Source organism: Carcharhinus amblyrhynchos, unplaced genomic scaffold, assembly GCF_965287045.1.
Source record: "Carcharhinus amblyrhynchos unplaced genomic scaffold, sCarAmb.v2.hapA chromosome_174, whole genome shotgun sequence".
Lineage (NCBI taxonomy): Eukaryota > Metazoa > Chordata > Chondrichthyes > Carcharhiniformes > Carcharhinidae > Carcharhinus > Carcharhinus amblyrhynchos.
Genome location: NW_027649914.1, coordinates 288,103 through 353,799, shown reverse-complemented (window position 1 = coordinate 353,799; position 65,697 = coordinate 288,103). Strand labels below are relative to the sequence as shown.

Genomic DNA, 65,697 nt, shown 5'->3' with positions numbered 1-65,697 from the left:
GTGGGGGGAGGGGGGAGGAGTGTGGGGGGAGGGGGGAGGAGTGTGGCGGGGGAGGGGGGAGGGGGGAGGAGTGTGGCGGGGGAGGGGGGAGGAGTGGGGGGGAGGGGGGAGGAGTGTGGCGGAGGGGGGAGGAGTGTGGCGGGGGAGGGGGGAGGGGGAGGAGTGTGGCGGGGGAGGGGGAGGGGGGAGGAGTGTGGCGGGGGAGGGGGAGGAGTGGGGGGGAGGGGGAGGAGTGTGGGGGAGGGGGGAGGAGTGTGGCGGGGGAGGGGGGAGGGGGGAGGAGTGTGGCGGGGGAGGGGGGAGGAGTGGGGGGGAGGGGGGAGGGGGAGGAGTGTGGGGGTGAGGGGGGAGGAGTGGGGGAAGGAGTGTGGGGGGAGGGGAAGGAGTGGGGGGGAGGGGGAGGAGTGGGGGGGGAGGGGGGAGAGTTGGGGGGGAGGAGTGTGGGGGCCGAGGGGGGAGGAGTGGGGGGGAGGGGGAGGAGTGTGGGGGTGAGGGGGGAGGGGGGAGGAGTGTGGGGGTGAGGGGGGAGGAGTGTGGGGGGGAGGGGGGAGGAGTGTGGGGGGGGAGGGGGGAGGAGTGGGGGGGAGGGGGGAGGAGTGGGGGGGAGGGGGGAGGAGTGGGGGGGAGGAGTGGGGGGGAGGGGGGAAGAGTGTGGTGGGGAGTGGGGGGGAGGGGGGAGGAGTGGGGGAGGAGGAGTGTGGGGGGGTAGGGGAGGAGTGGGGGGGTCGGGGGAGGAGTGGGGGGAGTGGGGTGGAGTGGGGGGGACGGGGGAGGAGTGGGGGGGAGGGGGGAGGAGTGTGGGTAGGTGGGGGGAGGAGTGGGGGGAGGGGGGAGGAGTGGGGGGGGAGGAGTGGGGGGGGAGGAGTGTGGGGGGGAGGGGGGAGGAGTGGGATGGAGGAGTGTGGGGGGGAGGGGGGAGGAGTGGGGGGAGGAGTGTGGGGGGGAGTGTGGGGGAGGGGGGAGGAGTGGGGGGGAGGAGTGTGGGGGGGAGGGGGGAGGAGTGGGGGGAGGAGTGTGGGGGGGAGGGGGAGGATTGGGGGGAAGGTGTGTGGTGGGAGGGGGGAGGAGTGGGGAGGAGGAGTGTGGGGGGGAGGGGGGAGGAGTGGGGGGAGGAGTGTGGGGGGGAGGGGGGAGGAGTGGGGGGAGGAGTGTTGGGGGGGAGGGGGAGGAGTGTGGGGGGGAGGGGGGAGGAGTGTGGGGGGGAGGGGGGAGGGGAGGGGGGAGTTGTGGGGGGAGGGGGAGGAGTGGGGGGAGGAGTGTGGGGGGAGGGGGGAGGAGTGTGTGGGGGGGGAGGGGGAGGGGGGAGGTGTGGGGGGAGGGGTGTGGGGGGAGGGGTGTGGGGGGAGGGGTGTGGGGGGAGGGGGAGGAGTGTGGGGGGAGGGGGGAGGAGTGTGGGGGGGAGGGGGGAGGGGATGGGGGAGTTGTGGGGGGAGGGGGGAGGAGTGGGGGGAGGAGTGTGGGGGGGACGGGGGAGGGGGGAGGAGTGTGGGGGGGAGGGGGGAGGAGTGGGGGGGAGGGGGGAGGAGTGGGGGGAGGAGTGTGGGGGGAGGGGGGAGGAGTGTGGGGGGAGGTGGGAGGAGTGTGGCGGGGGAGGGGGGAGGGGGGGAGGGAGTGTGGCGGGGGAGGGGGTGGAGTGGGGGGGAGGGGGGAGGAGTGTGGGGGAGGGGGAGGCGTGTGGCGGGGGAGGGGGGAGGGGGGAGGAGTGTGGCGGGGAGGGGGGAGGGGGGAGGAGTGTGGCGGGGGAGGGGGAGGAGTGGGGGGGAGGGGGGAGGAGTGTGGGGGAGGGGGGAGGAGTGTGGCGGGGGAGGGGGGAGGGGGGAGGAGTGTGGCGGGGGTGGGGGGAGGGGGGAGGAGTGTGGCGGGGGAGGGGGAGGAGTGGGGGGGAGGGGGGAGGAGTGTGGGGGTGAGGGGGGAGGAGTGGGGGGAGGAGTGTGGGGGGAGGGGGAGGAGTGTGGCGGGGGAGGGGGGGAGGAGTGTGGGGGGGAGGGGGGAGGAGTGGGGGGGAGTGTGGGGGAGGGGGGAGGGGGGAGGAGTGGGGGGGAGGGGGGAGGAGTGGGGGGGAGGAGTGTGGGGGGGAGGGGGGAGGAGTGGGGGGAGGATTGTGTGGGGGAGGAGTGTGGGGGGGAGGGGGGAGGAGTGGGGGGGAGGAGTGTGGGGGGTAGGGGGGAGGAGTGGGGGGGGAGTGTGGGGGGGCGGGGGAGGAGTGTGGGGAGGAGTGTGGGGGGGGAGGAGGGAGGGGAGGGGGGAGGAGTGGGGGGAGGGGGTGGAGTGGGGGGGGGAGGGTGGAGGATGTGTGGGGGGGAGGGGGGAGGAGTTGGCGGGAGGAGTGTTGGGGTAAGGGGGGAGGAGTGGGGGGGGAGGGGGAGGAGTGGGGGGAGGGGGGAGGAGTTGGGTGGAGGGGTGAGGGGGGAGGAGTGTGGGGGGGAGGGGGAGGAGTGGGGGGGAGGGTGGAGGAGTGGGGGGGAGGGGGAGCTGTGTTAGACTTTGGGGGGGGACTCTCTGATGGGCTGAATGGCCTCTTTCTGCCCCGCCCGGGGGCCCGGCTCCCAGTCCCGGTTTGCGGCGATAATGGACAGGAACCATGGTTGCGAGGAGATCCCAGAGCCTGGTGGGGGGAGGGGTGGGTGGTGGGTGGGGAGGGAGGGGGGTGGTGGGGGAGGGGAGTGGTGGGGTGGATGGTGGGGGGGGGGGGTTGGGGGATTGGAGGAGAGGGTGGGGGGGGGTTGGGGGGAGGGTGCGGTGGGTGGGGAGAGGGGGGTGTGGGTGAGGGGAGGGTGGGGGGAGGGTGGGGGTAGGGGGTGTGGTGTTGGGGGGAGGGGGGATGGGTGGGTTACAGTTAGGAAGGGGAGAAAGACGAGGAGTAATGTTCCAAAGGCCACCCCAGGGGGAGTCTCTCAAGATAGCGGGGGTAAGGCACCAACTGAGGTGGAAAGGGCACGAGGGGAAGAGGAAAATGCCTCCGAGGGAAGGAAGGGGGCTGGATGTGAGATAGTGGTGGGGGACGGGAGGGTTAGAGGAATTGATAGGCGGTTCTGTGGGCAAAAGCGGGACTCCAGGATGGTGGTCTGCCTCCCTGGAACAGGGGTACAGGGTGTGTTGGAGAGGGTAGAGGGAATTTGGAAGGGCCAAGAGGCGGATGTAATTATACATCTAGGAGAGAGGGACAGAGGAAGGAAGAGTAGGGGGGATATACGTAGGCAGTTCAGGGAGTTGGGAGCCAGGCTGAAGTGTAGGGCCTCCAGGGTGGCGATCTCTGGGGCTGCTGCCAGTGCCCAGCAATAGCAGGGATAAAAATAATGAGATAATGTGTGGCTGAGGGATTGGTGCAGGACAGAGGGGTTTAGTTTGTTAACCATTGGGAAGATTTTGCAAAGGAAGGGCACTTGTATAAGAGGGATAGGGAACACTTAAATGGGAAGGGGACACATATTTTAGCTGGGAGGTTGGCTGGAGTGTTTAGGCAGGGTTTAAACTAGTATGGAGGTGGGGTGGGGAGGAGAGAGACAGCTCAGGCACTGGGAGTGGGAGTGAGTTGGAGGTCAGGGGAAGTCTAAATGGGTGGATTGGAAGGTGCCTAGAGCTGGGAGTTTGGACAGGGAGGAATTCGTAAGATGTGTATTGGAAGGGTCCTTGGAGCAGTATGTAGACAGCCCGACTAGAGAGGGGGCGATACTGGATTTAGTTCTGGGAAATGAGCCGGGTCAGGTGGTTGAGGTTGCAGTAGGTGAACATGTGGCTAACAGTGACCACAACTCAGTCTACTTTAGGATACGAATGGAAAAAGATGAGAGCTGTCCTAAGGGGAGGGTGCTAATTGGGGGAAGGCTAGATACAGCCGGATTAGGCAGGAGCTTAGGGATACAGACTGGGATAGGCTGTTGGAAGGCAAGACCACGTTAGGCATGTGGGAGTCTTTCAATGGAAAACTGCAAAGGGTGCAGGAAAGGCATGTGCCGGTTAGGAGAAAGGATAGGAAAGGTAGGATTAGGGAACCGTGGATTACTAGGGATATTGAGGAATTGGTCAGGAAGAAACGAGAGGCATATGTCAGGTCTAAGCAGCTGGGAACGGAGAGAGCGTTGGAGGAATACAGAGAGAGTAGGAGGGATCTCAAACAGGGAGTTAGGAGAGCAAAGAGGGGGCATGAGATGGCTTTGGCAGGTAGGGTTAAGGAGAATCCAAAGGCGTTTTACTCCTATCTTAAGAACAAAAGGGCGGCTAGGGGTAAAATCGGTCCCCTCAGGGACAGACGTGGGGAATTGTGCTTAGAGGCAGAGGGAATGGGGAGATCCTGAATGAACACTTTGCGTCAGTATTCACAAAGGAGAGGGACTTGTTGTCTGGAAGTGTCTCTGAGGGAGTTGTTGACCCATTGGAGAAAATATCCATTACGAGGGAGGAAGTGTTAGAGTTTTTAGGTAGCATTAAAACTGATAAATCTCCGGGGCCTGATGGTATTTATCCTAGACTGCTCAGGGAGATGAGATGAAATTGCTGGGCCTCTGACGGAAATCTTTGTCTCTTCTTTGTACACAGGTGAGATCCCTGAGGACTGGAGGAAAGTGAATGTGGTACTGTTGTTTATAAAGGGTAGCAGGGATAACCCGGGTAACTATAGGCCGGTGAGCTTGACGTCAGTGGTAGTGAAGTTGTCAGAGAGGATTCTCAGATAGGTTGTATGCACATTTAGAACATGTCAATCTGATTAGTGACAGGCAACGTGGCTTTGCAAAGGGGAGGTTTGCCTTACAAATCTGGTGGAATTTTTTGAGGAAGTGACAAAAACGGTTGATGAAGGAAGAGCTGTGGATGTCGTCTATATGGATTTCAGTAAGGCGTTTGACAAAGTCCCTCATGGTAGGTTGGTGAAAAAGGTTAAGGCTCATGGACAGATGGCCAGATGGGTTGAGAACTGGCTTGGTCACAGGAGAGAGAGGGTAGCAGTGGGAGGATCTTTTTCTAGCTGGAGGTCTGTGACTAGTGGTGTTCACACAGTAAAAAGTCTGACAACACCAGGTTTTAGTCCAACCTATTTATTTGATAATATTCTCACTAGCTTTCGAGGGGACAGCCTCTCCATTCACCTGACGAAGAGGCTGTCCCCTCGAAAGCTAGTGAGAATATTATCAAATAAATAGGTTGGACTAAAACCTGGTGTTGTCAGACTTTTTACTGTGTTTACGCCAGTCCAACGCCGGCATACCCACATCATGACTAGTGGTGTTCCGCAGGGCTCAGTACTGGGACATCTGCTATTTGTGATATATATAAATGATTTGGAAGAGGGAGTAACTGGTGTGATCAGCAAGTCCGCAGATGACACGGAGACGACTGGACTTGCTGATAGTGAGGAGCAGTGTCGGACAATACAGCGGGATATAGATAGGCTGGTAAATTGGGTGGAGAAATGGCAGATGGAATTTAATCCAGATAAATGTGAGGTGATGCATTTTGGAAGAAATAATGTAGGAGGGAGTTATACAATAAATGGTAGGGCTATTAAGAGTATAGAAACACAGAGGGACCTAGGTGTGCAAGTTCACAAGTCCTTGAAGGTGGAGAAGGTGGTGAAGAAGGCCTATGGTATACGTGCCTTTATAGGAAGGGATATAGAGTATAAAAGCTGGAGTCTAACACGACAGCTCAGTGACTATCACTGTTTGCTGTACTGTTACAGGGGCCCGGGTCAGATCTCCGGCTTGGCTCGGTGTCTGTGGGAGTTTGCACATTCTCCCCGTGCTTGTGTGGGTTTTCTCCCGGTGCTCCGGTTTCCTCCCACATCCCAAAAATGTGCTTTTTAGGCTGATTGGTGTCAATAAATTGTCCCTGAATTGGATCTCCCTTAATCTGGCACACCTACAATTCCCTAAATTTGCACCCCCCTTATTGTGGAGTTCCACTAGAGGTAGACAAAATCGTCAACAATCGACGAAAGACTTGAATAAGGCACTCACTGAATGTTAAAATGGGTGGCGTGGGCTTGTAGGGCCGAAGGGCCTGTTTCCCGTGCTGTGCTGTTCTTTGTTTTTTGGTGTGGGGTGGGGGGGTCATGCTGAACTGCACCTTAGTCTCCAAAGATGTGTAGATTAGGTGGATTAGCCACGCTAAATTACCCCTTAATGTCCAAATATGTATTGGTTAGGTTGATTGGACATGATAAACTTCTCCTTAGTGTTTAAAAATATGCAGGGTAGGTTCATTGGCCGTGCTAAATTTCAGCTGATTGCCCAGAGATGTGTGGGTTAGGTTAATTGGCTACACCAAATTGCCCTTTATTATCAGTTGATTAAAAATGTAAATAGGTGGGGGTTCGGGACTGTGTGGGCTTGCTGTGGGTGCAGAGTCAATAGGCCAAATGGCCTTCTGCACTGTAGTGATCATATTCTGTGAATCTATTGTCATTTATAGCCATGACAGTACGTGGAACCCAATGCAAAATTGAAAAGTAATGACACAGATGTAATTGAAATGAGAGGGGAGTTCTTTTATTTGTCCATATGTTTCATTTGTACAAAGGAACAAGTTAACAGGAGCCTTAACTCTTCTCTGAATTTGCGTTGCAAAACTGCATAAATGCAGGTGTTGGTGCAACAGCCCAAGAGCTGAAGCATGAAGCCCAACTCACGGATGTAAACATGTAAATACACCACCTCATAGCCCAGGTAACCCATCCGCCAATAAATATTATATACCATGTAGACCGCCCACAGCAGAATGAAGTTCCCTGAGATAGCATACAAGGCAATCATGGACTTCCTGCGACTCTCCATCTCTGGATCACTGGGACTCTCACCAGTGATATGGCACCGGAGTTTCTTACGGGCTCGGTTAGTCAGAAAAATGTACCTGACAGTTAAGGCATTGAACAACAAGATCAAGACAAATGGAATACATGGCGTTAAAATGTAATGAAAAAATTCGATGGCACCCCACACTTCTGACTCGGCAATGATTTGTGATACAGCACAGAACCAGGACTGGTTAATGAGCCAGTATTTATTTGTATACATAAAACACCAGCAAATATTTTTTAGAGAAAAGAACACAGCTATTGTCGATAAAACCACAAGTGCAGTTTTCTCCGAGCAGTATTTGGCTTTCAGCTTCTGACAGCAAATGGTGACATATCGATCAAATGTGAAGCTAACTGTGAACCACACGGAACAGTCAGTAACAGCGTAAAGTAGTGCGGCGTGGATATTGCACACCGGCACCATTCTCATGAAATTGAATTCCTGACGGTAAACAGCGGGAATGTGCCTCCATATCAGATCGACAATGATGACCAGGAGATCAGCTGTTGCCATGGCTACCAGGTATCTGGTGGCACATTTGGACAAACCACACTTCCCCCGAGACAGGATCAGAATCACCACCATGTTAACTGTAAGGGAGTAAAGAGGTTGGGGCAGATTAAGAGAAAAGGCATCCATTCATGGAGTTATTAGTAACTTAATCTCATCGCTCTGATAAAAGGTAATCCAGACTCAGAACATTGGCTCTATTCTCTCTCCACAGATGCTGTCAGACAGAGAAAAAGCAAAGAACAACATAATACAGAAATAGGTCCTTCAGCCCACCAATCGTGATGCCTCTCTAAACTAAAACTGTATGCACTAACAGACTCTGTATCCTTCCGTTCCCATCCAATCCATGTATTTGCTGAGAATATCCTTTATTGCCACTATCACTCCTGCTCCCACCCAGGCATTCCAGTTCCAGACATTCACCATCCTCTGCAAAACAAAAACTTACCTCGCACATCTCCTCTACACTTTTCCCCATGCACCTTAAACCGATGTCCCCTTGTATTTCTCTTTTCTACCCCAGGAAAGAGCTTCTAACTATCCACACTGTCCGTGCCACTCATAATCTTATAAACCTCTATCAGGTCACCTGGAGTTTCCAGCAGTTTCTGTTTTTATTTCAGATTCCAGCATCTGCAGTATTTTGCTTTCAATCTTATCGCTGTTGTTTCACCAATGTCAGTTCGGGAATCAAGAAAAAGAAAGATCTGGAATTAAAAATCCACTGTGGCCATAAAACCATTCTCGATGGTCAGAAAAACCCATCTGGTCCCTTAAGGGAAGGAAATCTGCCGTCCTTACCTGGTCTGGCTCTGGAACCACAGCAATGTGGTTGACTCTCAGCTGCCCTCAAATAACTAGGGACGGGCAATAAATGCTGGCCATGAATGAATAAAAAACATCATGAAATCTAATTGGTTTTGGCAAGGATAGATTTTTAATGATACTTGCAAGATGGGATAATAATTGAGTCTGCTCTGAATAAAACCTGAGAATAGATCAGAGAATTACTACAATGCAGAAGGAGACCATTTGGCTAATTGAGCCTGAATCAAACACAGTTACACCCAGCCCCTTAACTACACGTATTTACCCTGCTAGTCCCACTGACACTAAGGGGCAATTTAGCATAGCCAATCAGCCAAACCTGCCAAATCTTTGGCGTGTGGAAGAAGACACATGCAGACAAGGGGAGAACATGCAGAATTCACACAGGCAGTGACCCAAGGCCAGAAATGAACCCAAAGTCTATGGCACTGTAGAGCAAATGGGTGGATTGGACATGCTAAATTGCCCTTTAGTGTCCAAAGATGTGTAGATTAGGTGGATTGGTCATGTTAAATTGCCCTTTAGTGTCCAAAGATGTGTAGGTTAGGTGCATTGGCCATGTTAAATTGACCATTATTGTCCAAGAAGTGCAGATTAGGGAGTTTGGCCATGCTAAGTGCCTGATAACTATACAAAATGTGCAAGGGGTGGATTTGCCATGATAAATTGGCCCTTAGATTCCAAAGATGTGTAGGTTAGGAGCATTGGTTGTGCAAAATTGTCCCTTAGTTTCCAAAGAGTGCATGTTAGGTGGATTGGTTGTGCTAAATTGGCCCTTAGTGTTTAAAGATTTGCAGGTTAGGTGGATTGGCCATGTGACATTTCCCCATAGGGTCCAAGGAAATGCTGGTTAGGCGGATTATCCATGCTAAATTGCCCCTTAATGTCCAAAGATGCGTTGGTTATCTGAATCTGGTTAAAAAATGTATTCAGCATTAACAGGAGCTAAAGAAAAGCTATAAAATCATTTTATTGCTGATTGTAAAGCAGACTGGGAATGTATTCATTCACTGCTCTCTCTGATAGATCTTGTAAATCTAACCAGCTCAGTCCACCATCCCCATCTCTTCTCACACTGTTATCCTCTTTAAATCATTAGTCAAATCGGTTCTCAACCTCACTGTTTCAATACTTTTAATTAGCCTTGGATGCTATTTGCTTGCTGCATAAAGCAGAAAATTGTCATTTCCCCTTTGGAATTTTAGTCAATGTCATTAATCTGATGGCAGGATGTCACAGTGGTTATCACTGCTCCCTCACAGCACTGGGGAGCCAGGTTTGATTCCCGGCTCGGGTCACTGTCTGCGTGGAGGCTCCACATTCTCCACCGTGTCTGTATGGGATCCCTCCCGGTGCTTCAGTTTCCTCCTAAAGTCTGAATGACGTGCTGCTTAGATGCAATGGCCATGTCAAACTCTCCCTCAGTCTACCCAAACAGGCGCCAGAGTGAGGCGACTAGGGGATTTTCACAGTAACTTCATTGCACTGTTAATGTAAGCCAACTTGTTAATAGAAACATAGAAATCCTACAGTACAGAAAGAGGCCATTTGGCCCATCCAGTCTGTACCGACCACAATCCCACCCAGGCCCTACCACAATATCCGTACATATTTACCCATTAATCCCTCTAACCGAGACATTTTTCAGACACTACAGGCAATTTTTTTTTAGCACGGCCAATCAAACTAACCCACACATTTTTGAACGGTGGGAGGAAACCGGAGCATCGGGAGGAAACCCACGCAGACACAAGGAGAATGTGCAAACTCCACACAGACAGTGACCTGAGCTGGGTATCAAACCCAGGTCCCAGGAGCTGTGAAGCAGCAGTGCTAACACACTGTGCCACCATGCCATCCTTTGTGACACTATTAAATAAACTTTTGGCATTATTAAATAAACATAAGAACATAAGAAATAGGAGCAGGAGTTGGCCATCTAGCTCTTCGAGCCTGCCCCGCCATTCAATAAGATCATGGCTGATCTGAAGTGGATCAGTTCCACTTTCCCGCTTTCTCCCCATAACCCTTAATTCCCCTGTCTATCAGAAACCCATCTACCCGTGACTTAAATGTATTTAGCGAGGTAGCCTCCACCACTTCAACGGGCAGAGATTTCCAGAGATTCACCACCCTTTGAGTGAAGAAGTTCCTCCTCAACTCCGATCTAAACTGCACCCCCCCCCCCTTATCTTGAGGCTGTGTCCTCTAGTCCTGCGATCCTTTCTGAGTGGGAAGAATCTCTCTACCTCTACCCTATCCATCCCCTTCATTATCTTATACGTCTCTGTAAGATCCACCTCAACCTTCTAAACTCCAATGAGTACAGACCCAGTCTATTTAGTATCTCTTCATAGTCCAACCCCCTCATCTCCGGTATCAGCCTAGTGAACCTCCTCTGCACTCCCTCCAAGGCCAAAATAGCCTTGCGCAAGTGCGGCGACCAAAACTGCACACAGTACTCCAGTTGCGGCCTCACCTGTACCCTGTACAGTTGCAGCAAGACCTCCCTACTTTTATATTCTATCCCCCTCGCTATAAAGGCCAGCATCCCATTCGCCTTCCTGATCACCTGCTGCACCTGCAGACTGGGTTTTTGTGACTCATGCACAAGGACCCCCAGGTCCCTCTGCACCGTAGCATGCTGCAGCTTTTCGCCCTTTAAATAGTAATCCCTCCTACTATTATTTCTGCCAAAGTGGATAACCTCACACTTGCTAACATTGTACTCCATCTGCCAGGCCCTCGCCCACTCGCCCAGCCTATCCAGATCCCTCTGCAGACTTTCCACACCCTCCGCGCAATTTGCTTTTCCACTTATCTTCGTGTCATCAGCAAATTTCGACACCCTACACTCAGCCCCCTCCTCCAGATCATCTATATAAATGGTAAATAGCTGAGGTCCCAGCACCGACCCCTGGGGCACTCCACTAGTCACCAACCGCCAATCCGAATAACACCCATTGACACCCATTCTCTGCCTCCTGTTAGACAACCAATCGTCTATCCACGCTAACACCTTACCCCCAACTCTGTGCACCCTAACCTTCTGTAACAACCTTTTATGAGGCACCTTATCAAACGCCTTTTGAAAATCTAAAAACACTACATTAAACTGATGATAGAACATAGAACATTACAGCACAAACAGGCCCTTCGGCCCACAAGTTGCGCTGATCATATCCATACCTACCAGGCCATAGAATTATCTATAACTCCCAATCCCATTAAATCCCATATACTGATCAAATTCAGTTTATGGGCAATAAACTTGAGTATCACACTCGTGTTCTCAAGTTAATCCAAGGTACTTACAGAGGCATGAGGACAGTTTGGCTCTAGTTGGCTGGACAGAAAGACTAAAATGTAGGACAATTGATGAACAGGCACCGGTATTTGAGATATCCAATTACTCCCAAATAAAAAAAATCAGCATAAAATATAAAACTAGATAGTAAAAAAAACTCTGTCTATAAGGAAGAGAATATCTGAAGTCAATGATGGTCTTTATGATGACATGTATGAAATCCGTGACACCCCTTCCCAAATGTAACAGAAAAGGACGGAGATTAAATGCAGGAAACAATTTGCTGGTTAGCCTGACGTCTATGCTTGAATCCATCATCAAATACATAGTAACAGGAAATTTATAAATAAATCAGAATATAGGAGCAGCACGGTGATTAGTACTTCTGCCTCACAGCACCAGGGAACCAGCTTCAATTCCCAGCTTGACTCACTATCTGTGTGGTGTCAGCACATTCTCCCCATGTCTATGTGGGTTTCCGCCCATGTTCCGGTTTCCTCCCACACTCCAAGGATGTGCAGGTTAAGTGATTTGGCCATGTTAAATTGTCCCTTAGTGTCCCAAGATGTGTAAATTAGTGGGATTAGAGGGGAAAATAAGGGATTGGGCCAGGCTGTGATGCTCCATCGGTGCTAACCTCAATGGGCTGAATCCTTCTGCACTGTCGAGATTCTATTCAGGTCGATTCAGTATGCAAAGGCACGCTGGTTGTGTGGATTGACCGTGCTAAATCATCACTCAGTGTCCCACAATGTGCAGGTTAGGTAGATTGGCCATGCTAAATTGTCTCTCAGTGCTCTATGGCGTGTGGTTTAGGTGAATTGGCCATGCTAAATCATCCCTTAGCGTCCAAACATGTATGAATTAGGTGGATTGTTCAAGCTACATTGCCCTTTAGTGTCGGGGGGGGGGATTAGCAGGGTAAATGCATGGCGCGACAGCGATAGGGCCTGGGAGGGAATGCTGCTGGTGCAGACTCGATGGGCCAAATGGCCTCCTTCTGCACTGTAGGGATTCTATGATTTGGGTTTCCTAAAGGCATTTGATAATCAATGCAATCCACCCAACGCTCATCTCTCTGAGGGTCCTCAACCTGCTGAATTCTCTCTCCCAGCAATCATTTAAATCTACCTCTTTGGATAATTTCATATTTATTGTGGCATTATATTCTTCTGAAATCATAAAATGACAAATATAGACACCATACTCCAATAATGCACCAAAAGTTTATTTAATAGTGTCACAAAGGATGGCATGGTGGCACAGTGGGTTAGCACTGCTGCTTCACAGCTCCTGGGACCTGGGTTTGATACCCAGCTCAGGTCACTGTCTGTGTGGAGTTTGCACATTCTCCTTGTGTCTGCGTGGGTTTCCTCCCGATGCTCCGGTTTCCTCCCACCGTTCAAAAATGTGTGGGTTAGTTTGATTGGCCGTGCTAAAAAAAAATTGCCTGTAGTGTCCGAAAAATGTCTCGGTTAGAGGGATTAATGGGTAAATATGTACGGATATTGTGGTAGGGCCTGGGTGGGATTGTGGTCGGTACAGACTGGATGGGCCAAATGGCCTCTTTCTGTACTGTTCTGTTTCCTCCCACTGTGTGAGAGAATGCTGGTTTGGTGAATTGGCCGTGCTGAATTCAGCATGCATTTACATACTAAATTCAATTGTATTTACCTACAACATTGTGTTTTTATTGTCATTGGTAAATTATGATCTGTGCTGAGAAGATGATTTTTTTAATCAAATAACTATTACTATGGTGCATTATTGGAGTATGGTGTCTATATTTGTCATTTTATGATTTGAGAAGAATATAATGCCACAATAAATATGAAAATATCCGAAGAGGTAGATTTAAATGATTGCTGGGAGAGAGAATTCAGCAGGTTGAGGACCCTCAGAGAGATGAGGGTTAGCTGGATTACATTGATTATTAACACGCTGGTTCGGTGCATTGGCCGTGCTGAATTTCCCCTCAATCTAAACAAACAGGTGTCAGAGTGTCGTGACTAGGGGATTTTCACAGTAACTTCATTGCAGTGTTAATGTAAGCCTAATTGTGACACAAATTAATAAATAAATTAATAAATAAGCTTAAATTTAAACTTAATGTGAACTGGCCCTCTAATTCCTCATAACACAGTAGCACAGAGTCCATTAGATATAAAAAATGTCAGGCACCTCATCTTTCTAATCTGATGTAATTCTAATAGAATGTGCAAACACACAATGTTGAACACACAGTGTCACTCAACAATGTTGATGATGTGAAAAGCAGTGAAGAAGGTTTCTTGGCAGGCTGAACACTGATCCTCCATGTTCATCCTCAACACCGGTGCCCCACAGGGCTGTGTCCTCAGTCCCAACCGCACTCCGAAACACCTTTGACTGTTTTGCCAAATCCACTCCCACCCCAACAACGCCAACTCCATTTTCAAGTCACTGATGACACCAGTGTAGTATCAAACAACGATGATACAGAGAATAGGAATGAGGTCGAGAATCTCGTGAACTGCTGAGATGTCAATAATCTCTCCCCCAGTGTCAACAAAATGAAGGAGATAGTCATCGAATTCAGGAAGGGTAGTGGAGGACTTGCCCCGATTACATCAATGGTGACAAAGTAGAAATGGTCAAGAGCTTCAGATCCCCAACAATCTGTCCTATCCCCCATGACAATACTATAGTTAACAAAACCCGCCAATCATTTATTTTCTTAGAAGATGAAGGAAATTTGGAATGTCAGTTACGAATCTCACCATCTTTTACAGATGCATCATAGAAAGCATTCATTCTTTCCAGTTGTATCATAGCTTGATATGGGCTCCTGCTCTGCCCAAGACCACAAGAAGCTACAAAAGGTTGTGAATGTAGCCCAACCCATCACGAAAATCAACCTCTCATCAGTTGACTCTGTCTACTCTTCCTGCTGCCTTGGGAAAGCAGCCAGCTTAACCCAGTACTCCACGTCACGCGCCCCCCCCCCCCCGCAGCCCACCCACCCCACATCTTCCATCGGGAAAAAAAGATACAGAAATCTGAGGTCATGTACCAACTGATTGAAGAATAGCTTCTTCCCTGCTGCCATCAGACTTTTGAACAGACCTACATTATGTTAAGTTGATGTGTCTCCACACCTTGGCTATGAGTGTAACACTACATTGTGCATTCTCTCCTTTCCTTCTGTATGAACAGTCTGCTTTTTCTTGATAGCACACAAGAAACAATACTTTTCACCGTGACAATAATAATTCAAATCAAATCAATCCCCTCTCATCCTTCTAAACTGAACTGATGGACTAACAGCAATGACAAGCTGAGAAATAATAACAATAACCATGCAATTGAAAAGATCCATTACAACACGAGTTACCAGGACTCACCAACTGTACCCAGCTCTGATACATTGAAATACGAGTTACAGAAATAACAGGGAAGAAGTGTCACTTACAAGGAACACCGAAAGCAGCCAGAAGAGGATAGTATATTTTCTGTATGTCCGTAAAAACAAACCGTATCTTCAGCCGCGTCAAGAAGTTCCGCACGGAGCTTGGGTTCTCTGTGGAAGTCACTGATCTGTGATACTCCAGCATTTTGCTTCGATCCTCAACCCACTTCCCATGAGGAAGCACTAAATCCACAGGCAGAGTCAGATGGAAGCTCCCAGATATATCAAACTGCAAACCCTCTGGTGATTCACTGAGGGTCCATGGGGGGTTGCTTTAATTCCAGCCACTGAACAAACTGTTACTGCAACACATCTTTATCGTGGAACAAAGCAGATTTATGGCTTGTTGTGTTTAAAGTCAGTTCAAACTGTTAAGAGTTTGGCAATCTATTCAAACGATTAATTCACGGAATCCCAACAGTACAGACAAGAAAAAAATATGGAAATGAACTGTGTCCTTGAACACAGTTGTAAAACAAGAGGAGGCTGTATTATTTACTGTATTATTTAGTGTTGTTTCTGGGATGCAGTGTGAAAATCTGGAATTCTACTCCCCAGTCCCTGAACCCTGACCCCGAGTACAGACCCCAGTCCCTGAACCCTGACCCCGAGTACAGACCCCAGTCCCTGAAACCTGACCCCGAGTACAGACCCCCGTTTGTTCCATTTGGAAAAATAATCTGTTTTTGTATATTTAATTTGGTGTATAATTGTAGGGGAATTAATTACAAAAATGTAAATAACAGAATTGATAAATGAGAGATGCAGCCTGTGAGCGTGATGTGTATCTGTGGTATTGGCAGCTGAGTTTCTGAGTGTTTGTCAGTGAGATTATACTCTTAGGGATCATTTCTATAGTGTTTTATTAGAGAAATGTGTTTCTAAAGTGTGTGGTCTCCCAAACCATGAGGAGGATTTCTAGTGTTCTCTTCTGAGCAGGAAGCTGGTACTGAGTGTTACTTTTAGTAACTGCTCAGTGTCATTGATGAGTGTTCCTTCTCTCTCTTGTAGAGAGGTGGAGGAAGGGAACACAGTCTGAGTGGATTGTCTGTAAAATTTTGTGGAAGTTGTTTTGTTGGGGGGTATTCAAAATGTGAACTCTGGTCTTCATTTTCAGTCTATCTGTGCCAGTGGGGGCTGCTGTGTGTGACACATACTGTTGGTGTCTTGGTGGCAGTGGGTTTACAGAATGGAAATCCTGGTTAACAGTGGGTGGATCAAACTGTGATCAGTGCTAACCACCGTGCCAACGTGCCACTATTGTGTTTGGGATCCATGGTTGAGTGGTTATGCGTGGTTAGAGTTTAGAAGAATGAGGGGAGATCTCATTGAGACGTATAAGATGATGAATGGGATGGATAGGATAGAGGTGGAGAGACTCTTCCCGCTCAAAAAAGACAGTAGGACTAGGGGGCACAGCCTCAAGATAAAGGGGAGGCGGTTTAGAACGGAGTTGAGGAGGAACTTCTTCACTCAAAGGGTGGTGAATCTCTGGAATTCTCTGCCCGTTGAAGTGGTGGAGGCTGCCTCGCTAAATATTTTTAAGAAGCGGGTTGATGGGTTCTTGATAAAAGAGGGGATTAAGGGTTATGGGGAGAGGGCGGGAAAGTGGAACTGAGCCACGACAGATCAGCCATGATCTTATTGAATGGCGGGGCAGGCTCGAAGGGCTAGATGGCCTACTCCTGCTCCTATTTCTTATGTTCTTATGTTCTTATGTTATGGTCGACAAGATTAAGGTGTACAAAAGTCTGAGGGAGGTAGATTGGGTGGGCAGGAATGTTCTATTAATGTTAATATATTAAATATATTTAATATTTAATTATTTAATATTTAAATTAAATAATATTAATATATTAAATATATTAAATAGTATTATACAGTGAAGAATATTGTTTCCTCTGTGTTATAGAGACAAAGCATACCGTTCATAGAGAGGAAAGGAGAGGTTACAGAATGTAGTGTTACAGTCACAACTAGCATGTAAAGATCAACTTAATATGAGGTAGGTCCATTGTGTGTGATAATAATATTTAATTATTTAATATTTAATATATTAACTGTAATGTTCTATGTTCTATGTTCTATGGAAGGAACTTTTCCCTTTAGTAAACAGGAGACATAGATTTAGGGTAAGTAGCCGGAAATGTAGAGAGGATTAGAGGAAATACATTTTCACTGTCCTAGTCCCTTCACACCAATGCGACGGTTAAGAAAGCCCCACCAATGCCTCTACTTTCTCAGGAGGCGAAGGAAATTTGCCATGTCCGCTGTGACTCTCACCAGCTTTTACAGGTGCACTGTAGAAAGCATCCTTTCTGGTTGTATCACAACTTGGTCTGGGCTCCTGCTCTGTCCAAGACCACAAGGAATTACAAAGAGTTGCGAATGTAGCTCAGTCCATTCTGCAAACCAGCCTCCCATCCATTAACTCTGTCTACACTTCCCACTGCTTCAGAAAAGCAGCCGGGATAATCAAGGACAACATACTTGTGGGCCGAAGGGCCTGTTTGTGCTGTAGTGTTCTATGTTCTATGTTCTATGTTCTATACACCCTGGACATTCTCTCTTCCACCTTATTCCATTGGGAAAAAGGTACAAAAGTCTGAAGTCACACACAATGGACCTACCTCATATTAAGTTGATCTTTCTTTACATGCTAGTTGTGACTGTAACACTACATTCTGTAACCTCTCCTTTCCTCTCTATGAACGGTATGCTTTGTCTCTATAACACGCAGGAAACAATATTCTTCACTGTATAATACTATTTAAGGACCCCATGACCCCGGACATTCTCTCTTCCATCTTCTGTCGGGAAAAAGATACAAAAGTTTGAGGTCACGTACCGACCGACTCAAGAACAGTTTCTTCCCTGCTGCTGTCAGACTTTTGAATGGACTTACCTAGCACTAAGTTGATCTTTCTCGACACCCTCGCTATAACTGTAACACTACATTCTGCACTCTCTGGTTTCCTTCTCTATGCTTTGTCTGTATAATGGATAAGAAACAATACTTTTCACTGTATACTAATCCATGTGACAACAATAAATCAAATCAAATCGGAACCTTCTACTCTTAAGAATTAAGATCAGTATTTGAAAGACCTCAGCATACAAGGTGTGGGAAAACACAATTAAAAGGGACACGTGTTTCAGAAGGAGCACAGGAACAATTCTTTCTGCACTGTAATATCTCATACACACAATTCCAAAATCAAATGTTTCCTTTTGTTAATTTTACAGATAAACCACTCAGACTGTGTTCCCTTCCTCCACCTCTCTACAAGAGAGAGAAGGAACACTCATCAATGACACTGAGCAGTTACTAAAAGTAACACTCAGTGCCAGCTTCCTGCTCAGAAGAGAACACTAGAAATCCTCCTCATGGATTGTGAGACCACACACTTTAGAAACACATTTCTCTAGGAAAACACTATAGAAATGATCCCTAAGAGTATAATCTCACTGACAAACACACAGAAACTCAGCTGCCAATACCACAGATACACATCACGCTCACAGGCTGCATCTCTCATTTATCGATTCTGTTATTTACATTTTTGCTAATTAATTCCTCTACAATTATACACCAAATTAAATATACAAAAACAGATTATTTTTCCAAATGGAACATTGAAACCATCAGATTTGTAAACTCTCATTTCCATAATATATTCAATCCACCATCAAAAGTTAAAATATGTGTCACTCACAACACACAGACTGTATCATTGTCTAACTCTTCATAAAACACAGCAACTAACTCCCTATCAGTGTGAATCAGACTGTAAACTTGGTGTTATATGTGACCCTGAAATGAGTTTCCAACCACATCTCTGGATCATCAGTAAGACAGCCTGTTCCCACCTCAGTAACATCTCTCATTGTTTTACAGAAATAGACTTTATTCCTCAAATATCTGAAAAGACATCACAAACATTCAAAAATGGGCATACATTGAGTGCAATAATATTCAGGTTTTCTGCACAGATCATGTTCCACTCTGAGTACTTCAAAACATTCAAAGCGACATAACAGACATTTCAAAATAGTCATTACAAAGAGTGTAACATCTCCCTCCTCAGTCCCTGCCTTAGTTTATCTGCCACAGAAACACTCTTTCATGCCTTTATCACCTCTTGGTTATATTCCAACACATTCCAGGTTAGCCTCCCACTTTTACTTCTCTGTATTTTTGTGATCAGAGACTCAGCTGCCAATGTCGTCACTCACACCAGTGGGAGGGAAACCTTGCTTCAGGAAAAAGGCAGACTTGGCTGGAACAGTAGTTAGCACTGCTGCCTCAACGCCAGGGACCCAGGTTCAATTCCAGTCTTGGGTGACTGTGTGGAGTTTGCACATTTCCCCAGTGTCTCCATGGGTTTTCTCCAGGGTGCTCCAGTAGGACAAAAGGAGGCCATTCAACCCATCAAGTCTGTACCAACTCTCTAGCAGACCCCACTCTAACCCCGCGCATTTACCAGGGATAATCATTCTAACCTACACATCTTTGGACACTACGGGACAATTTAGCATTGTTTATCCACCTAACCTACACATCTTTGGGACAGTAAGGGACAATTTACCATGGTCTATCGACCTAACCTACACATCTTTGGACACTAAGGGACAATTTGACATGGTCTATCCCCCTAACCTACACATCTTTGGGACACTAAGGGACAATTTACCATGGTCTATCCACCTAACTTGCACTGCAGATTGATTGGCAGCACCTGAGTGCTTGCCTTTGGAGAGAGAGAGAGAGAGAGAGCCATTGCTGTTGTACGGGGGTGAGGGGGGTGAGGCGGGGGTGGTTGTGTCTGGAGGATTCTCCCACACAATTCCCAGCTTCTCGTCAGAAGGTCTCAGCTGCCAATGTCTTCACTCACACCGGTACTCCGAATTGACAGGGGGCACTCCTAATTAACAGGGGGGCACTCCTAATTGACAGGGGGGCACTCCTAATTGACAGGGGGACACTCCTAATTGACAGGGGACACTCCTAATTGACAGGGGACACTCCTAATTGACAGGGGGCACTCCTAATTGACAGGGGGACACTCCTAATTGACAGGGGGACACTCCTAATTGACAGGGGACACTCCTAATTGACAGGGGGCACTCCTAATTGACAGGGGGACACTCCTAATTGACAGGGGGACACTCCTAATTGACAGGGGGACACACCTAATTGACAGGGGACACTCCTAATTGACAGAGGACACTCCTAATTGACAGGGGGACACTCCTAATTGACAGGGGGGGACACTCCTAATTGACAGGGGGACACTCCTAATTGACAGGGGGACACTCCTAATTGACAGGGGGCACTCCTAATTGACAGGGGGACACTCCTAATTGACAGGGGACACTCCTAATTGACAGGGGGCACTCCTAATTGACAGGGGGACACTCCTAATTGACAGGGGGACACTCCTAATTGACAGGGGGACACACCTAATTGACAGGGGACACTCCTAATTGACAGAGGACACTCCTAATTGACAGGGGGACACTCCTAATTGACAGGGGGGGACACTCCTAATTGACAGGGGGACACTCCTAATTGACAGGGGGGGACACTCCTAATTGACAGGGGGCCACTCCTAATTGATAGGGGGACACTCCTAATTGACAGGGGACACTCCTAATTGACAGGGGGACGCACCTAATTGACAGGGGACACTCCTAATTGACAGGAGGACACTCCTAATTGACAGGGGACACTCCTAATTGATAGGGGGACACTCCTAATTGACAGGGGACACTCCTAATTGACAGGGGGACACTCCTAATTGACAGGAGGACACTCCTAATTGACAGGGGGACACTCCTAATTGATAGGGGGACACTCCTAATTGACAGGGGACACTCCTAATTGACAGGGGGACACTCCTAATTGACAGGGGGACACTCCTAATTGACAGGGGAGACACTCCTAATTGACAGGGGACACTCCTAATTGACAGGGGACACTCCTAATTGATAGGGGGGACACTCCTAATTGACAGGGGGCACTCCTAATTGATAGGGGGGACACTCCTAATTGACAGGGGACACTCCTAATTGACAGAGGGACACTCCTAATTGACAGAGGGACACTCCTAACTGACAGAGGGACACTCCTAATTGACAGGGGGCACTCCTAATTGATAGGGGGGACACTCCTAATTGACAGGGGGACACTCCTAATTGACAGGGGGACACTCCTAATTGACAGGGGGACACTCCTAATTGACAGGGGGACTCTCCTAATTGACAGGGGGACACCCCTAATTGACAGGGGACACTCCTAATTGACAGGGGGACACTCCTAATTGACAGGGGGCACTCCTAATTGACAGGGGGCACTCCTAATTGACAGGGGGACACTCCTAATTGACAGGGGGACACTCCTAATTGACAGGGGGACATTCCTATTTGACAGGGGGACTCTCCTAATTGACAGGGGACATTCGTATTTGACAGGGGACACTCCTAATTGACAGGGGGACACTCCTAATTGACAGGAACACTCCTAATTGACAGGGGGACACTCCTAGTTGACAGGGGGACACTCCTAATTGACAGGGGGTACTCCTAATTGACAGGGGGACACTCCTAATTGACAGGGGACACTCCTAATTGACAGGGGGCACTCCTAATTGACAGGGGGCGCTCCTAATTGACAGGGGGACACTCCTAATTGACAGAGGGACACTCCTAATTGACAGAGGGACACTCCTAATTGACAGGGGGACACTCCTAATTGATAGGGGGGACACTCCTAATTGATAGGGGGACACTCCTAATTGACAGGGGGACACTCCTAATTGACAGGGGACACTCCTAATTGATAGGGGGACACTCCTAATTGATAGGGGGACACTCCTAATTGACAGAGGGACACTCCTAATTGACAGAGGGACACTCCTAACTGACAGAGGGACACTCCTAATTGACAGGGGGACACTCCTAATTGACAGGGGGACACTCCTAATTGACAGGGGACATTCCTATTTGACAGGGGGACACTCCTAATTGACAGGGGACTCTCCTAATTGACAGGGGGACACTCCTAATTGACAGGGGGACACTCCTAATTGACAGGGGACATTCCTAATTGACAGGGGACACTCCTAATTGACAGGGGACACTCCTAATTGACAGGGGACACTCCTAATTGACAGGGGGACACTCCTAATTGACAGGGGGACACTCCTAATTGACAGAGGGACACTCCTATTTGACAGGGGGACACTCCTAATTGACAGGGGACACTCCTAATTGACAGGGGGCACTCCTAATTGACAGGGGGACACTCCTAATTGACAGGGGGCACTCCTAATTGACAGGGGGACACTCCTAATTGACAGAGGGACATTCCTATTTGACAGGGGGACACTCCTAATTGACAGGGGACACTCCTAATTGACAGGGGGACACTCCTAATTGACAGAGGGACACTCCTAATTGACAGGGGGACACTCCTAATTGACAGGGGGACACTCCTAATTGACAGGGGGACACTCCTAATTGACAGGGGGACACTCCTAATTGACAGAGGGACACTCCTATTTGACAGGGGGACACTCCTAATTGACAGGGGACACTCCTAATTGACAGGGGGACACTCCTAATTGACAGGGGGCACTCCTAATTGACAGGGGGGACACTCCTAATTGACAGGTTGACTCTTAATTGACAGGGGGACACTCCTAATTGACAGGGGGTACTCCTAATTGACAGGGGGACACTCCTAATTGACAGGGGGGGACACTCCTAATTGACAGGGGGACACTCCTAATTGACAGGGGGACACTCCTAATTGATAGGGGGACACTCCTAATTGACAGGGGAGACACTCCTAATTGACAGGGGGGGACACTCCTAATTGATAGGGGGGACACTCCTAATTGACAGGGGAGACACTCCTAATTGACAGGGGGACACTCCTAATTGATAGGGGAGACACTCCTAATTGACAGGGGGAGACACTCCTAATTGACAGGGGGACACTCCTAATTGACAGGGGGACACTCCTAATTGATAGGGGGACACTCCTAATTGACAGGGGGACACTCCTAATTGACAGAGGGACACTCCTATTTGACAGGGGGACACTCCTAATTGACAGAGGGACACTCCTATTTGACAGGGGGACACTCCTAATTGACAGAGGGACACTCCTATTTGACAGGGGGACACTCCTAATTGACAGGGGACACTCCTAATTGACAGGGGGACACTCCTAATTGACAGGGGGCACTCCTAATTGACAGGGGGGACACTCCTAATTGACAGGTTGACTCTTAATTGACAGGGGACACTCCTAATTGACAGAGGGACACTCCTATTTGACAGGGGGACACTCCTAATTGACAGAGGGACACTCCTATTTGACAGGGGGACACTCCTAATTGACAGGGGACACTCCTAATTGACAGGGGGACACTCCTAATTGACAGGGGACACTCCTAATTGACAGGGGAGACACTCCTAATTGACAGGGGGGGACACTCCTAATTGACAGGGGGACACTCCTAATTGACAGGGGAGACACTCCTAATTGACAGGGGGGGACACTCCTAATTGACAGGGGGACACTCCTAATTGACAGGGGGACACTCCTAATTGATAGGGGGACACTCCTAATTGACAGGGGAGACACTCCTAATTGACAGGGGGGACACTCCTAATTGATAGGGGGGACACTCCTAATTGACAGGGGAGACACTCCTAATTGACAGGGGGACACTCCTAATTGATAGGGGAGACACTCCTAATTGACAGGGGGAGACACTCCTAATTGACAGGGGGACACTCCTAATTGACAGGGGGACACTCCTAATTGATAGGGGGACACTCCTAATTGACAGGGGAGACACTCCTAATTGACAGGGGGGGACACTCCTAATTGACAGGGGAGACACTCCTAATTGACAGGGGGGGACACTCCTAATTGACAGGGGGACACTCCTAATTGATAGGGGGACACTCCTAATTGACAGGGGGACACTCCTAATTGACAGGAAACAGGAGCTCCAAGAACACCCGGGGCAGTTGCCAATGAAATAAATAACAAAGACATGTAGATTTGCAATGGTTTATTTGAGATTTTTATGAGTAATGTATATTTTTGGAAAAAACAAATGGTTTGGGAAAGGCCTTTTAACGGGGGCAGACCGAGGGCCCGGGAACTGCAGATCACCCTCGACCTGTGTAACCGTGAGCCAATCTGAGCAATAACGGCACACAGTCATTTATTGAGGCGTGTATATAGTTATAAGTTTTGAAATGACTGTAGTTTGTATAGAAGTGTAAATAGTTTTAATTCTGCACTGTTTGCAATTGAAAGACATGTAGATTTGCAATGGTTTATTTGAGATTTTTATGAATATATTTTTGAAATAAAAACAAGAAGCTGTGTGTGGTGCTGCCCAAATGGGAGAGGGAATGGGATGGTGTGAATGTTGGGGACGGGAGAGGGAGTGGGATGGTGTGAATGTTGGGGACGGGAGAGGGAGTGGGATGGTGTGAATGTTGGGGACGGTAGAGGGAGTGGGATGGTGTGAATGTTGGGGACGGGAGAGGGAGTGGGATGGTGTGAATGTTGGGGACGGGAGAGGGAGTGGGATGGTGTGAATGTGGGGGACGGTAGAGGGAGTGGGATGGTGTGAATGTTGGGGAAGGGAGAGGGAGTGGGATGGTGTGAATGTTGGGGACGGTAGAGGGAGTGGGATGGTGTGAATGTTGGGGAAGGGAGAGGGAGTGGGATGGTCTGAATGTTGGGGAAGGTAGAGGGAGTGGGATGGTGTGAATGTTGGGGACGGTAGAGGGAGTGGGATGGTCTGAATGTTGGGGACGGTAGAGGGAGTGGGATGGTGTGAATGTTGGGGACGGTAGAGGGAGTGGGATGGTGTGCATGTTGGGGACGGTAGAGGGAGTGGGATGGTGTGAATGTTGGGGACGGGAGAGGGAGTGGGGTGGTCTGAATGTTGGGGAAGGTAGAGGGAGTGGGATGGTGTGAATGTTGGGGACAGGAGAGGGAGTGGGGTGGTATGAATGTTGGGGACGGGAGAGGGAGTGGGATGGTGTGAATGTTGGGGACGGTAGAGAGAGTGGGATGGTGTGAATGTTGCGGACGGTAGAGGGAGTGGGATGGTGTGAATGTTGGGGACGGGAGAGGGAGTGGGGTGGTCTGAATGTTGGGGACGGTAGAGGGAGTGGGATGGTGTGAATGTTGGGGACAGGAGAGGGAGTGGGGTGGTATGAATGTTGGGGACGGGAGAGGGAGTGGGATGGTGTGAATGTTGGGGACGGGAGAGGGAGTGGGATGGTGTGAATGTTGGGGACGGTAGAGAGAGTGGGATGGTGTGAATGTTGGGGACGGTAGAGGGAGTGGGACGGTGTGAATGTTGGGGACGGGAGAGGGAGTGGGACGGTGTGAATGTTGGGGACGGGAGAGGGAGTGGGACGGTGTGAATGTTGGGGACGGGAGAGGGAGTGGGACGGTGTGAATGTTGGGGACGGTAGAGGGAGTGGGACGGTGTGAATGTTGGGGACGGTAGAGGGAGTGGGATGGTGTGAATGTTGGGGACGGTAGAGGGAGTGGGATGGTGTGAATGTTGGGGACGGTAGAGGGAGTGGGATGGTGTGAATGTTGGGGACGGTAGAGGGAGTGGGATGGTGTGAATGTTGGGGACGGTAGAGGGAGTGGGATGGTGTGAATGTTGGGGACGGTAGAGGGAGTGGGATGGTGTGAATGTTGGGGACGGGAGAGGGAGTGGGATGGTGTGAATGTTGGGGACGGTACTCACCGCCCTTGCTGCCTGGGAGTGTCTCCAATGGAGGGCAATTCGCACCAAGTTTCACCCGGGGTGGGCGGGGCCAGGCTGACTGTCAATCATTCTGCTCGACCCAGTCACTATTGGCTGTTTTCATCTGACGGACAGCGGAATGCGCCAATGGAAAGGAAGGCGTGGTCTGTCCACGCCCACTCGGTGACGCAAGAAGCGGCTCATGCTCCTGTGGCGTGACCGTTAAACGGTTACTGCGCGCGACTGACGTCACTGCCCGCTCACGGAAACGTCACCGCACTTTCGCCAATAGCCAAGCGGGAAAACAGCAGCCGCGGCTTCGAGTGCGCCTGCGTGGACTCCGTGCCTCGCGCCCGCGGCCCACGCCCCTCTGCGCGCAGGCGCAGTGCCGCTTCCCGCTGTCTATCCGGGTATTTCCTGGTGGCGGGAAGGCGGTTTTTATGAATGAAACAGAGAGAATCTCCGCCCCCCGCCCCCCCCGGGATGGATTGGAACAACTCACAGCAATGGGCTCAGCAGGTTGGTGCCAGTCAATGTTAGTCTGATAAGCAGCAGCTAAACTTACTGCTGTCTGATGGCAGTGTGAGATTGTTCAATATCTTCACCTAAAGCCCATCCATGAGGGAATATCCAGCCTTCTCTCTGCTGGATTTCAGCCCCATTCCCATCCAGCCTGTCCCAGCCTGGTTTCCCTGGAGTGTGTGGGGGATATTAGAGCCTCCAGACTGATCCTGGTTCAATGGGAATGGGCCTACAATATCCACCCTCTCCTTTACAAGCTGCTTTGCTGATATCTCCAGATAGATTCCTCATCTCCACAATACAGGTTAAATTCTCATCAACTTTAAACCCACAGGAAACCAGTTTGTTTGAATATATTGGGATCTGGACAAACAATTATCCTTCCTGATTGTTGGCATTTCCACCAAACTTCTCTTTCTGCACCATCAGATATCTCACCATATCCGATCCATTACCATCCAGAATGATAGTAATGTTCTGAACCTCTGATACTTTCCATCCTACTGCATCCATTAGAGTCACTGCTATTAATCCTGAAGTCTAATATAATATTCCACACAATTATTCTCAAACCAAACCTTGGTCAATCTTCAAAACCGACGTTCAGGACACATTAGGATTTCTTTGTCCACAATTTAGATAATCTAATTGTACTTTAGTAATCCAGGGAGGAATCTTTCCCTGATTACTGTCCTAAATTCTCCCCAAGTTGTTACATAAGAACATAAGAAATAGGAGCAGGAGTAGGCCATCTAGCCCTTCGAGCCTGCCCCGCCATTCAATAGGATCATGGCTGATCTGTCGTGTCTCAGTTCCACATTCCCGCCCTCTCCCCATAACCCTTAATCCCCTCGCTTATCAAAAACCCATCAACCCGCGTCTTAAAAATATTAACAAGGCAGCCTCCACCACTTCAACGGGCAGAGAATTCCAGAGATTCACCACCCTTTGAGTGAAGAAGTTCCTCCTCAACTCCATTCTAAACCACCCCCCCCTTTATCTTGAGGCTGTGCCCCCTAGTCCTACTGTCCTTTCTGAGCGGGAAGAGTCTCTCCACCTCTATCCTATCCATCCCATTCATCATCTTATACGTCTCAACGAGATCTCCCCTCATTCTTCTAAACTCTAAAGAGTACAAGCCTAGTTTATTCAGCGTCTCCTCATAGCTCATCAAATTCCCATAGACAGTACACAGGGTGCTATTCTGTTTCCATTATTAATTGCCTTGTCTTTAATAATGTGATTAATGATTTTAGCACGCCTTCCTAATGCAGTCACCACATATTGATAAGCAAGTTGTAGGAACAGTGATGATGAAGCAGCATTCTGATCATTGTTATTTACCTCAGCCATTACTTCCTTAACCTGAAGGGTTCATGTTTAAGATCTAGATTTGCCAAATCAATAGTGTTAACCATGGATGATACTGCACGATAAGCAGTTGCTAAAACATTAATTAAGTCCTTGTTCTAATGGCCTTTGGAATCACAAAACCATTCCTGCACTTTGTAACTTCTTGATTTCACAACCTTTGTATTAAATGAAAATATAATTCTCTAAGTTGAGAGGGACAGCAATCAGATAAATAAATTTTAGTGAAATTGAATACAACTGGTACCAATTCATAACAAACCATTATAATACAGTATCTTGTTTGTATTTATTGCTAAACCATTTTGAGGTGCAAGGGCATTCACAGGACAGGAATATTTCATCGGTGGAGCTGAGGGAGCAGAGTAAAATTCAGATTCAGATGTACAATGTGCTAAGAGGGGTGCTGAAGGCGTAGGTTTAACTATCTAATGTACTTGATTTTTAAGATGATGCGTATCTGCATAATGAACCCCTTTGCAAACATCCTGTTCATACTTATCAGGAATTTATATTGGAATTAGAATTCTACCAATCCCATCTCAGGGTGTAAAGGTTCTACATATTTTAAATTGCACACAGGTTTCATTTAAGATGTTTCATGCTGTTACATAAATAAACCTCTTGTAAAGCGAATCATAGCATAATGACTTTGGTTATACCATTGTATAACAGACTCACATTTAAACATGCATAGATATCCAAATTCACCCATAAGTGTCCATCTTCAGACTGCTGCATTCGGAGTAAAGCCAAAGGATCTGTTCCTGTGCTGTACTTTTCTTTATTCTTTGAGGAAGGGGTCGAGTGCGTAAGTCACAAGTCCCAGTCTGTTGCGCCTTTCCTGTAACAGAGCAGCTGAGAGAGTGAAATCGATTTTTGCCATTTCCAATGCAAACGGGAGATCAGGATCTGGCAGCAATAATGCTGGCGCTGAAGCCAAAGCACGGGTTAAATCAGAGGCTGTCTATGTGGATCAGGAATTGGCTAGCTGATAGAAGACAGAGGGTCGTGGTTGATGGGAGTTCAGTTACAAGTGGTGTACCTCAAGGATCTGTTTTGGGGCCACTGCTGTTTGTCATTTTTATAAATGACCTAGATGAGGATGTAGAAGGGTGGATTAGTAAATTTGCTGACGACACCAAAGTCGGAGGAGTTGTAGACAGTGAGGATGGATGTTACAGTTTGCAGAGGGACATAGATAAGCTGCAGAGCTGAGCTGAGTGGTGGCAAATGGAGTTTAATGCGGAGAAGTGTGAGGTGATTCACTTTGGTAAGAATAACAGCAGTACAGAATATAGGGCTAATGGAAGGACTCTTAGTGGTATTGAGGAGCAGAGAGATCTCGGGGTACATGTGCCTAGCTCCCTGAAAGTTGGCACCCAGGTTGATAAGGTTGTTAAGAAGGCGTACGGTGTGTTAGCTTTTATTGGTAGAGGGATTGAATTTCGGAGCCGTGAGGTCATGTTACAACTGTACAAAACTCTGGTGCGGCCGCACTTGGAGTATTGTGTACAGTTCTGGTCGCCGCATTATAAGAAAGATGTGGAGGCATTGGAAAGGGTGCAGAGGAGGTTTACCAGGATGTTGCCTGGTATGGTGGGAAGGTCTTATGAGGAAAGGCTGAGGGACTTGAGGTTATTTTCATTGGAGAGAGGAAGGTTACGAGGTGACCTGATTGAGGCATACAAGATGATCAGAGGGTTAGATAGGGTGGACAGTGAGAGCCTTTTACCTCGGATGGTGATGGCTAACACGAGGGGACATAGCTTTAAATTAAGGGGTGGTAATTATAGGACGGATGTCAGAGGTAGGTTCTTTACTCAGAGGGTAGTAAGGGCGTGAATGCCCTGCCTGCAGCAGTTGTGGACTCGCCAACTTTAAGGGCATTCAAATGGTCAGTGGATAGGCATATGGATAACATTGGAATAGTTTAGGTTAGAGGGTCATTAGATTGGTTCCACTGGTCAGCACAACATCGAGGGCCGAAGGGCCTGTACTGTGCTGGAATGTTCTATGTTCTACGTGTGCTGCTCAGTCCACAGCCATAGAGCACTTCTGTGCAGAAACTCTGACAATGGAGCAGCTTTATTTGTTAAAAATATGATTTGTTCAGTATCCCACAAAAGCACAGAAAGATTTAAGTGGACCAACACCTTTCTGAAGAAGCATTTGTAAGATCGAATCAGTTAGTTTTTGTTCAATCTTCCGTTTAAACTGACTAATGACTATTTGAATGCTCCCCACCCCCTTTCCCCCCCACCACCCCCCACCCCCCACCCCAACCTCCCCAACTGCTCTGCTGTAGACTTTCTCAAAAGGAATTGTTCCCAGTTAGCTTTGGCCAGATCCTCTCTCATTTTAATTTTGCTCTCCCCCAATCCAAAGATGGCTGTAGACCATCTGTTTTCCTGTCCACATTAGAACTGTACTGTGTTGTGATCGCTATCAGTGAAGTGCTCCCCCACATTGAACACTTACCTGGCTTCATTCCCCAGAAGCAGATCCAGCACTGCTCTGTCCCTTGTTGGGCTTTCTCCAGATTGATACAAAAAACCCTTGGGTACATTTCAAGAAATCTTTCCCCTCTAAATTCTTAACGCTATGACTATCCCAATTTATGTTGGGAAAGTTGGAATCCCCTCGTATTATTCTTAAACACCTCTGTGAACTATCTAAATATTTGCTGCTGTAATTCCTGCTGACCTTTTGGGGTTCTGCACATTACCAGTGATGTGGCTGACCCATTGATATTCCGAACTTCTCCCCACAACAGCTTCTGAAATGTGGGCTGTACAAATCTTTCAGCACAGCCAGCGGGGAGATTTGTACGTCAGCCGATTGTAGGATCTCCATGAGCATTCTCACTGCACTTATTTCTCCCTCGTTTCCTTGGCATCGGAAATGAGCTGGGAAGCAGAGCTAGCGTTAATAGTATTTTATATACTGTTTAAATAATACTAGTGTTTCCGGGACTGAATTCTCTGGGCCCGCTAACATCACCCACCCCGTCAGGGTGTTCCATTCCAGTGGGATTACACTAACTCCTCACTCCGGGGGAGCTAGTGGCCTGACCCCGCTGACAAGAAGGGAGGGGGGTAATTGTTACCCACACAAGGGGTCAAGTGGCAGGGCGGTTGTGTCTCCTGGCCATGGGCACTGTGGCAATGCCAGCCTGTGGCCCTTGGCACTGCCCAGCAGGGAGAGTGCCCATGCCCGAGGGGCACATTGCCACTGTCCATCAGGCATGGGCAGTGTCAAGGGGCCGGAACATATTGCGAGAGGGGCCTAGGGGACAGGGCCTAGGAAGCGGGGTGTTGGGCAATCAGTGTGGGTGGTGGCCCCCCACTGCCACTCTGCAAAGGGATTGGTTGGGGCTGGAGGAAGGCCAACAATCGGAGTGGCGGGGGGTGGGGGGAGGAGGGTGGTGTGAGCCGGTGGGGGGGGAGATGCGGGGAGTGGGGGGGGAGGGGGGTGTGAGCCGGTGGGGGGGGGATGCGGGGGTTGGGGGGAGGGGGGTGTGAGCCGGTGGGGGGGGAGATGCGGGTCCCCAAGTACAGTCCCCCAACCCTGAACCGTGACCCCAAGTACAGTCCTCCAACCCTGAACACTGACCCTAAGTACAGTCACTCAACCCTGAACCCTGAACCCAAGAAGAGTCCCCCAACCCTGAACCCTGACCCCAAGTACAGACCCCAAACCAGAACCCAGAACTCTGACCCCAAGTACAGTCTCCCAACCCTGAACCCTGACCCCAAGTACAGTCCCTGAACCCTGACCCCTGACCCCTGACCCCAAGTACAGTCCCCCAACCCTTTACCCTGAACTCTGACCCCAAGTACAGTTCCCCAACCCTGAACTCTGACCCCAAGTACAGTCCCCCAACCCTGAAACCTGAACTCTGACCCCAAGTACATTTCCCCAACCCTGAATGCTGAACCCTGACCCCAAGTTCAGTCCCCCAACCCTGAACTCTGATCCCAAGTACAGTGCCCGAACCCTGAACCCTGACCCCAATTACAGTCCCCCAACCCTGAACTCTGACCCCAAGTACAGTCCCCCAACCCTGAACCCTGACCCCAAGTACAATCCCCCAACCCTGAACCCTGACCCCAAGTACAATCCCACAACCCTGAACCCTGACCCCAATACAGTCACCCGACCCTGAACCCTGACCCCAATACAGTCCCCAACCCTGAACCCTGAACTCTGACCCCAAGTACAGTCCACCAACCCTGAACCCAGACCCCAAGGACAGTCCCCCAACCGTGAACCCTGCCACCGAGTACAGTCCCCCAAACCTGAACCCTGAACTCTGACCCCAAGTACAGTCCCCCACACTGAACCCCGAACCCTGAACCCTGACCCCAAGTACAGTCCCCCAACCCTGAACCCTGACCCCAAGTACAGTCCCCAACCCTGAACCCTGAACCCAAGAACTGTCCCTCAACCCTGAACCCTGACCCCAGGTACAGTCCCCCAAACCTGAACCCTGAACTCTGACCACAAGTACAGTCCCCCACCCTGAACCCCGAACCCTGACGCCAAGTACAGTCCCCCAACCCTGAACCCTGACCCCTGATCCCAAGTACAGTCCCCCAACCCTGAAACCTGACCCCAACTACAGTACCCCAACCCTGAACCCTGAACTCTGACCCCAAGTACATTCCCACAACCCTGAACCCTGAACTCTGACCCCAAGTACAGTCCAACCCTGAACTCTGACCCCAAGTACAGTCCCCCAACCCTGAACCCTGAACTCTGACCGCAAGTACAGTCCCCCAACCCTGAACCCTGACCCCGAGTACAGTCCCCCAAACCTGAACCCTGAACCCTGACCCCAAGTGTAGTCACCCAACCCTGAACCCTGAACCCTGACCCCCAGTACAGTCCCCCAACCCTGAACTCTGACCCCAGGTACAGTCCCCCAACACTGAACCCTGACCCCTGACCCCAAGTACAGTCCCCCAATCCTGATCCCCGATCCCAGACCCCAAGTACAGTCCCCAAACCCTGAACACTGACCCCAAGTACAGTCCCCCAACCCTGATCCCTGGACTCTGACCCCAAGTACAGTCCCGCAACCCTGATCCCTGACCCCTGACCCCAAGTACAGTCCCCCCAACCCTGAACCCTGACCCCAAGTACAGTCCCCCAACCCTGAACAGTGAACCCTGCCTCCAAGAACAGTCCCCCAACCCTGAACCCTGACCCCTGACCCCAAGTACAGTCCCCCAACCCTGACCCCAAGTACAGTCCCCCAAGCCCGAACCCTGACCCCTGACCCCATGAACAGACCCCCAAACTTGAACCCGAACCCTGACCCCAAGTAAAGTCCCCCAACCCTGACCCCTGACCCCAAGTGCAGTAGCCCAACCCTGAGCCCTGACCCCAATACAGTCCCCCAACCGTGAACCCTGACCACAAGTACAGTCACCCGAACCTGAACCCTGAACTCTGACCCCAAGTACAGTCCCCCAACCCTGAACCCTGACCCCAAATACAGTTCCCTAACCCTGAACTCTGACCCCAAGTACAGTCCCCCAACCCTGAACCCTGACCCCAAATACAGTCCCCTAACCCTGAACCCTGACCCCAAGTACAGTGCCCCAACCCTGAATCCCGAACCCTGACCCCAAGTACAGTCCCTCAACCCGGAACCCTGACCCCAAGTACAGTCCCCCAACCCTGAACCCTGAACCCAAGAACAGTCCCTCAACCCTGAACGCTGAACAACTGACCCCAAGTACAGTCCCCCAAACCGGAACCCTGAACTCAGACCCCAAGTATAGTCCCCCACCCTGAACCCCGAACCCTGACCCCAAGTACAGTCCCCCAACCCTGAACCCAGAACTCTGACCCCAAAAACAGTCCCCCAACCCTGAACTCTGACCCCAAGTACAGTCCCCCAACCCTGATCCCTGAACTCTGACCCCAAGTACAGTCCCCCAAACCTGAACGCTGAACTCAGACCCCAAGTACAGTCCCCCACCCTGAACCCCGAACCCTGACCCCAAGTACAGTCCCCCAACCCTGAACCCTGACCCCAACTACAGTCCCCCAACCTTGAACCCTGATCTCTGACCCCAAGTACAGTCCCCCAACCCGGAACTCTGACCCCAACTACAGTCCCCCAACCCTGAACCCTGAACTCTGACCCCAAGTACAGTCCTCCAACCGTGAACTCTGACCCCAAGTACAGTTCCCCAACCCTGAACCCTGAACTCTGACCCCAAGTACAGTTCCCCAACCCTGAACCCTGACCCCGAGTACAGTCCCCCAATACTGAACCCTGAACCCTGACCCCAAGTACAGTCACCCAACCCTGAACCGTGAACCCTGACCGCTAGTACAGTCCCCCAACCCTGAACTCTGACCCCAAGTACAGTGCCCAACCCTGAACTCTGACCCCAAGTACAGTCCCCCAATCCTGATCCCCGATCCCAGACCCCAAGTACAGTCCCCAAACCCTGAACACTGACCCCAAGTACAGTCCCCCAACCCTGATCCCTGAACTCTGACCCCAAGTACAGTCCCCCAACCCTGAACCCTGACCCCAAGTACAGTCCCCAAACCCTGAACCCTGAACCCTGACCCCAAGCAGTCCGCCAACCCTGAACCCAGACCCCAAGTACAGTCCCCCAACCCTGAACCCTGACCCCAAGTACAGTCCCCCAACCATGAACCCTGACCCTAAGTACAGTCCCCAAACCCTGAACCCCGAACCCTGACCCCAAGTACAGTCCCCCAACCCTGAACCCTGACCACTGACCCCAAGTACAGTCCCCCAACCCTGAACTCTGACCTCAAGTACAGTCCCCCAACCCTGAACTCTGAACCCAAGTACAGTCCCCTAACCCTGCACCCTGACCCCTGACCCCAAGTGCAGTACCGGAACCCTGAACCCTGACCCCAAGACAGTCCCCCACCGGTGAACCCTGACCCCTGACCCCAAATACAGTCCCCCAACCCTGTACCCTGAACTCTGACCCCAAGTACAGTCCCCCAACCATGAACCCTGACCCTAAGTACAGTCCCCAAACCCTGAACCCAGAACTCTGACCCCAAGTACAGTCCGCCAACACTGAACCCTGACCCCTGACCCCATGTACAGACCCCGAACATTGAACCCCGAACCCTGACCACACGTACAGTCCCTCAACCCTGAACCCTGACCCCTGACCCCAAGTACAGTCCCCCAACATGGAACCCTGAACTCTGAACCCAAGTACAGTCCCCCAACCCTGAACACTGACCCCAAGTACAGTCTCCCAACCCTGAACCCTGAATGCTGACCCCAAGTACAGTCCGCCAACCCTGAACCCTTTCCCCAAGTACAGTCCCCCAACACAGAACCCTGACCCCTGACCCCAAGTACAGTCCCCCAACCCTAAATGCTAACCCCAAGTACTGTCTCCCAACCCTGAACCCTGACCCCTGACCCCAAGTACAGTCCCCCAACCCTGATCTCTGACCCCAAGTACAGTCCCCCAACCCTGAACCCTGACCCCAAGTGCTGTCCCCCAGCCTGAATCCTGAACCCTGACCCCAAGTACAGTCCCCCAACCCTGAACCCTGACCCCAAGTACAGTCCCCCAACCCTGAACACTGACCCCAAGTACAGTCACCCAACCCTGAACCCTGAACCCAAGAAGAGTCCCCCAAGCCTGACCCCTGACCCCAAGTACAGTCCCCCAAACCAGAACCCAGAACTCTGACCCCAAGTACAGTCTCCCAACCCTGAACCCTGACCCCAAGTACAGTCCCGCAACCCTGACCCCTGACCCCAAGTACAGTCCCCCAACCCTTTACCCTGAACTCTGACCCCAAGTACAGTTCCCCAACCCTGAACTCTGACCCCAAGTACAGTCCCCCAACCCTGAACCCTGAACTGTGACCCCAAGTACAGTTCCCCAACCCTGAATGCTGAAACCTGACCCCAAGTTCAGTCCCCCAACCCTGAACCCTGACCCCAAGTACAGTCCCCCAACCCTGAACCCTGTCCCCAAGTACAGTCCCCCAACCCTGAATCCTGACCCCAAGTACAGTCCCCCAACCCTGAACACTGACCCCAAGTACAGTCCCCCAACCCTGAACCCAAGAAGAGTCCCCCAATCCTGAACCCTGACCCCAAGTACAGTCCCCCAAACCAGAACCCAGATCTCTGACCCCAAGTACAGTCTCCCAACCCTGACCCCTGACCCCAAGTTCAGTCCCCCAACCCTGAACCCTGACCCCTGACCCCAAGTACAGTCCCCCAACCCTTTACCCTGAACTCTGACCCCAAGTACAGTCCCCCAACCCTGAACTCTGACCCCAAGTACAGTTCCCCAACCCTGAATGCTGAACCCTGACCCCAAGTTCAGTCCCCCAACCCTGAACCCTGTCCCCAAGTACAGTCCCCCAACCCTGAACCCTGTCCCCAAGTACAGTCCCCCAACCCTGAACCGTGACCCCAAGTACAGTCCTCCAACCCTGAACACTGACCCCAAGTACAGTCCCCCAACCCTGAACCCTGGCCCCAACTACAGTCCCCCAACCCTGAACCCTGAACTCTGACCCCAAGTACAGTCCACCAAACCTGAACTCTGACTCCAAGTACAGTCCCCCAACCCTGAACTCTGACTCCAAGTACAGTCCCCCAACCCTGAACCCTGACCCCGAGTACAGTCCCCCAACACTGAACCCTGAACCCTGACCCCAAGTACAGTTACCCAACCCTGAACCCTGACCGCTAGTACAGTCCCCCAACCCTGAACTCTGACCCCAAGTACAGTGCCCCAACCGTGAACCCTGAACTCTGACCTCAAGTACAGTCCCCCAGTCCTGATCCCCAATCCCCGACCCCAAGTACAGTCCCCAAACCCTGAACACTGACCCCAAGTACAGTCCCCCAACCCTGAACCATGAACTCTGACCCCAAGTACCGTCCACCAACCCTGAACCCAAGAACAGTCCCTCAACCCTGAACCCTGACCCCAAGTTGTCCCCCAACCCTGAACCCTGACCCCAAGTACAGTCCCCCAACCCTGAACCCTGACCCCAAGTACAGTCCCCCAATCCTGAACCCTGAACCCTGACCCCAAGTAGTCCCCCAACCCTGAACCCTGACCCCAAGTACAGTCCCCCAAGCCTGAAACCTGACCCCGAGTACAGTCCCCCAACCCTGAACCCCGAACCCTGACCCCAAGTACAGTCCCCCAAGCCTGAACCCTGTACACTGATCCCACGTACAGTCCCCCAACACTGAACCCTGACCCCTGACCCCATGTACAGACCCCGAACATTGAACCCCGAACCCTGACCCCAAGTACAGTCCCTCAACCCTGAACCCTGACCCCTGACCCCAAGTACAGTCCGACAACCCTGAACCCTGTCCCCAAGTACAGTCCCCCAACACAGAACCCTGACCCCTGACCCCAAGTACAGTCCCCCAACCCTAAAGTCTAACCCCAAGTACTGTCTCCCAACCCTGAACCCTGACCCCAATTACAGTCAACCAACCCTGAACACTGACCCCAAGTACAGTCCCCCAACCCTGAACCCTGACCCCAAGTACTGTCCCCCAACCCTGACCCCTGACCCCAAGTACAGTCCCCCAAACCTTTACCCTGAACTCTGACCCCAAGTACAGTTCCCCAACCCTGAACTCTCACCCCAAGTACAGTCCCCGAACCCTGAACCCTGAACTCTGACCCCAAGTACAGTTCCCCAACATTGAATGCTGAACCCTGACCCCAAGTACAGTCCCCCAACCCTGAACCCTGTCCCCAAGTGCAGTCCCCCAACCCTGAACCCTGACCCCAAGTACAGTCCCCCAACCCTGAACCCTGACCCCAAGTACAGTCCCCCAACCCTGAACCCTGAACCCAAGAAGAGTCCCCCAACCCTGAACCCTGACCCCAAGTACAGTCCCCCAAACCAGACCCCAGAACTCTGACCCCAAGTACAGTCTCCCAACTCTGACCCCTGACCCCTGACCCCAACTACAGTCCCCCAACCCTTTACCCTGAACTCTGACCCCAGTACAGTTCCCCAATCCTGAACTCTGACCCCAAGTACAGTCCCCCAACCCTGAACCCTGAACTCTGACCCCAAGTACAGTTCCCCAACCCTGAATGCTGAACCCTGACCCCAAGTTCAGTCCCCCAACCCTGAACCCTGTCCCCAAGTACAGTCCCCCAACCCTGAACCCTGTCCCCAAGTACAGTCCCCCAACCCTGAACCGTGACCCCAAGTACAGTCCTCCAACCCTGAACACTGACCCTAAGTACAGTCACTCAACCCTGAACCCTGAACCCAAGAAGAGTCCCCCAACCCTGAACCCTGACCCCAAGTACAGACCCCAAACCAGAACCCAGAACTCTGACCCCAAGTACAGTCTCCCAACCCTGAACCCTGACCCCAAGTACAGTCCCTGAACCCTGAACCCTGACCCCTGACCCCAAGTACAGTCCCCCAACCCTTTACCCTGAACTCTGACCCCAAGTACAGTTCCCCAACCCTGAACTCTGACCCCAAGTACAGTCCCCCAACCCTGAAACCTGAACTCTGACCCCAAGTACATTTCCCCAACCCTGAATGCTGAACCCTGACCCCAAGTTCAGTCCCCCAACCCTGAACTCTGATCCCAAGTACAGTGCCCGAACCCTGAACCCTGACCCCAATTACAGTCCCCCAACCCTGAACTCTGACCCCAAGTACAGTCCCCCAACCCTGAACCCTGACCCCAAGTACAATCCCCCAACCCTGAACCCTGACCCCAAGTACAATCCCACAACCCTGAACCCTGACCCCAATACAGTCACCCGACCCTGAACCCTGACCCCAATACAGTCCCCAACCCTGAACCCTGAACTCTGACCCCAAGTACAGTCCACCAACCCTGAACCCAGACCCCAAGGACAGTCCCCCAACCGTGAACCCTGCCACCGAGTACAGTCCCCCAAACCTGAACCCTGAACTCTGACCCCAAGTACAGTCCCCCACACTGAACCCCGAACCCTGAACCCTGACCCCAAGTACAGTCCCCCAACCCTGAACCCTGACCCCAAGTACAGTCCCCAACCCTGAACCCTGAACCCAAGAACTGTCCCTCAACCCTGAACCCTGACCCCAGGTACAGTCCCCCAAACCTGAACCCTGAACTCTGACCACAAGTACAGTCCCCCACCCTGAACCCCGAACCCTGACGCCAAGTACAGTCCCCCAACCCTGAACCCTGACCCCTGATCCCAAGTACAGTCCCCCAACCCTGAAACCTGACCCCAACTACAGTACCCCAACCCTGAACCCTGAACTCTGACCCCAAGTACATTCCCACAACCCTGAACCCTGAACTCTGACCCCAAGTACAGTCCAACCCTGAACTCTGACCCCAAGTACAGTCCCCCAACCCTGAACCCTGAACTCTGACCGCAAGTACAGTCCCCCAACCCTGAACCCTGACCCCGAGTACAGTCCCCCAAACCTGAACCCTGAACCCTGACCCCAAGTATAGTCACCCAACCCTGAACCCTGAACCCTGACCCCAAGTACAGTCCCCCAACCCTGAACTCTGACCCCAGGTACAGTCCTCCAACACTGAACCCTGACCCCTGACCCCAAGTACAGTCCCCCAATCCTGATCCCCGATCCCAGACCCCAAGTACAGTCCCCAAACCCTGAACACTGACCCCAAGTACAGTCCCCCAACCCTGATCCCTGGACTCTGACCCCAAGTACAGTCCCGCAACCCTGATCCCTGACCCCTGACCCCAAGTACAGTCCCCCCAACCCTGAACCCTGACCCCAAGTACAGTCCCCCAACCCTGAACAGTGAACCCTGCCTCCAAGAACAGTCCCCCAACCCTGAACCCTGACCCCTGACCCCAAGTACAGTCCCCCAACCCTGAACCCCGAACCCTGACCCCAAGTACAGTCCCCCAAGCCCGAACCCTGACCCCTGACCCCATGAACAGACCCCCAAACTTGAACCCGAACCCTGACCCCAAGTAAAGTCCCCCAACCCTGACCCCTGACCCCAAGTGCAGTAGCCCAACCCAGTACCCTGACCCCAATACAGTCCCCCAACCGTGAACCCTGACCACAAGTACAGTCACCCGACCCTGAACCCTGAACTCTGACCCCAAGTACAGTCCCCCAACCCTGAACCCTGACCCCAAATACAGTTCCCTAACCCTGAACTCTGACCCCAAGTACAGTCCCCCAACCCTGAACCCTGACCCCAAATACAGTCCCCTAACCCTGAACCCTGACCCCAAGTACAGTGCCCCAACCCTGAATCCCGAACCCTGACCCCAAGTACAGTCCCTCAACCCTGAACCCGGAACCCTGACCCCAAGTACAGTCCCCCAACCCTGAACCCTGAACCCAAGAACAGTCCCTCAACCCTGAACGCTGAACAACTGACCCCAAGTACAGTCCCCCAAACCGGAACCCTGAACTCAGACCCCAAGTATAGTCCCCCACCCTGAACCCCGAACCCTGACCCCAAGTACAGTCCCCCAACCCTGAACCCAGAACTCTGACCCCAAAAACAGTCCCCCAACCCTGAACTCTGACCCCAAGTACAGTCCCCCAACCCTAAGCCCTGAACTCTGACCCCAAGTACAGTCCCCCAACCCTGATCCCTGAACTCTGACCCCAAGTACAGTCCCCCAAACCTGAACGCTGAACTCAGACCCCAAGTACAGTCCCCCACCCTGAACCCCGAACCCTGACCCCAAGTACAGTCCCCCAACCCTGAACCCTGACCCCAACTACAGTCCCCCAACCTTGAACCCTGATCTCTGACCCCAAGTACAGTCCCCCAACCCGGAACTCTGACCCCAACTACAGTCCCCCAACCCTGAACCCTGAACTCTGACCCCAAGTACAGTCCTCCAACCGTGAACTCTGACCCCAAGTACAGTCCCCCAACCCTGAACCCTGAACTCTGACCCCAAGTACAGTTCCCCAACCCTGAACCCTGACCCCGAGTACAGTCCCCCAATACTGAACCCTGAACCCTGACCCCAAGTACAGTCACCCAACCCTGAACCGTGAACCCTGACCGCTAGTACAGTCCCCCAACCCTGAACTCTGACCCCAAGTACAGTGCCCAACCCTGAACTCTGACCCCAAGTACAGTCCCCCAATCCTGATCCCCGATCCCAGACCCCAAGTACAGTCCCCAAACCCTGAACACTGACCCCAAGTACAGTCCCCCAACCCTGATCCCTGAACTCTGACCCCAAGTACAGTCCCACAACCCTGAACCCTGACCCCAAGTACAGTCCCCAAACCCTGAACCCTGAACCCTGACCCCAAGCAGTCCGCCAACCCTGAACCCAGACCCCAAGTACAGTCCCCCAACCCTGAACCCTGACCCCAAGTACAGTCCCCCAACCATGAACCCTGACCCTAAGTACAGTCCCCAAACCCTGAACCCAGAACCCTGACCCCAAGTACAGTCCCCCAACACTGAACTCTGACCCCTGACCCCATGTACGGACCCCGAACATTGAACCCCGAACCCTGACCCCAAGTACAGTCCCTCAACCCTGAACCCTGACCCCTGACCCCAAGTACAGTCCCCCAACATGGAACCCTGAACTCTGAACCCAAGTACAGTCCCCCAACCCTGAACACTGACCCCAAGTACAGTCTCCCAAACCTGAACCCTGAACGCTGACCCCAAGTACAGTCCGCCAACCCTGAACCCTGTCCCCAAGTACAGTCCCCCAACACAGAACCCTGACCCCTGACCCCAAGTACAGTCCCCCAACCCTTAAGTCTAACCCCAAGTACTGTCTCCCAACCCTGAACCCTGACCCCTGACCCCAAGTACAGTCCCCCAACCCTGAACTCTGACCCCAAGTACAGTCCCCCAACCCTGAACCCTGACCCCAAGTGCTGTCCCCCAGCCTGAATCCTGAACCCTGACCCCAAGTACAGTCCCCCAACCCTGAACCCTGACCCCAAGTACAGTCCCCCAACCCTGAACACTGACCCCAAGTACCGTCCCCCAACCCTGAACCCTGAACCTAAGAAGAGTCCCCCAACCCTGAACCCTGACCCCAAGTACAGTCCCCCAAACCAGAACCCAGAACTCTGACCCCAAGTACAGTCTCCCAACCCTGACCCCTGACCCCAAGTACAGTCCCCCAACCCTGAACCCTGACCCCTGACCCCAAGTACAGTCCCCCAACCCTTTACCCTGAACTCTGACCCCAAGTACAGTTCCCCAACCCTGAACTCTGACCCCAAGTACAGTCCCCCAACCCTGAACTCTGACCCCAAGTACAGTTCCCCAACCCTGAATGCTGAACCCTGACCCCAAGTTCAGTCCCCCAACCCTGAACCCTGTCCCCAAGTACAGTCCCCCAACCCTGAACCCTGTCCCCAAGTACAGTCCCCCAACCCTGAACCGTGACCCCAAGTACAGTCCTCCAACCCTGAACACTGACCCCAAGTACAGTCCCCCAACCCTGAACCCTGACCCCAACTACAGTCCCCCAACCCTGAACCCTGAACTCTGACTCCAAGTACAGTCCCCGAACCCTGAACTCTGACCCCATGTACAGTCCCCCAACCCTGAACTCTGACCCAAACTACAGTCCCCCAACCCTGAACCCTGAACTCTGACCCCAAGTACAGTCCACCAAACCTGAACTCTGACTCCAAGTACAGTCCCCCAACCCTGAACTCTGACTCGAAGTACAGTCCCTCAACCCTGAACCCTGACCCCGAGTACAGTCCCCCAACACTGAACCCTGAACCCTGACCCCAAGTCCAGTCACCCAACCCTCAACCCTGAACCCTGACCGCTAGTACAGTCACCCAACCCTGAACCCTGAACCCTGACCGCTACTACAGTCCCCCAACCCTGAACTCTGACCCCAAGTACAGTGCCCCAACCCTGAACCCTGAACTCTGACCCCAAGTTCCGTCCACCAACCCTGAACCCTGAACCCAAGAACAGTCCCTCAACCCTGAACCCTGAACCCTGACCCCAAGTTGTCCCCCAACCCTGAACCCTGACCCCAAGTACAGTCCCCCAACCCTGAACCCTGACCCCAAGTACAGTCCCCCAACCCTGAACCCTGACCCCAAGTAGTCCCCCAACCCTGAACCCTGACCCCAAGTACAGTCCCCCAAGCCTGAAACCTGACCCCGAGTACAGTCCCCCAACCCTGAACCCCGAACCCTGACCCCAAGTACAGTCCCCCAAGCCTGAACCCTGTACACTGATCCCACGTACAGTCCCCCAACACTGAACCCTGACCCCTGACCCCATGTACAGACCCCGAACATTGAACCCCGAACCCTGACCCCAAGTACAGTCCCTCAACCCTGAACCCTGACCCCTGACCCCAAGTACAGTCCCCCAACATGGACCCCTGAACTCTGAACCCAAGTACAGTCCCCCAACCCTGAACCCTGACCCCAAGTACAGTCCCCCAACCCTGAACGCTGACCCCGTGTACAGTCCGCCAACCCTGAACCCTGTCCCCAAGTACAGTCCCCCAACACAGAACCCTGACCCCTGACCCCAAGTACAGTCCCCCAACCCTAAAGTCTAACCCCAAGTACTGTCTCCCAACCCTGAACCCTGACCCCTGACCCCAAGTACAGTCCCCCAACCCTGAACTCTTACCCCAAGTACAGTCCCCCAACCCTGAACCCTGACCCCAAGTGCTGTCCCCCAGCCTGAATCCTGAACCCTGACCCCAAGTACAGTCCCCCAACCCTGAATCCTGACCCCAAGTACAGTCCCCCAACCCTGAACACTGACCCCAAGTACCGTTCCCCCAACCCTGAACCCTGAACCTAAGAAGAGTTCCCCAACCCTGAAACCTGACCCCAAGTACAGTCCCCCAAACCAGAACCCAGAACTCTGACCCCAAGTACAGTCTCCCAACCCTGAACCCTGACCCCAAGTACAGTCCCCCAACCCTGAACCCTGACCCCTGACCCCAAGTACAGTCCCCCAACCCTTTACCCTGAACTCTGACCCCAAGTCCAGTTCCCCAACCCTGAACTCTGACCCCAAGTAGAGTCCCCCAACCCTGAACCCTGAACTCTGACTCCAAGTACAGTTCCCCAACCCTGAATGCAGAACCCTGACCCCAAGTTCAGTCCCCCAACCCTGAACCCTGACCCCAAGTACAGTCCCCCAACCCTGGACCCTGTCCCCATGTACAGTCCCCCAACCCTGAACCCTGACCCCAAGTACAGTCCCCCAACCCTGAACACTGACCCCAAGTACAGTCCCCCAACCCTGAACCCTGAACCCAAGAAGAGACCCGCAACCCTGAACCCTGACCCCAAGTACAGTCCCCCAAACCAGAACCCAGAACTCTGACACCAAGTACAGTCTCCCAACCCTGACCCCTGACCCCAAGTACAGTCCCCCAACCCTTTGCCCTGAACTCTGACCCCAAGTACAGTTCCCCAACCCTGAACTCTGACCCCAAGTACAGTCCCCCAACCCTGAACCCTGAACTCTGACCCCAAGTACAGTTCCCCAACCCTGAATGCTGAACCCTGACCCCAAGTACAGTCCCCCAACCCTGAACCCTGTCCGCAAGTACAGTCCCCCAACCCTGAACCCTGTCCCCAAGTACAGTCCTCCAACCCTGAACACTGACCCCAAGTACAGTCCCCCAAACCAGAACCCAGAACTCTGACCCCAAGTACAGTCCCCCAACCCAGAACCCTGACCCCAAGTATAGTCCCCCACCCTAAACCCCGAACCCTGACCCCAAGTACAGTCCCCCAACCCTGAACCCAGAACTCTGACCCCAAGTACAGTCCCCCAACCCTGAACTCTGACCCCAAGTACAGTCCCCCAACCCTAAACCCTGAACTCTGACCCCAAGTACAGTCCCCCAAACCTGCACCCTGAACTCAGACCCCAAGTACAGTCCCCCACCCTGAACCCCGAACCCTGACCCCAAGTACAGTCCCCCAACCCTGAATCCTGACCCCAACTACAGTCCCCCAACCCTGAACCCTGAACTCTGACCCCAAGTACAGTCCCCCAACCCTGAACTCTGACCCCAACTACAGTCCCCCACCCCTGAACCCTGAACTCTGACCCCTAGTGCAGTCCTCCAACCGTGAACTCTGACCCCAAGTCCAGTTCCCCAACCCTGAACCCTGAACTCTGACCCCAAGTACAGTCCCCCAACCCTGAACCCTGACCCCGAGTACAGTCCCCCAATACTGAACCCTGACCCCAAGTACAGTCCCCCAACCCTGAACCGTGAACCCTGACCGCTAGTACAGTCCCCCAACCCTGAACTCTGACCCCAAGTACAGTGCCCAACCCTGAACTCTGACCCCAAGTACAGTCCCCCAATCCTGATTCCCGATCCCAGACCCCAAGTCCAGTCCCCAAACCCTGAACACTGACCCCAAGTACAGTCCCCCAACCCTGAACCCTGACCACTGACCCCAAGTACAGTCCCCCAACCCTGAACTCTGACCTCAAGTACAGTCCCCCAACCCTGAACCCTGAACTCTGACCCCAAGTACAGTTCCCCAACCCTGAATGCTGAACCCTGACCCCAAGTTCAGTCCCCCAACCCTGAACCCTGACCCCAAGTTCAGTCCCCCAACCCTGAACTCTGATCCCAAGTACAGTCCCCCAACCCTCAACCCTGAACTCTGACCCCAAGTACAGTCCCCCAACCCTGAACCCTGACCCCTAGTACAATCCCCCAACCCTGAACCCTGACCCCTGACCCCAAGTGCAGTACCCCAACCCTGAACCCTGACCCCAATACAGTCACCCGACCCTGAACCCTGACCCCAATACAGTCCCCAACTCTGAACCCTGAACTCTGACCACAAGTACAGTCCCCCAACCCTGAACCCAGACCCCAAGGACCGTCCCCCAACCGTGAACCCTGACCACGAGTACAGTCCCCCTATCCTGAATCCCGAACTCTGACCCCAAGTACAGTCCCTCAACCCTGAACACTGAACTCTGCCTCCGAGTACAGTCCCCCAAACCTGAACCCTGAATTCTGACCCCAAGTACAGTTCCCCACACTGAACCCCGAACCCTGAACCCTGACCCCAAGTACAGTCCCCCAACCCTGAACCCTGAACCCTGACCCCAAGTACAGTCCCCAGCCCTGAACCCTGAACCCAAGAACTGTCCCTCAACCCTGAACCCTGACCCCAGGTACAGTCCCCCAAACCTGAACCCTGAACTCTGACCACAAGTACAGTCCCCCACCCTGAACCCCGAACCCTGACGCCAAGTACTGTCCCCCAACCCTGAACCCTGACCCCTGATCCCAAGTACAGTCCCCCAACCCTGAAACCTGACCCCAACTACAGTACCCCAACCCTGAACTCTGACCCCAAGTACAGTCCCCCAACCCTGAACTCTAACCCCAACTACATTCCCACAACCCTGAACCCTGAACTCTGACCCCAAGTACAGTCCAACCCTGAACTCTGACCCCAAGTACAGTCCCCCAACCCTGAACCCTGAACTCTAACCGCAAGTACAGTCCCCCAACCCTGAACCCTGACCCCGACTACAGTCCCCCAAACCTGAACCCTGAATCCTGACCCCAAGTACAGTCACCCAACCCTGAACCCTGAACCCTGACCCCTAGTACAGTCCCCCAACCCTGAACTCTGACCCCAAGTACAGTCCCCCAACACTGAACCCTGACCCCTGACCCCAAGTACAGTCCCCCAATCCTGATCCCCGATCCCAGACCCCAAGTACAGTCCCCAAACCCTGAACACTGACCCCAAGTACAGTCCCCCAACCCTGATCCCTGACCCCTGACCCCAAGTACAGTCCCCCCAACCCTGAACCCTGACCCCAAGTACAGTCCCCTAACCCTGAACAGTGAACCCTGCCTCCAAGTACAGTCCCCCAACCCTGAACCCCGAACCCTGACCCCAAGTACAGTCCACCAAGCCCGAACCCTGACTCCTGACCCCACGTACAGACCCCCAAACTTGAACCCCGAACCCTGACCCCAAGTAAAGTCCCCCAACCCTGACCCCTGACCCCAAATGCAGTAGCCCAACCCTGAACCCTGACCCCAATACAGTCCCCCAACCGTGAACCCTGGCCACAAGTACAGTCACCCGACCCTGAACCCTGAACTCTGACCCCAAGTACAGTCCCCCAACCCTGAACCCTGACCCCAAATACAGTTCCCTAACCCTGAACTCTGACCCCAAGTACAGTCCCCCAACCCTGAAGCCTGACCCCAAATACAGTCCCCTAACCCTGAACCCTGACCCCAAGTACAGTGCCCCAACCCTGAATCCCGAACCCTGACCCCAAGTACAGTCCCTCAACCCTGAACCCCGAACCCTGACCCCAAGTACAGTCCCCCAACCCTGAACCCAAGAACAGTCCCTCAACCCTGAACGCTGAACCCTGACCCCAAGTACAGTCCCCCAACCCTGAACTCTGACCCCAAATACAGTTCCCTAACCCTGAACTCTGACCCCAAGTACAGTCCCCCAACCCTGAAACCTGACCCCAAATACAGTCCCCTAACCCTGAACCCTGACCCCAAGTACAGTGCCCCAACCCTGAATCCCGAACCCTGACCCCAAGTACAGTCCCTCAACCCTGAACGCTGAACCCTGACCCCAAGTACAGTCCCCCAACCCTGAAGCCTGAACCCAAGAACAGTCCCTCAACCCTGAACGCTGAACCCTGACCCCAAGTACAGTCCCCCAAACCGGAACCCTGAACTCAGACCCCAAGTACAGTCCCCCACCCTGAACCCAGAACTCTGACCCCAAGTACAGTCCCCCAACCCTGAACTCTGACCCCAAGTACAGTCCCCCAACCCTAAACCCTGAACTCTGACCCCAAGTACAGTCCCCCAACCCTGATCCCTGAACTCTGACCCCAAGTACAGTCCCCCAAACCTGAACCCTGAACTCAGACCCCAAGTACAGTCCCCCACCCTGAACCCCGACCCTGACCCCAAGTACAGTCCCCCAACCCTGAACCCTGACCCCAACTACAGTCCCCCAACCCTGAACCCTGAACTCTGACCCCAAGTACAGTCCCCCAACCCTGAACTCTGACCCCAACTACAGTCCCCCAACCCTGAACCCTGAACTCTGACCCCAAGTACAGTCCCTCAACCCTGAACCCCGAACCCTGACCCCAAGTACAGTCCCCCAACCCTGAACCCTGAACCCAAGAACAGTCCCTCAACCCTGAACGCTGAACCCTGACCCCAAGTACAGTCCCCCAAACCGGAACCCTGAACTCAGACCCCAAGTATAGTCCCCCACCCTAAACCCCGAACCCTGACCCCAAGTACAGTCCCCCAACCCTGAACCCAGAACTCTGACCCCAAGTACAGTCCCCCAACGCTGAACTCTGACCCCAAGTACAGTCCCCCAACCCTAAACCCTGAACTCTGACCCCAAGTACAGTCCCCCAACCCTGATCCCTGAACTCTGACCCCAAGTACAGTCCCCCAAACCTGAACCCTGAACTCAGACCCCAAGTACAGTCCCCCACCCTGAACCCCGAAACCTGACCCCAAGTACAGTCCCCCAAACCTGAACCCTGACCCCAACTACAGTCCCCCAACCCTGAACCCTGAACTCTGACCCCAAGTACAGTCCCCCAACCCTGAACTCTGACCCCAACTACAGTCCCCCAACCCTGAACCCTGAACTCTGACCCCAAGTACAGTCCTCCAACCGTGAACTCTGACCCCAAGTCCAGTCCCCCAACCCTGAACCCTGAACTCTGACCCCAAGTACAGTCCCCCAACCCTGAACCCTGACCCCGAGTACAGTCCCCCAATACTGAACCCTGAACCCTGACCCCAAGTACAGTCCCCCAACCCTGAACTCTGACCCCAAGTACAGTGCCCAACCCTGAACTCTGACCCCAAGTACAGTCCCCCAATCCTGATTCCCGATCCCAGACCCCAAGTACAGTCCCCAAACCCTGAACACTGACCCCAAGTACAGTCCCCCAACCCTGATCCCTGAACTCTGACCCCAAGTACAGTCCCCCAACCCTGAACCCTGACCCCAAGTACAGTCCCCAAACCCTGAACCCTGACCCCAAGCAGTCCGCCAACCCTGAACCCAGACCCCAAGTACAGTCCCCCAACCCTGAACCCTGACCCCAAGTACAATCCCCCAACCATGAACCCTGACCCTAAGTACAGTCCCCAAACCCTGAACCCCGAACCCTGACCCCAAGTACAGTCCCCCAACACTGAACCCTGTCCCCTGACCCCAAGTACAGACCACCAACCTTGAACCCCGAACTCTGACCCCAAGTACAGTCCCCCAACCCTGAACCCTGACCACTGACCCCAAGTACAGTCCCCCAACCCTGAACTCTGACCTCAAGTACAGTCCCCCAACCCTGAACCCTGAACCCAAGTACAGTGCCCTAACCCTGAACCCTGACCCCTGACCCCAAGTGCAGTACCGGAACCCTGAACCCTGACCCCAATACAGTCCACCAACGGTGAACCCTGACCCCTGACCCCAAGTACAGTCCCCCAACCCAGTACCCTGAACTCTGACCGCAAGTACAGTCCCCCAACACTGAACTCTGACCCCTGACCCCATGTACGGACCCCGAACATTGAACCCCGAACCCTGACCCCAAGTACAGTCCCTCAACCCTGAACCCTGACCCCTGACCCCAAGTACAGTCCCCCAACATGGAACCCTGAACTCTGAACCCAAGTACAGTCCCCCAACCCTGAACACTGACCCCAAGTACAGTCTCCCAAACCTGAACCCTGAACGCTGACCCCAAGTACAGTCCGCCAACCCTGAACCCTGTCCCCAAGTACAGTCCCCCAACACAGAACCCTGACCCCTGACCCCAAGTACAGTCCCCCAACCCTTAAGTCTAACCCCAAGTACTGTCTCCCAACCCTGAACCCTGACCCCTGACCCCAAGTACAGTCCCCCAACCCTGAACTCTGACCCCAAGTACAGTCCCCCAACCCTGAACCCTGACCCCAAGTGCTGTCCCCCAGCCTGAATCCTGAACCCTGACCCCAAGTACAGTCCCCCAACCCTGAACCCTGACCCCAAGTACAGTCCCCCAACCCTGAACACTGACCCCAAGTACAGTCACCCAACCCTGAACCCTGAGCCCAAGAAGAGTCCCCCAACCCTGACCCCTGACCCCAAGTACAGTCCCCCAAACCAGAACCCAGAACTCTGACCCCAAGTACAGTCTCCCAACCCTGACCCCTGACCCCAAGTACAGTCCCCCAACCCTGAACCCTGACCCCTGACCCCAAGTACAGTCCCCCAACCCTTTACCCTGAACTCTGACCCCAAGTACAGTTCCCCAACCCTGAACTCTGACCCCAAGTACAGTCCCCCAACCCTGAACTCTGACCCCAAGTACAGTTCCCCAACCCTGAATGCTGAACCCTGACCCCAAGTTCAGTCCCCCAACCCTGAACCCTGTCCCCAAGTACCGTCCCCCAACCCTGAACCCTGTCCCCAAGTACAGTCCCCCAACCCTGAACCGTGACCCCAAGTACAGTCCTCCAACCCTGAACACTGACCCCAAGTACAGTCCCCCAACCCTGAACCCTGACCCCAACTACAGTCCCCCAACCCTGAACCCTGAACTCTGACTCCAAGTACAGTCCCCGAACCCTGAACTCTGACTCCAAGTACAGTCCCCCAACCCTGAACTCTGACTCCAAGTACAGTCCCCCAACCCTGAACCCTGACCCCGAGTACAGTCCCCCAACACTGAACCCTGAACCCTGACCCCAAGTCCAGTCACCCAACCCTGAACCCTGAACCCTGACCGCTAGTACAGTCACCCAACCCTGAACCCTGAACCCTGACCGCTAGTACAGTCCCCCAACCCTGAACTCTGACCCCAAGTACAGTGCCCCAACCCTGAACCCTGAACTCTGACCCCAAGTTCCGTCCACCAACCCTGAACCCTGAACCCAAGAACAGTCCCTCAACCCTGAACCCTGAACCCTGACCCCAAGTTGTCCCCCAACCCTGAACCCTGACCCCAAGTACAGTCCCCCAACCCTGAACCCTGACCCCAAGTACAGTCCCCCAACCCTGAACCCTGAACCCTGACCCCAAGTAGTCCCCCAACCCTGAACCCTGACCCCAAGTACAGTCCCCCAAGCCTGAAACCTGACCCCGAGTACAGTCCCCCAACCCTGAACCCCGAACCCTGACCCCAAGTACAGTCCCCCAAGCCTGAACCCTGTACACTGATCCCACGTACAGTCCCCCAACACTGAACCCTGACCCCTGACCCCATGTACAGACCCCGAACATTGAACCCCGAACCCTGACCCCAAGTACAGTCCCTCAACCCTGAACCCTGACCCCTGACCCCAAGTACAGTCCCCCAACATGGACCCCTGAACTCTGAACCCAAGTACAGTCCCCCAACCCTGAACCCTGACCCCAAGTACAGTCCCCCAACCCTGAACGCTGACCCCGTGTACAGTCCGCCAACCCTGAACCCTGTCCCCAAGTACAGTCCCCCAACACAGAACCCTGACCCCTGACCCCAAGTACAGTCCCCCAACCCTAAAGTCTAACCCCAAGTACTGTCTCCCAACCCTGAACCCTGACCCCTGACCCCAAGTACAGTCCCCCAACCCTGAACTCTTACCCCAAGTACAGTCCCCCAACCCTGAACCCTGACCCCAAGTGCTGTCCCCCAGCCTGAATCCTGAACCCTGACCCCAAGTACAGTCCCCCAACCCTGAATCCTGACCCCAAGTACAGTCCCCCAACCCTGAACACTGACCCCAAGTACCGTTCCCCCAACCCTGAACCCTGAACCTAAGAAGAGTTCCCCAACCCTGAAACCTGACCCCAAGTACAGTCCCCCAAACCAGAACCCAGAACTCTGACCCCAAGTACAGTCTCCCAACCCTGAACCCTGACCCCAAGTACAGTCCCCCAACCCTGAACCCTGACCCCTGACCCCAAGTACAGTCCCCCAACCCTTTACCCTGAACTCTGACCCCAAGTCCAGTTCCCCAACCCTGAACTCTGACCCCAAGTAGAGTCCCCCAACCCTGAACCCTGAACTCTGACTCCAAGTACAGTTCCCCAACCCTGAATGCAGAACCCTGACCCCAAGTTCAGTCCCCCAACCCTGAACCCTGACCCCAAGTACAGTCCCCCAACCCTGGACCCTGTCCCCATGTACAGTCCCCCAACCCTGAACCCTGACCCCAAGTACAGTCCCCCAACCCTGAACACTGACCCCAAGTACAGTCCCCCAACCCTGAACCCTGAACCCAAGAAGAGACCCGCAACCCTGAACCCTGACCCCAAGTACAGTCCCCCAAACCAGAACCCAGAACTCTGACACCAAGTACAGTCTCCCAACCCTGACCCCTGACCCCAAGTACAGTCCCCCAACCCTTTGCCCTGAACTCTGACCCCAAGTACAGTTCCCCAACCCTGAACTCTGACCCCAAGTACAGTCCCCCAACCCTGAACCCTGAACTCTGACCCCAAGTACAGTTCCCCAACCCTGAATGCTGAACCCTGACCCCAAGTACAGTCCCCCAACCCTGAACCCTGTCCGCAAGTACAGTCCCCCAACCCTGAACCCTGTCCCCAAGTACAGTCCCCCAACCCTGAACCGTGACCCCAAGTACAGTCCTCCAACCCTGAACACTGACCCCAAGTACAGTCCCCCAAACCAGAACCCAGAACTCTGACCCCAAGTACAGTCCCCCAACCCTGAACCCTGACCCCAAGTATAGTCCCCCACCCTAAACCCCGAACCCTGACCCCAAGTACAGTCCCCCAACCCTGAACCCAGAACTCTGACCCCAAGTACAGTCCCCCAACCCTGAACTCTGACCCCAAGTACAGTCCCCCAACCCTAAACCCTGAACTCTGACCCCAAGTACAGTCCCCCAAACCTGCACCCTGAACTCAGACCCCAAGTACAGTCCCCCACCCTGAACCCCGAACCCTGACCCCAAGTACAGTCCCCCAACCCTGAACCCTGACCCCAACTACAGTCCCCCAACCCTGAACCCTGAACTCTGACCCCAAGTACAGTCCCCCAACCCTGAACTCTGACCCCAACTACAGTCCCCCACCCCTGAACCCTGAACTCTGACCCCTAGTGCAGTCCTCCAACCGTGAACTCTGACCCCAAGTCCAGTCCCCCAACCCTGAACCCTGAACTCTGACCCCAAGTACAGTCCCCCAACCCTGAACCCTGACCCCGAGTACAGTCCCCCAATACTGACCCTGACCCCAAGTACAGTCCCCCAACCCTGAACCGTGAACCCTGACCGCTAGTACAGTCCCCCAACCCTGAACTCTGACCCCAAGTACAGTGCCCAACCCTGAACTCTGACCCCAAGTACAGTCCCCCAATCCTGATTCCCGATCCCAGACCCCAAGTCCAGTCCCCAAACCCTGAACACTGACCCCAAGTACAGTCCCCCAACCCTGAACCCTGACCCCAAGTACAGTCCCCAAACCCTGAACCCTGAACCCTGACCCCAAGCAGTCCGCCAACCCTGTACCCTGACCCCAAGTACAGTCCCCCAACCAGGAACCCTGACCCTATGTACAGTCCCCAAACCCTGAACCCCGAACCCTGACCCCAAGTACAGTCCCCCAACACTGAACCCTGACCCCTGACCCCAAGTACAGACCCCCAACCTTGAACCCCGAACTCTGACCCCAAGTACAGTCCCCCAACCCTGAACCCTGACCACTGACCCCAAGTACAGTCCCCCAACCCTGAACTCTGACCTCAAGTACAGTCCCCCAACCCTGAACCCTGAACTCTGAACCCAAGTACAGTCCCCTAACCCTGAACCCTGACCCCTGACCCCAAGTGCAGTACCGGAACCCTGAACCCTGACCCAATACAGTCCACCAACGGTGAACCCTGACCCCTGACCCCAAGTACAGTCCCCCAACCCTGTACCCTGAACTCTGACCGCAAGTACAGTCCCCCAACCATGAACCCTGACCCTAAGTACAGTCCCCAAACCCTGAACCCAGAACCCTGACCCCAAGTACAGTCCCCCAACACTGAACCCTGACCCCTGACCCGATGTACAGACCCCGAACATTGAACCCCGAACCCTGACCCCAAGTACAGTCCCTCAACCCTGAACCCTGACCCCTGACCCCAAGTACAGTCCCCCAACATGGAACCCTGAACTCTGAACCCAAGTACAGTCCCCCAACCCTGAACACTGACCCCAAGTACAGTCTCCCAAACCTGAACCCTGAACGCTGACCCCAAGTACAGTCCGCCAACCCTGAACCCTGTCCCCAAGTACAGTCCCCCAACACAGAACCCTGACCCCTGACCCCAAGTACAGTCCCCCAACCCTTAAGTCTAACCCCAAGTACTGTCTCCCAACCCTGAACCCTGACCCCTGACCCCAAGTACAGTCCCCCAACCCTGAACTCTGACCCCAAGTACAGTCCCCCAACCCTGAACCCTGACCCCAAGTGCTGTCCCCCAGCCTGAATCCTGAACCCTGACCCCAAGTACAGTCCCCCAACCCTGAACCCTGACCCCAAGTACAGTCCCCCAACCCTGAACACTGACCCCAAGTACAGTCACCCAACCCTGAACCCTGAACCCAAGAAGTCCCCCATCCCTGACCCCTGACCCCAAGTACAGTCCCCCAAACCAGAACCCAGAACTCTGACCCCAAGTACAGTCTCCCAACCCTGACCCCTGACCCCAAGTACAGTCCCCCAACCCTGAACCCTGACCCCTGACCCCAAGTACAGTCCCCCAAACCTTTACCCTGAACTCTGACCCCAAGTACAGTTCCCCAACCCTGAACTCTGACCCCAAGTACAGTCCCCCAACCCTGAACTCTGACCCCAAGTACCGTTCCCCAACCCTGAATGCTGAACCCTGACCCCAAGTTCAGTCCCCCAACCCTGAACCCTGTCCCCAAGTACAGTCCCCCAACCCTGAACCCTGTCCCCAAGTACAGTCCCCCAACCCTGAACCGTGACCCCAAGTACAGTCCTCCAACCCTGAACACTGACCCCAAGTACAGTCCCCCAACCCTGAACCCTGACCCCAACTACAGTCCCCCAACCCTGAACCCTGAACTCTGACTCCAAGTACAGTCCCCCAACCCTGAACTCTGACCCCATGTACAGTCCCCCAACCCTGAACTCTGACCCCAACTACAGTCCCCCAACCCTGAACCCTGAACTCTGACCCCAAGTACAGTCCACCAAACCTGAACTCTGACTCCAAGTACAGTCCCCCAATCCTGAACTCTGACTCCAAGTACAGTCCCCCAACCCTGAACCCTGACCCCAAGTACAGTCCCCGAACACTGAACCCTGGACCCTGACCCCAAGTACAGTCACCCAACCCTGAACCCTGAACCCTGACCGCTAGTACAGTCACCCAACCCTGAACCCTGAACCCTGACCGCTAGTACAGTCCCCCAACCCTGAACTCTGACCCCAAGTACAGTGCCCCAACCCTGAACCCTGAACTCTGACCCCAAGTACAGTCCCCCAGTCCTGATCCCCGATCCCCGACCCCAAGTACAGTCCCCAAACCCTGAACACTGACCCCAAGTACAGTCCCCCAACCCTGAACCCTGAACACTGACCCCAAGTACCGTCCACCAACCCTGAACCCTGAACCCAAGAACAGTCCCTCAACCCTGAACCCTGAACCCTGACCCCAAGTTGTCCCCCAACCCTGAACCCTGACCCCAAGTACAGTCCCCCAACCCTGAACCCTGACCCCAAGTACAGTCCCCCAACCCTGAACCCTGAACCCTAACCCCAAGTAGTCCCCCAACCCTGAACCCTGACCCCAAGTACAGTCCCCCAAGCCTGAAACCTGACCCCGAGTACAGTACCCCAACCCTGAACCCCGAACCCTGACCCCAAGTACAGTCCCCCAAGCCTGAACCCTGACCCCTGACCCCATGTACAGACCCCGAACATTGAACCCCGAACCCTGACCCCAAGTACAGTCCCTCAACCCTGAACCCTGAACCCTGACCCCAAGTACAGTCCCCCAACATGGACCCCTGAACTCTGAACCCAAGTACAGTCCCCCAACCCTGAACCCTGACCCCAAGTACAGTCCCCCAACCCTGAAACCTGACCCCCAGTACAGTCCCCCAACCCTGAACCCTGAACGCTGACCCCAAGTACAGTCCGCCAACCCTGAACCCTGTCCCCAAGTACAGTCCCCCAACACAGAACCCTGGCCCCTGACCCCAAGTACAGTCCCCCAACCCTAAAGTCTAACCCCAAGTATTGTCTCCCAACCCTGAACCCTGACCCCTGACCCCAAGTACAGTCCCCCAACCCTGAACTCTTACCCCAAGTACAGTCCCCCAACACTGAACCCTGACCCCAAGTGCTGTCCCCCAGCCTGAATCCTGAACCCTGACCCCAAGTACAGTCCCCCAACCCTGAACCCTGACCCCAAGTACAGTCCCCCAACCCTGAACACTGACCCCAAGTACCGTCCCCCAACCCTGAACCCTGAACCTAAGAAGAGTCCCCCAACCCTGAACCCTGACCCCAAGTACAGTCCCCCAAACCAGAACCCAGAACTCTGACCCCAAGTACAGTCTCCCAACCCTGAACCCTGACCCCAAGTACAGTCTCCCAACCCTGAACCCTGACCCCAAGTACAGTCCCCCAGCCCTGAACCCTGACCCCAAGTATAGCCCCCAACCCTTTACCCTGAACTCTGACCCCAAGTACAGTTCCCCAACCCTGAATGCAGAACCATGACCCCAAGTTCAGTCCCCCAACCCTGAACCCTGACCCCAAGTACAGTCCCCCAACCCTGAACCCTGTCCCCATGTACAGTCCACCAACCCTGAACCCTGACCCCAAGTACAGTCCCCCAACCCTGAACACTGACCCCAAGTACAGTCCCCCAACCCTGAACCCTGAACCCAAGAAGAGACCCGCAACCCTGAACCCTGACCCCAAGTACAGTCCCCCAAACCAGAACCCAGAACTCTGACACCAAGTACAGTCTCCCAACCCTGACCCCTGACCCCAAGTACTAGGTGTGATCTAGGTGTGTGTGTACATAGATCCCTGAAAGTTGGGAATCAAGTAGATAAGGTTGTTAAGAAGGCGTACGGTGTCTTGGCGTTTATTGGTAGGGGGATTGAATTTAGGAGTCGCAGTGTAATGTTGCAACTGTACACTACTCTAGTGCGGCCGCACTTGGAGTACTGTGTGCAGTTCTGGTCCCCGCATTACAAGAAGGATGTGGAGGCGTTGGAGAGGGTGCAGAGGAGGTTTACTAGGATGGTGCCTGGTATGGTGGGGAGGTCCTATGAGGAGAGACTGAGGGATTTAGGGTTGTTTTCGTTGGAAAGAAGGCGGCTAAGAGGGGATCTTATTGAAACATGTAAGATGATTAGAGGTTTAGATAGGGTGGATAGTGATAGCCTTTTTCCTCGGATGGAGAAAGCTAGCACGAGGGGGCATGGCTTTAAATTAAGGGGGGGTAGCTACAGGACGGATGTCAGGGGTAGGTTCTTTACCCAGCGGGTGGTGAAGGATTGGAATGCCCTGCCTGCTGCAGTTGTAAATGCGTCTAGTTTGGGGGCGTTTAAGAGATCTCTGGATAGGTTTATGGACGAAAAGGGATTGGTATAGGCTAGTGGGTCATTGTTTTTTGTAACTGGTCGGCGCAACATCGTGGGCCGAAGGGCCTGTTCTGCGCTGTAATGTTCTATGTTCTATGTTCTATGTTCTAAGTACAGTCCCCCAACCCTTTACCCTGAACTCTGACCCCCAGTACAGTTCCCCAACCCTGAACTCTGACCCCAAGTACAGTCCCCCAACCCTGAACCCTGAACTCTGACCCCAAGTACAGTTCCCCAACCCTGAATGCTGAACCCTGACCCCAAGTACAGTCCCCCAACCCTGAACCCTGTCACCAAGTACAGTCCCCCAACCCTGAACCCTGTCCCCAAGTACAGTCCCCCAACCCTGAACCGTGACCCCAAGTACAGTCCTCCAACCCTGAACACTGACCCCAAGTACAGTCCCCCAAACCAGAACCCAGAACTCTGACCCCAAGTACAGTCCCCCAACCCTGAACCCTGACCCCAAGTATAGTCCCCCACCCTAAACCCCGAACCCTGACCCCAAGTACAGTCCCCCAACCCTGAACTCAGAATTCTGACCCCAAGTACAGTCCCCCAACCCTGAACTCTGACCCCAAGTACAGTCCCCCAACCCTAAACCCTGAACTCTGACCCCAAGTACAGTCCCCCAACCCTGATCCCTGAACTCTGACCCCAAGTACAGTCCCCCAAACCTGAACCCTGAACTCAGACACCAAGTACAGTCCCCCACCCTGAACCCCGAACCCTGACCCCAAGTACAGTCCCCCAACCCTGAACCCTGACCCCAACTACAGTCCCCCAACCCTGAACCCTGAACTCTGACCCCAAGTACAGTCCCCCAACCCTGAACTCTGACCCCAACTACAGTCCCCCAACCCTGAACTCTGACCCCAAGTACAGTCCTCCAACCGTGAACTCTGACCCCAAGTCCAGTCCCCCAACCCTGAACCCTGAACCCTGACCCCAAGTACAGTCACCCAACCCTGAACCGTGAACCCTGACCGCTAGTGCAGTCGCCCAACCCTGAACTCTGACCCCAAGTACAGTCCCCCAATCCTGATTCCCGATCCCAGACCCCAAGTACAGTCCCCAAACCCTGAACACTGACCCCAAGTACAGTCCCCCAACCCTGATCCCTGAACTCTGACCCGAAGTACAGTCCCCCAACCCTGAACCCTGACCCCAAGTACAGTCCCCAAACCCTGAACCCTGAACCCTGACCCCAAGCAGTCCGCCAACCCTGAACCCAGACCCCAAGTACAGTCCCCCAACCCTGAACCCTGACCCCAAGTACAGTCCCCCAACCATGAACCCTGACCCTAAGTACAGTCCCCAAACCCTGAACCCCGAACCCTGACCCCAAGTACAGTCCCCCAACACTGAACCCTGACCCCTGACCCCAAGTACAGACCCCCAACCTTGAACCCCGAACTCTGACCCCAAGTACAGTCCCCCAACCCTGAACACTGACCACTGACCCCAAGTACAGTCCCCCAACCCTGAACTCTGACCTCAAGTACAGTCCCCCAACCCTGAACCCTAAACTCTGAACCCAAGTACAGTCCCCTAACCCTGAACCCTGACCGCTGACCCCAAGTGCAGTACCGGAACCCTGAACCCTGACCCCAACACAGTCCACCAACGGTGAACCCTGACCCCTGACCCCAAGTACAGTCCCCCAACCCTGTACCCTGAACTCTGACCGCAAGTACAGTCCCCCAACCATGAACCCTGACCCTAAGTACAGTCCCCAAACCCTGAACCCAGAACCCTGACCCCAAGTACAGTCCCCCAACACTGAACCCTGACCCCTGACCCCATGTACAGACCCCGAACATTGAACCCCGAACCCTGACCCCAAGTACAGTCCCTCAACCCTGAACCCTGACCCCTGACCCCAAGTACAGTCCCCCAACATGGAACCCTGAACTCTGAACCCAAGTACAGTCCCCCAACCCTGAACACTGACCCCAAGTACAGTCTCCCAACCCTGAACCCTGAACGCTGACCCCAAGTACAGTCCGCCAACCCTGAACCCTGTCCCCAAGTACAGTCCCCCAACACAGAACCCTGACCCCTGACCCCAAGTACAGTCCCCCAACCCTTAAGTCTAACCCCAAGTACTGTCTCCCAACCCTGAACCCTGACCCCTGACCCCAAGTACAGTCCCCCAACCCTGAACACTGACCCCAAGTACAGTCCCCCAACCCTGAACCCTGACCCCAAGTACAGTCACCCAACCCTGAACCCTGAACCCAAGAAGAGTCCCCCAACCCTAACCCCTGACCCCAAGTACAGTCCCCCAAACCAGAACCCAGAACTCTGACCCCAAGTACTGTCTCCCAACCCTGACCCCTGACCCCAAGTACAGTCCCCCAACCCTGAACCCTGACCCCTGACCCCAAGTACAGTCCCCCAACCCTTTACCCTGAACTCTGACCCCAAGTACAGTTCCCCAACCCTGAACTCTGACCCCAAGTACAGTCCCCCAACCCTGAACTCTGACCCCAAGTACAGTTCCCCAACCCTGAATGCTGAACCCTGACCCCAAGTTCAGTCCCCCAACCCTGAACCCTGTCCCCAAGTACAGTCCCCCAACCCTGAACCCTGTCCCCAAGTACAGTCCCCCAACCCTGAACCGTGACCCCAAGTACAGTCCTCCAACCCTGAACACTGACCCCAAGTACAGTCCCCCAACCCTGAACCCTGACCCCAACTACAGTCCCCCAACCCTGAACCCTGAACTCTGACTCCAAGTACAGTCCCCGAACCCTGAACTCTGACCCCATGTACAGTCCCCCAACCCTGAACTCTGACCCCAACTACAGTCCCCCAACCCTGAACCCTGAACTCTGACCCCAAGTACAGTCCACCAAACCTGAACTCTGACTCCAAGTACAGTCCCCCAACCCTGAACTCTGACTCCAAGTACAGTCCCCCAACCCTGAACCCTGACCCCGAGTACAGTCCCCCAACACTGAACCCTGAACCCTGACCCCAAGTACAGTCACCCAACCCTGAACCCTGAACCCTGACCGCTAGTACAGTCACCCAACCCTGAACCCTGAACCCTGACCGCTAGTACAGTCCCCCAACCCTGAACTCTGACCCCAAGTACAGTGCCCCAACCGTGAACCCTGAACTCTGACCCCAAGTACAGTCCCCCAGTCCTGATCCCCGATCCCCGACCCCAAGTACAGTCCCCAAACCCTGAACACTGACCCCAAGTACAGTCCCCCAACCCTGAACCCTGAACTCTGACCCCAAGTACCGTCCACCAACCCTGAACCCTGAACCCAAGAACAGTCCCTCAACCCTGAACCCTGAACCCTGACCCCAAGTTGTCCCCCAACTCTGAACCCTGACCCCAAGTACAGTCCCCCAACCCTGAACCCTGACCCCAAGTACAGTCCCCCAACCCTGAACCCCGAACCCTGACCCCAAGTACAGTCCCCCAAGCCTGAACCCTGTACACTGACCCCACGTACAGTCCCCCAACACTGAACCCTGTCCCCTGACCCCATGTACAGACCCCGAACATTGAACCCCGAACCCTGACCCCAAGTACAGTCCCTCAACCCTGAACCCTGACCCCTGACCCCAAGTACAGTCCCCCAACATGGACCCCTGAACTCTGAACCCAAGTACAGTCCCCCAACCCTGAACCCTGACCCCAAGTACAGTCCCCCAACCCTGAAACCTGACCCCCAGTACAGTCCCCCAACCCTGAACCCTGAACGCTGACTCCAAGTACAGTCCGCCAACCCTGAACCCTGTCCCCAAGTACAGTCCCCCAACACAGAACCCTGACCCCTGACCCCAAGTACAGTCCCCCAACCCTAAAGTCTATCCCCAAGTACTGTCTCCCAACCCTGAACCCTGACCCCTGACCCCAAGTACAGTCCCCCAGCCCTGAACTCTTACCCCAAGTACAGTCCCCCAACCCTGAACCCTGACCCCAAGTGCTGTCCCCCAGCCTGAATCCTGAACCCTGACCCCAAGTACAGTCCCCCAACCCTGAACCCTGACCCCAAGTACAGTCCCCCAACCGTGAACGCTGACCCCAAGTACCGTCCCCCAACCCTGAACCCTGAACCTAAGAAGAGTCCCCCAACCCTGAACCCTGACCCCAAGTACAGTCCCCCAAACCAGAACCCAGAACTCTGACCCCAAGTACAGTCTCCCAACCCTGAACCCTGACCCCAAGTACAGTCCCCAAACCCTGAACCCTGACCCCAAGTACAGTCCCCCAACCCTTTACCCTGAACTCTGACCCCAAGTACAGTTCCCCAACCCTGAACTCTGACCCCAAGTACAGTCCCCCAACCCTGAACCCTGAACTCTGACCCCAAGTACAGTTCCCCAACCCTGAATGCTGAACCCTGACCCCATGTACAGTCCCCCAACCCTGAACCCTGACCCCAAGTACAGTCCACCAACCCTGAACACTGACCCCAAGTACAGTCCCCCAACCCTGAACCCTGAACCCAAGAAGAGTCCCGCAACCCTGAACCCTGACCCCAAGTACAGTCCCCCAAACCAGAACCTAGAACTCTGACACCAAGTACAGTCTCCCAACCCTGACCCCTGACCCCAAGTACAGTCCCCCAATCCTTTACCCTGAACTCTGACCCCAAGTACAGTTCCCCAACCCTGAACTCTGACCCCAAGTACAGTCCCCCAACCCTGAACCCTGAACTCTGACCCCAAGTACAGTTCCCCAACCCTGAATACTGAACCCTGACCCCAAGTACAGTCCCCCAACCCTGAACCCTGTCCCCAAGTAAAGTCCCCCAACCCTGAACCCTGTCCCCAAGTACAGTCCCCCAACCCTGAACCGTGACCCCAAGTACAGTCCTCCAACCCTGAACACTGACCCCAAGTACAGTCCCCCAAACCAGAACCCAGAACTCTGACCCCAAGTACAGTCCCCCAACCCTGAACCCTGACCCCAAGTACAGTCCCCCAACCCTGAACCCTGAACTCTGACCCCAAGTACAGTTCCCCAACCCTGAATGCTGAACCCTGTCCCCAAGTTCAGTCCCCCAACCCTGAACCCTGTCCCCAAGTACAGTCCCCCAACCCTGAACCCTGACCCCAAGTGCAGTCCCCCAACCCTGAACCCTGAACCCAAGAAGAGTCCCCCAACCCTGAACCCTGACCCCAAGTACAGTCCCCCAAACCAGAACCCAGAACTCTGACCCCAAGTACAGTCTCCCAACCCTGACTCCTGACCCCAAGTACAGGCCCCCAACCCTGAACCCTGACCCCAACTACAGTCCCCCAACCCTTTACGCTGAACTCTGACCCCAGTACAGTTCCCCAACCCTGAACTCTGACCCCAAGTACAGTCCCCCAACCCTGAACCCTGAACTCTGACCCCAAGTACAGTTCCCCAACCCTGAATGCTGAACCCTGACCCCAAGTTCAGTCCCCCAACCCTGAACCCTGTCCCCAAGTACAGTCCCCCAACCCTGAACCCTGTCCCCAAGTACAATCCCCCAACCCTGAACCGTGACCCCAAGTACAGTCCTCCAACCCTGAACACTGACCCCAAGTACAGTCCCCCAACCCTGAACCCTGAACCCAAGAAGAGTCCCCCAACCCTGAACCCTGACCCCAAGTACAGTCCCCCAAACCAGAACCCTGAACTCTGACCCCAAGTACAGTCCCCCAACCCTGAACCCTGACCCCTGACCCCATGTACAGTCCCCCAACCCTTTACCCTGAACTCTGACCCCAAGTACAGTTCCCCAACCCTGAACTCTGACCCCAAGTACAGTCCCCCAACTCTGAAACCTGAACTCTGACCCCAAGGACAGTCCCCCCACCGTGAACCCTGACCACGAGTACAGTCCCCCAACCCTGAATCCCGAACTCTGACCCCAAGTACAGTCCCTCAACCCTGAACACTGAACTCTGCCACCGAGTACAGTCCCCCAAACCTGAACCCTGAACTCTGACCCCAAGTACAGTCCCCCACACTGAACCCCGAACCCTGACCCCAAGTACAGTCCCCCAACCCTGCACCCTGACCCCAAGTACAGTCCCCAACCCTGAACCCTGAACCCAAGAACTGTCCGTCAACCCTGAACCCTGACCCCAGGTACAGTCCCCCAAACCTGAACCCTGAACTCTGACCACAAGTATAGTCCCCCACCCTGAACCCCGAACCCTGACGCCAAGTACAGTCCCCCAACCCTGAACCCTGACCCCTGATCCCAAGTACAGTCCCCCAACCCTGAAACCTGACCCCAACTACAGTAACCCAACCCTGAACTCTGACCCCAATTACAGTCCCCCAACCCTGAACTCTAACCCCAACTACATTCCCACAACCCTGAACCCTGAACTCTGACCCCAAGTACAGTCCAACCCTGAACTCTGACCCCAAGTACAGTCCCCCAACCCTGAACCCTGAACTCTGACCGCAAGTACAGTCCCCCAACCCTGAACCCTGACCGGGAGTACAGTCCCCCAAACCTGAACCCTGAACCCTGACCCCTAGTACAGTCCCCGAACCCTGAACTCTGACCCCAAGTACAGTCCCCCAACCCTGAACTCTGACCCCAAGTACAGTCCCCCAACACTGAACCCTGACCCCTGACCCCAAGTACAGTCCCCCAATCCTGATCCCCGATCCCAGACCCCAAGTACAGTCCCCAAACCCTGAACACTGACCCCAAGTACAGTCCCCCAACCCTGATCCCTGGACTCTGACCCCAAGTACAGTCCCCCAACCCTGATCCCTGACCCCTGACCCCAAGTACAGTCCCCCCAACCCTGAACCCTGACCCCAAGTACAGTCCCCCAACCCTGAACAGTGAACCCTGCCTCCAAGAACAGTCCCCCAACCCTGAACCCTGACCCCTGACCCCAAGTACAGTCCCCCAACCCTGAACCCCGAACCCTGACCCCAAGTACAGTCCCCCAAGCCCGAACCCTGACCCCTGACCCCATGTACAGACCCCCAAACTTGAACCCCGAACCCTGACCCCAAGTAAAGTCCCTCAACCCTAACCCCTGACCCCAAGTGCAGTAGCCCAACCCTGAACCCTGACCCCAATACAGTCCCCCAACCGTGAACTCTGACCCCAAGTACAGTCCCCCAACCCTGAACCCTGACCCCAAATACAGTTCCCTAACCCTGAACTCTGACCCCAAGTACAGTCCCCCAACCCTGAACCCTGACCCCAAATACAGTCCCCTAACCCTGAACCCTGACCCCAAGTACAGTGCCCCAACCCTGAATCCCGAACCCTGACCCCAAGTACAGTCCCTCAACCCTGAACCCCGAACCCTGACCCCAAGTACAGTCCCCCAACCCTGAACCCTGAACCCAAGAACAGTCCCCCAACCCTGAACCCAGAACTCTGACCCCAAGTACAGTCCCCCAACCCTGATCCCTGAACTCTGACCCCAAGTACAGTCCCCCAAACCTGAACCCTGAACTCAGACCCCAAGTACAGTCCCCCACCCTGAACCCCGAACCCTGACCCCAAGTACAGTCCCCCAACCCTGAACCCTGACCCCAACTACAGTCCCCCAACCCTGAACCCTGAACTCTGACCCCAAGTACAGTCCCCTAACCCTGAACCCTGACCCCTGATCCCAAGTACAGTCCCCCAACCCTGAAACCTGACCCCAACTACAGTACCCCAACCCTGAACTCTGACCCCAATTACAGTCCCCCAACCCTGAACTCTAACCCCAACTACATTCCCACAACCCTGAACCCTGAACTCTGACCCCACGTACAGTCCAACCCTGAACTCTGACCCCAAGTACAGTCCCCCAACCCTGAACCCTGAACTCTGACCGCAAGTACAGTCCCCCAACCCTGAACCCTGACCGGGAGTACAGTCCCCCAAACCTGAACCCTGAACCCTGACCCCAAGTATAGTCACCCAACCCTGAACCCTGAACCCTGACCCCTAGTACAGTCCCCGAACCCTGAACTCTGACCCCAAGTACAGTCCCCCAACACTGAACCCTGACCCCTGACCCCAAGTACAGTCCCCCAACCCTGAACCCTGACCCCTGATCCCAAGTACAGTCCCCCAACCCTGAAACCTGACCCCAACTACAGTACCCCAACCCTGAACTCTGACCCCAAGTACAGTCCCCCAACCCTGAACTCTAACCCCAACTACATTCCCACAACCCTGAACCCTGAACTCTGACCCCAAGTACAGTCCAACCCTGAACTCTGACCCCAAGTATAGTCCCCCAACCCTGAACCCTGAACTCTGACCGCAAGTACAGTCCCCCAACCCTGAACCCTGGCCCCGAGTACAGTCCCCCAAACCTGAACACTGAACCCTGACCCCAAGTATAGTCACCCAACCCTGAACCCTGAACCCTGACCCCTAGTACAGTCCCCCAACCCTGAACTCTGACCCCAAGTACAGTCCCCCAACACTGAACCCTGACCCCTGACCCCAAGTACAGTCCCCCAATCCTGATCCCCGATCCCAGACCC

At 53.6% G+C, this 65,697-nt stretch overlaps 1 protein-coding gene and 2 non-coding genes across 3 annotated transcripts; 1 reads left to right on the top strand and 2 right to left on the bottom strand.

Moving 5' to 3' along the window:
• Positions 1-6,485: 6,485 nt before the first annotated feature.
• On the bottom strand, positions 6,486-15,035 carry LOC145338791 (putative G-protein coupled receptor 139). The gene is made up of 2 exons (XM_080183185.1): positions 14,894-15,035; positions 6,486-7,384 (listed from the first exon to the last, which is right to left on the bottom strand). Exons 1-2 carry the CDS (start codon positions 15,033-15,035, stop codon positions 6,486-6,488), a joined length of 1,041 nt encoding a protein of 346 aa, XP_080039311.1.
• Positions 15,036-15,717: 682 nt separating this feature from the next.
• On the top strand, positions 15,718-15,934 carry LOC145338793 (small nucleolar RNA U3). Its single transcript, XR_013885888.1, has one exon. It is a non-coding gene; the product is annotated as a small nucleolar RNA U3 (small nucleolar RNA).
• Positions 15,935-18,140: 2,206 nt separating this feature from the next.
• LOC145338792 (small nucleolar RNA U3) lies at positions 18,141-18,357 on the bottom strand. Its single transcript, XR_013885887.1, has one exon. It is a non-coding gene; the product is annotated as a small nucleolar RNA U3 (small nucleolar RNA).
• Positions 18,358-65,697: the final 47,340 nt, after the last annotated feature.

What these genes read in the sequence shown, in the direction of transcription:
- LOC145338791 (XM_080183185.1), bottom strand. Translation starts at nt 15,035, where the DNA reads ATGCTGGAGTATCACAGATCAGTGACTTCCACAGAGAACCCAAGCTCC. An exon ending in GGCTGCTTTCGGTGTTCCTT is followed by an intron (nt 7,385 to 14,893) that starts GTAAGTGACACT and finishes ACTCCCTTACAG; the next exon opens with TTAACATGGTGGTGATTCTG.